Here is a 72,089-nt window from a genome sequence, read left to right on the forward strand (position 1 = left end):
TTTCCAAACCATTTATTCCTACATGAGACAACATGGCTGCCTCTAGTACACGATATAAAAAAGACATGATTAAGTTTTTTTAAATTGCGACATCGTTTCTGTTACTCTGGGGTCATTCCTTCAAAGTACCCCTTATCTGCCCATCTCACAAGAGATAGCTGGCAAACAATATTAATGACCAAGTAAACCACCCCCATCCAAGAAAATACAGGCATCTACCATGCTTACAGTGCTATGTTGTGTAGCTTCTGTGTTTAAAGTTACCCTTCCATATTCATGGGGATCATTTACTTAGAAAGCAGTGACATCACCAACCAAAAATGACATGATGTTCAATAATGTCAAATAGCCACCATCTAGTCCAATAGAACATAACATCTCCGTAATAATGGCTTCCAGATTGCCTGTATTTTTTATAATTGTGATATACTCTTTGTTGTGTTTTTATTTTTTGTGTATTGTTAGCTTTTAAAACGGTGATTGAAATCACGGTTTTAAATAGTTTTTAGATTTTATTATGTGTTGCAAGGTAGACGTAGCATATAAAGTGTCTATATCTTAAGGCCCAGGACATGCCGCTCTGGAAGCATTCTGTCCGTACAGCGTGGCATGTGGGCTCATAGATAATGTAGAGCTTGGTGAATTATCTATGCATGGATTTAGTTTAAACTGTGCCTCTTAGAAAGGTTAGAGACTAGCAGATGTTCCATGGAGAGAATTCTAGAATATATGCCACAGTCTTCTTGACAGTTGTAGGTATCTGATGAGATTTTTTTAATTGTAGATCTCATTTGTTAGTGGTATTTAGATACCCACCTGACCTGCATGACCAAATATCTGTTCCTGAGGTCTCATCCAAGCATTTTCTGTACCACTTTCATTGTATATAAAGGTTACATAAATAAAGGGGTGCAGTTTGCTGCTGGTAGGTGGCATCTGAAGAGCTTTCTTTAACCATCAAGATGACAAATGATCCAGTAGTCTGGATTTACTGATAATTCATTAGTATTGAAAAGTGTTCCAAGCTATGAAACTTTTTGATGTTTTTGAGCAGTTGCCTAGATTTGTTTTTGATGAACCCAATGGAATTTGGGATACCCACCTATGTGGTCTTCTAAGGACTTCAAGTTTCTACTGGCCTAAGACTTGGTTTTGGTCTATAGACTGGTTGGTAATAACAAAATTTTGTGCCAGGACTCTGAAGAAGCTTGTGCACCCCAATTTAAATATATTGATTAAAAAATTATAATTGGCTTTGAATACCTTTTAGTAAAGCAATGGGCTAAGAGCTCTGTTGGTGATCAAATAAAAGATTGGTTTTATATTTTTACAAGAAATTTGGAAACCTTTAGATGGGAAGCAGTTGTTCTGATTCTAATCTTTTTGAATCACTTGAAAGCCATTGTATGGCTACCCAAGAACTTTAATTTACTTGAATTTTTTTAAATAAAATTTTATTGGGAAGTGTGCCATGACGACTTGTTTGCAATAATACCCAGGGTATGAAGCCTTGGACTTCTGTTGGCGTGCATCCTTCCATTAAATACTTTCCAAGTTTCTTGTTGTGGGGTAAAACCATTTTAATGTCCCCAATTCTACCACCAACTTTTATAAATACAAGTGAGGGCCCTCCAAAAAGAGGACCACCGCTATTTCCAACCTTCATAACACTGCTAGTCTCTAACGCTGGAGATTGTATCATGAAAGCCATACTGACTTAGAATAGTATTATAGACTAAATATAATAATGGAGACGTAAATTGTATCCATATGGCCTCCAGAATGAGCGTGGACCACTTTCACATAAAAAATGTGATTTGAAATAGGTAGTTTACTGATCTCTTTACAAACAATGCAGCTTTTAACAAAGAAAAAAAATTCTATGTTTGTACTTGATGGTTCAAACATGGAAAAGCTAAAATGTAATCACAAGTGATAAAAATGTTAAATTGTAAGTGTTGCTTACCAAAATGTTTTTTGTGGCCGATACAAAAATTCCTGATGATGCAGCGTGTGCTGGGTTTGTATAGTCAAATGACAAACACTTTACTGAACTTTTAAGTATAGCTTAGGTGTTGAGATACAGGGTGAACATTGGGTAAGAAAATCAGGTTAACAATCCGAAGCTGTGATTTATGGAAACCCAGTCATTCAATTGGCTGTATCTTGATGAACTTTATGTAGGCCATATCATTTATTAACTGCTAGCTGGTTTTTAAAGGGACAAGATTGTAACACCTATATATCTAAAATCTAGTGCACTTTGAGATGTTTGTAGGTTTGGTCTGTAATCAATTATACCTTTCACCAGACTGATACTACTATTAAACTTCACTTGTCACCTTGATATCCACAGCAGACATTTATGGAGCCTAATGGGCATTTCAGACCCATGGTGAGCTGTGGCCTTTTGCCACTGGCTCAGCAGAGGTCTCAACTTCTCCATTTCAAGTTAAACGGATGACGATGGCAAACATTTTTTGCATACGGCTATGGCAGGGCATGGCATGGTTCCTTAAAGCCACTTGTCTTGGAAGAATTGCCCTGCAGCCACCTTCAAATCTAGCTATATGCGATTCAGTTTGCAGAATGTGGGAGCTGCCAACATTCCGCTGAAAGGGCCCTAAACTCGTTTCAGTCTATTCATTCGCTAGGAGCTGGCACATGATTATGCCCCATCGCTACTTCCTAGAAAGTAAGACTGAATCATGGTTTATTGTTCAAAATGTCTGCTTGTGCATTGGGACAGGTGTATTTGTTTTTTAAATTTGGATCCTTCATATTTTAATCAATTTGCTTACCTCAATTTTTTTAGCCACAATTTTAATTAAATAATCGTGGCTGATGGTGCTATTCTTTGTAATGAAGCAGTGCCTTGTACGTGGTGCCAGTAACAGCACAACAAAGCCTGTATGGAGCACCCAAAAATTTCTGATCGCTCGTGTCCCAATTTTGTTTTTTAAAGGGATAAACGGTGCTGGTGAAAGGATTAAATGAGATTGCTCAGGATTATCTTTCCTTAAGTTTTTTTGAGCACATTATCTAAAGAATTTAAAATTTTTAAGAAAACTCTTTGAGGACTGAAATTTAGATGATTTTTAGAAAAGTCTACTGCGAATATGGCACCTTATAAATGGGGGTGGGGTCATGCACAAATAATGTCGGCCTCCTAGCTGTTTTCCAGTAAGATTCATTTTTGTATTAGGTTTTGTATTTTCTGTAATTTCAGTAAAGAAAAGACCCGTTTAGATTTAAATTTGAATCATTTTATTAGCAGCTATCCAGGGCAGTCTCTGTAAATTTGGACACTTTCCAATGAAAGTGGCCTTACACTATGCGGTGCCCCGGCCGCAATAAAGAGCTCATTGCGTCCTCAAGGAGTTTACATGCTTTGCCGACTTTGGCAGCTTGTGTTTATATCACAGAGTGAGTGTGACTAGAATTGCTGAAGTTATAGGAGGGAGGATCTGTGTGATAAACTAAAAAGGAACGTTTGGAGCAAAAAGCAAAGCTCAAAATCTATTTTTAAGATTTGTTGTCATGTAGGAGAAGATATACCGTGGCACCTCAGGGTTCCGAGGCATCTTTAAAGTTTCCAGAATAAAGAGGTCATATATGCCTTTGGAGCAACTTTTTATTCCCGAGAAAAAAAGCAGAAACATTTTCTAAAGTATTGCACTGCAGAGTTGCACGAAAATGTAGCATTTATCATCTGGACAGTTGTTGGGATTTTGTTTAATAAAAAACCACCGAGCACTATATGAAGAAAATGAGAAAATTAAATCAAGTTGGCACTATTTAACAAAACGGCCCATCAGCACCAACATCCGCATGAGGCCACTTTCAAACCAGCACTGGTTAACAAGAAAAGTGACAGGTGATCTTTAGAAAAGTGTCTATAAAAAATAGCAGTGGGACTGGTATAGTATGCTGTAATAAGCTCTACAAGTTCACTTGTCCTTTTACAAATTGTCCTTTCGCTCCATCGTGTAGAAGATGTACCAGCTTTTTCTCTCCCTAATGAAGGCTGAAAGTTCACTTAGCTGTTTTCAGCGCACTTGTGGAGCTTAAAAGGGATTGTGCTGCAGGTCAGAGGAGATCTCGTCTACTTTTAAGTCCCTGAACATATTCAGGGGATTTGGATAATGGGATTCTGGTGAAGGCAAATGTTCTGTTTTTTTTCATGCAGGTTTTGTAGAGGTTATTTTAATGAATTGCTCTGTACATTTACAACAGGGAACATATGCTTTTGTTAATGCATTACATATTCCCAGCAGGGTTTCTGGTGTCACATCTCATTTTTATTCCCTGTACATATACACCTTGACTTAAAGTATATTTAATGGCAAAAAAAATGTTTTTGCTTCTCTATACTAAGCTAAACAAACAACATTGTCTTTGCAAGTTAAGGATAGCTGTTACGTAAGTTTAATTTTTATTTACAGAGCAAAAGTCCATCTCACCAGCTAAATACATGTCTGCATTGGACACCATTTTTTCCTGCCGGAGGTTTTGTAACCTATTGTGCTCCTCAGGGGAGGAGCTAATGGGAGGGAAGGGAGTGGTTGCTGTAAAAGAATTGAGAACACAAGGGAGGGAAGGGATGAGTCAGAGCTAATTGGGCACCTTCTTTTCCTGCCAGAGGTGGTGTAACCTTGTGTGTTCCTGGGGGGAAGCTGCTTTAATAGGTGGGGGGAGCTAATGGGAAGGAAGGGAGTGGTTGCTGTAATAGAATTGAGAAAATAGGGAAGGAAAGGGGTTAGTGGGAGCTAATTAGGCACTTTTGCTGCCATAGGTGGTGTAACCTTTTGTCTTCCTCGGGGGTGGCTGCTTTATTAGGTGAGAGGAGCTTATGGGAGTGGTTGCTGTAATAGAAGTGAGTGGAAGATAATGTCAGGGAGGGCAACCAAAGGGGCTGGGATTGGCTGCAACTGGAGGGAAGAGCCTTTGTGGGAGGTGCTGTAAAGAAAGGAGGAGCTGCTGTGGACGTTGATATAAAACAAGGGAGGAACCACAGTGAGTTGGCTGGCTTGTCAGGACTGGCACAGTTCTGTGCCAAATGGACATCTCGAAAATGCCACCATTGAAAACTAATGGTCTGTGTCTGTTAGGGTCCATGCACTTTTCTGTGTTGGAGGAACATATGGTATTGTGACAACCAGGGGATGACATAAGGAGGTGCAAAGTGTGCACCTTCACGAGGGCCCATTGTTGGCTATGTCCACCACTGACAACAATGCACATTAACCCATGCCATGTGCCTTAATGTGTTGTGGTACCATTCATCTTTAATCACACCCCAAACATGGTGACCAATGCAAAAGCATTGCAATGCCACAAGACATAATAATACATTTCTGGGTGTTGTGGTGCACTGTTTGAATTTTTTTGTACTCCCAGGCCATTCATTTGCCTTAATGCAATTCAGTGCAGCAGGATGGACAGACGTACACAGGCTCTTACTCTGTCTGTCTCTATATACATAAACATTTGCAAGCTTAAAATTGGCACCAAGATTTTTAGAATGATTTAGATCACTTTCACATTTGAAAATCTTTATAAAAAGGTTTCCCTTTAAAGCAGAACAAATAATCAGATAATTCTGATTAATGTCCGACTGGCTGGACTGATGATGGCTTTATGTAAGTGCCGGCATTCCCGCTGAGCGAGGATCAATTTACCTGCTGACAGAAGGGTTTGCCGCAGTGACTTTCTGTGCCAGTTCTGTAATTAAATGTAACCAATTTAAATTACAGCGTAGGGATATCAATATACCGCTGACAATTTGTCCACAAATCTGAGAACTGAGCTGAGAATAAAAATGCATCGCTCACAAAATTACCAACACAAAGCTGGATGGTAATGCAATGAAAGGTTAAAGGGAACCTGTAATAAAAGAACATGACTGTCATTGCTGACCTCTCTTTAAAACCGTGAGTTACCTGGCTGTGTTGGATTTAGAGTAATCATGCAGCAAGTTAGAAATGTTAATTTGCATTTTACCGTCAATCATGTTACATGATATGCAAGTCTATTCATATACAACAGATACAATCCAATACAAACAGTACAACAAAATCCAGTAAATGAAGAAGTTCACATGAGCAGGAATTGAATCCTAGGGGAGTTATGCACACATACAGTATATAACCATGAACATGTGACTTTATTTTGTGGCCATTTCAGAGATCTATAATGGTGCAGATTAAAGGGGAGCTAGATTTTTTTTTCCACATGCAAAAATTCAAAATAGTTGATGTTTAAAATAAAAGCAAAATGCAGGAACTACCTTTGCTGATCTCTATTCATCCCACTTACCTGGCTATTATGTTGCAACTTTTGCTTTCTGAGCCACATACTCATGTAGGCAAATTCTGACAATTGAAAGAAATCAGGAGTTTAAATTGGACTTTTAGATCAGTGGCTCGAATTACTGAGAGATCCAGGTCAGCCATGCCAGCCAGGAAACGAACATTGTTAGGAGTTTAGCAGTTAGCGTACAAACACATACAAACTATAAAGTCTAAAAGAAACGTCTAGAAATTCATGCTACAAGCCAACACATTTGGGTTTTTCGGTGCCCACTTCATCAGGGCTTTGATGGTGGTTGGAGCACAGGAGCACATACGGGCTTGATATATTAGGTTTCCACAGATGGTCTTTGCAAGGGTCCAATAATTAGCAGCAGAAGCCCGATTTATAGAATAGTCATAATGGAAGTTTTGTTTACCTTAAGCTGTTCTTTATGTAGAAGGAGTACTATTTTTTGCCTCCAACCAACATAAAATCCCATAATGAAGGATCACTTGGAATTCCCATGAGTTGGTTTGTATTCTAGACAGACATTCTGTTCTTTCATCCTCTATAATAGACTGCTTTTAGTTACAAAAAAAAAGATCAATACAACAGTGGATCCCGTGCCTCCTAACTGCAATATCACAAAAGTCCACACATTCTTTTACGACCAATTTGCTTTACTTCAAGTTGAGGTCCTTCAAATAGCAAAGCTCTCCAGGTCTTCAACAATTATCTGTAAGCCTGACCCAATTTTGGCTGTGCCTTAGCAGATACACAGATAGCTTCATATTTGATTCTAGAATACTTTGGTGTACAGAGGAGTTCACAGTCAACTTAATGACTGCCAGGTGCCCAGGTGTAATGGCCATTTTGTCTCCAAAGTTGGGAGTGTTAATGATGCAGCTGTTCTCTTAATGGTAATGTAGAACACATTTGTTGTCTGTGCCTGTCCTTCTTTGAGACAACTTTGACTGGGCAATTACAACACCTTCGATTTTTTATTTTTTGCAGCCATTCTGATGTAGGTTTGTTGGTGTGCTCAGGATCATTGACCTGTTGCATGACCTTGTTTTGGCCAAGGTTTAGCTGTCACACAGATGGCCTCATATTTGACCACAGAATACCGTGGTACTCCAATGGTACACAGAGTTCATGGTCAACTTAATGACTGCAAGATGCCCAGGTCCTGTGGCTGCAAACCATGCCAACATCTTCACCCTTCTACCACATGCCTGACAGCTGGTATGAGGTGTTTGTGCCGATTTGTATTTGGTTTTCATCAACTTTGCACTGTGTATTGTGGCCAAACATCTCCATTTTGGTCCCATCTGTCCAAAAGACATTGTTCCCGAAGTCCTGTTGTTTATTCAAATGCAACTTTGCAAACCTAAGGCATGCTGCCATGTTCTTTTTTAAGGAGAAGAGGCATTCACTTGTCAACCCTTCCAAACAATCCATACTTATTTCTTCTTTTTCTAATTGTACTCATGAATTTTAACCCTACCATGCTAACTGAGGCCTACTGAATCTGAGATAAAGCTCTTGGGTTTTCTTGGAACCATTCTGAGCATTGCACGTTCTGACCTTGTGGTGAATTTGCTTGGATTGTCATCTGTCTTGAATGTAATTCTCACTGTAGAATGATGGACTTGTCCATGTTGGAATTGTTTGGAAATGGCCCTATAACTCTTCCCAGATGGATGAGCAGCAACAATTGCTTCTCTAAAATCATTGATGATGTCTTTTCTCCTTGGCATTGTATTAACACACATCTAAATGCTACAGACCCGCACATTTCCAAAACTTCCGCCTTTAAAGGGTTGCTGATAATCAATTTGAAATGAACTGATCAGATCACTTGATTGCTATTTACCCTCGTATTGCTTCTGCATTTTGACTCTTGAGTACATATAATAAAAGCTGATCCTCTCGCTGAGTTTTTCTTGAGTACAAAGTGTACAAAGTACCCACGTCAGCTCTTCCCAGCAACTCACAGGACAGGCGAGTGTTAATCCTTCCTTCTTCGTATCGTAATTTGTAACTTTCATTGTTGCAACATACCTTACAATCCAATTTATTTAAACATCACTAATGCAATATTTGAAATATTTATAACCTTGCCTGCTCTGGAATGGGCACACATTTGTTAGTCTAACTAAAAAAGATCAGATTATTTTACAAAAAGACTTCAGACCCCCTTTAAGCTGGTACTATCAGGAACAGTGGAATGTGCTTTCATATCTATACAGGCAAAGCTGAGATAGTAGGCAGCACCTATTTGCAGTCCTAATAATAAACCATGGCCAAGGTCTGCACTCATTACCCTCTAATCTCCCCTCTGGCAGGAGGCAGCGGCCTCTCTCTTCAGCTCTGGACTCCGTGTCCTGGTGTGGATGAGCGGATGAGTGTTGGTAGATGTGAGAAACGACCTGTGTTCTTGTTCCCTGGATCTCTGACAAAGTTTCTGCTGGTGTCATCTGACTTCTGACTCCTCCCACCACTAATATTTATTTCTGTCCAGAATTTCCTCGAGAGCTGTCATCTGATTGTCTAAAAATAAAAGGTGGAATTCACACCTGACAAAGATGCTCCAGTGAGGACATCTCACCACTAGAACCTTGGAACAGTATGAGAATCCAGGAGGCCGTTTATGCTGCTGGTCTCTACATATAACCAATTAAAGTTAAATATTAGTTTATTACAAATCTATTCTTTAAGGAGGATTCCCAGTTAACCTGGAACATAGTCCACCTGTCCCCCTAGGACAGCACCACGTTAGCCTCTACTCCTCTACTTAGATCTGCTGTTGCCACTTTGCTGCACACATGACCAGTTGTGACAGCGGCCATTCAAAGTCTTTAAAGATCTGGCACAAGATCACCGGAGGTCAGGCACAGATTACCAACACTGGCAAATTGTTGTTTTTTATAAATAGGGGCAAGAACCAAATCAGGAATCTTTTTCAGCTGGAATGCTTAAGACCTTTTAAAACAGGGGTGTCCAAACTTTTTGCAAAGAGGGTCAGATTTGGTGAGGTGAAAATGTGAGGGGGCTGACCATTCAGCAAGTACTCAGGGTTAGTGTAGGCATGGTCTGCGTGGGTCCCGCACAGCATACGTCCACCAGGGTGACATAAGGGATTCCCTGTGCACGGAGTCTGGTGTTAGTGCGAGCTCTGTGCAGAGCGCGTACTTGGAATCAGAGTGGGCGTGGTCTATGCGGATCCCGCACAGCACACACCCTCTATAATGACGTAGGGAATTCCCTGTGCACACATGGGGACTCACACATGTCCTACTGATTATGCCCGTCGAGTAGCAGCCGATAATTGCAAGGCAGTTGATCAACTCTAATGAAACATAAAATAGCTTTTTGTACGCGTGTATTTTATACTGTGGTCAACAGTGCTGGCGGGACGCATATTATTGATTTTATGACGGATCCGAGCCAGTGGAAATCTAAAGACGGGACGCAATTGGCCCCCAGGCCGGACGTTGGACGTGCCTGCTTTAAGATGACCTATTTCATAGGAACTAAACTTTCCTTTGTGATTTGAATCACCAACAAACTTTTGGTTAGCTAATTAGGTCCACATTTCAATATATAATGTAATACTACACCATCCGAGTTTTTAATTTTGTGAGATACAAGAAAAGGAGAAACTTAAAAGTGTTCAGAAGAAACTGAAGTGGTGGAAAGCTGGTGAAGGGACAGATGTATGGTGACCAATGGCATAGTAAACATTTTATAAATTTAGAGGTCACATCATTCTGTTTCATGGAAAGTGATTTCACCATAAACAATATGGTGGGAAGAAACATAAGGGGAAGATGAAGGTTTATTTGGAGAAGTGTAGAAAGCAACTAAATTGGATTGTCGGTGTATTATATACATATACGTATGGTATAATATATATGTATATTGTAGAGGGAGGCGTGGTGGCTAGGAGTCCACCAACAAATACACCAGCTCATTGTCTATGATGCTATGGGGAGGGCAGAATCTGGGCACTGACCACCAATGCCCAATATTGGTGGTCAGGGGAAGTAATAAGTACCGCTACATGGGGAAAAAAAAGACTGCTATGTCAGTGGTCCGTGGTAATAATAAATAACTCATCAGTGCAGTGATATACAGTATGTGACCTATACTGTCTGTGATATCTACAGCTATGAAGTAGGTAGGGGCAAGGTGACCACGTAATATATAAAAACTGCACACAGTAATAACAAATGTGTTGTTGATGGGTAGCAGGTGTATTTTTTATTTTTAGCATTTACATTACAGTGTGGCACATCTAAGCCTTTGCTGGTTAGGAATACCTTTTAACAAGATCAATTCACACTAAACTTAAGTTTCCATTAAGGTTAAGGTCCTATGGTTTATTACTCGAGAACAAGGTCATTTTGCAAAGCCGTGCGCAATACAGTACTCTGTGACATTCTGCAACACATAAGGCAATAAGAACTGTGTTGCCTTGGTGCGTTGGGGTGGCATTCAAAATCCTAAGGCACATGACATGTATTATTGGATATTATGATGAATATTTCTGGCATGGAGGATGGTCTGCATGGGTCCTAATTGTGTTGGCTGTAATGTGGCCATAGAAATCACAAGACAACTGGACATGGAAGCCCCATCTTTTGGCAGTAGATGCCTTCCAGATACACATTTAGATGTCCCGAGCATGTCTGCATGTTTATGCTTTCAGTGCTGCTGGTGTCAGAATATCTACTGCAAAAAGAGACATGACTGTTCTTTGCAGTGAGCCCTAGTTGCATCAGGAAGGTTTTCCATGACAGCTATATTGTTTGAATGACGATGGGCTCCATTCAACCCACAAGAGGCCATTAAGCATCAGCAGAGGATTCAGAGGGCAGACATTTTCAATGCATCATGAACATTTTTTCCATATGCAAAGGGGAAATCAAGGAACCTAAAGCAACCTAGAGCTGAACAAAAAAACAAAACAAAAATATATAAAAATGGCTTAGGTAGACAACTTGGTTTTCTCAGATTAACCAATGGATATTCATTTTTGCTGCAACGCATACCTTCTGTCTTGAGCAGTTTCCCTTATTTCATTTCTGCTAATAGATGTCCTCAGTCTTTGGGGTTGGATGAGAAAGAATCATTTAACCTGCGTCCTCTGAGGCCATCCTAGACCCATAATCAGTTTCTCCAGCCCCTCATCCTCAGCAATGTAATTCTTCCCACTGACCACCATGCTAATATACTGTGAGCTGTGTATATAGTAATTATAGAAGGGGTTCCCTCAAGACCTGAAAGCTATTTAAATGTTTTTCCCTATAATAAAAAAGTTAAGAAAGGCTGCTTTAAAGAATGATTTGAATACAGGAATTTCATGATTCTAGGCCAAACCTTTTAAACATTTGCCATTAATTTGCACTTTATTATTAATAACCAATACAAGTATTTATTTTTCGATATTGACTTTGAAATAAGTAGTCTTCCTGGAGCTCTTCAAATGATATCATGCCGAAGATTGATAGCCCTTAGGTTGCAAATGTAATTAATGACATGTAACAAGCTGAGAAAATCCCCATCAGTCCAATATATTCTGTGCAATTACTTAATGCATCACTTATCCAAAATGAATCTACAATTAGATACATAGGAAACACCATGCACAGCCGTTGGGGAAATTCTCAGTGCAGATCTTCTATATATTTAATTTGGCAGTAGGAAGGGAGGATATTTTATTTCAGGCAGTCAATGCACATTTAGCAGGCTTGTAGCAGCAATTCTCCAACTGGGGCATTGGGGTGTGCTATGGGTGAGGGATGTCAGACGAAGGAACCCCCATCAAGACTTAGGAGGTTTCTTGGTATATTGTGGTTTGTAGTAGGTGCAGCCTAAAAGGAGATCTATTGTGTGAACAATTTTTTTAATGCCCATTCCTGGTAATGCACAGCACAGGGGTTGATTATTATTATTATTATTATTAGCTTTTTCCTATTGCAATCTATAGTGGTTGCTGAAACTACTTCCTGAGGGAGCCGATTCCACATTTTCACAGACCTTACAATGAAGAATCCCTTCCTTATCTTGAGACTAAACTTCTTTTCCTCCAGACGCAAAGATTGCCCTCTTGTTCTTTGTAATGATCTCAAAGTGAATAATGGGGAAGATAGTTCTCTATATGGACCATTTATATATTTATACAGGGTGATCATTTCCCCCCTTAAACATCAGTGTCTAGCAGTGGCTGTTAGATAGACTGTTCTGATCCAGCAAACCTGGAATAGATCTGGTCCAGGAGTGAAAACATTTACCAACTAATGGTAAATTAAAGAAATCCTTTCTAGATTAACGGGATCATCCAGGTTCTCTAACGATAGTCTATCATTTCCAGTCTTGAATAGCTTCAATAAATCAGGTCCAGCATGTATATATAGATCTCACAATGACCCCTCCTTTGCACATGCCCCTGCCACAATTGATTGTATAGGCTCGTCCCCTGTACTTATATTTACTTACTCTGTTTTCACTACACACGGCAAGCTTGTAACAATGTACAACAGAAGCTGCAGCAAGTCAAATGGAGCCCATCTCAATTTGTGGCTGTAGGGGGTTCTAGTCCTTTCTTTTTCAAATCTGTCCCTGGCTCACATTTTCATTCACTGGGTTTCAGTTCTTTTAATATGAGAGTTTTACCTAGGGCATGCTATATACGAATACACCAAGCCTAGAAATACTCATTGCCCCAGACTGACGTCCACCCATATTTTGATATTTGGATAAAACCTTCCATGAGCCAGCTCATTTCTTGTAGCAGACCTGAGGACTCTCAAGGGAATCACGGTAGCTCAGAGGTTAGCACTCTGGCCCTTGCAGCGCTGGGTCCCTGGTTAGAATCTGTAATATGCATGGAGTTTGTATGTTCTCCCTGTGTTTGCGTTGGATTCTCCACATACTCCGGTTTATTCCCACATTCCAATAACATGCAGTTAGGTTAATTGGCTTCCCCCCAAAATTGATATGTTGGCGCTATATAAATACTGTGTAATAATAATAAAGAAGAGAACTGAGACAAGGTGCACCTTGCTAGTCCCCCCTACCAGCCATGGTCTGCCTACATTGTATAGAGATGCACAGGTCTATGTAATATGTCTATGTAGGTCTAAATAATGTGTAATAACTATGTCTCTTCTAACATACTACCGTATAATGATCACTAATGCGGTGTGATTTTGTACATGATTGCTTATGAGTATTTTACAACCAGCTTTTACTTCTCTCGGTAGCTCCAGCTGAATTTTGTATACATAATTAAATGGCAGAGCAGTGGCTCTTCCCTTTACCCTCAACAAACAGATCCTTTGGGGAAATTAATATAACAAAGGAAATATAACTGAGTGGAGCTAAACCCTGGAATCCTGCATCATGCATGAAATATCTATTTGTTCCAAAATAAAAATATATATATATATATATATATATATATATATATATTTATATTAATGGAAGTATAAAACAGTTTGTAAATGCATAAACCTAAAATTAAAAATTCACTTGCAGTTTTCCTCTTATTATTGAGTTTAGTTCGACTTGACAAAAACAGTTTGCGGCTCAGAAAAGGTTAGGTGATTGTATTTGCTATCTTCCTCATCTCTCTCCCTCTCTTTGAAGTTGTATCTGTCTTCTAATCTCTGCTGTGTTTAAATATTCAGAAGAAACTCATTAGGGAGGAAAACATCCCTGGGAAAGCTCCGCGCGTGATGCCGATCTTTAATTTTATTTTTATGATTATTTTTATGCCATGGACTTTTCCCTCTAATTATGGATGAATACTCTTTGTGTTTTGCTCATAGAAATGAAGATCTCTCTGTGTTCTTGACAAGAGATGATCACCTTGACTTGCATGCTGAAGCAAAGCATTAATAGCTGTGTTCTCTTTAATTCAAAGCCAGAATTGCATGCCTACAGCTTATGTAGCGGGTATGGGGTCCAATGGAGAGTATAGAGTGACAACACTGCATACCTGAACAGGGATTGGAATAAACAAAAATACAGGGGTGTTACTTGATATAGAAATTTAGAATACTAAAATGTTAAAAAAAACCTTCATATTGGTTTTAAAACCTCAAAATCCTATAAAAAGCTTTTGGGTAAGGGCACCAACTATTCAAAGGATAATTTGCAGCCATACTCTTCCATACCTCCATGTATCTCCTTGGAGAGTAAGAGGTACTTCTGTACCGGGACCTGACCAAAACTATGTGACCTTTGGAGTTTTTAGAGATGGGGGAGGAGATCCCAGAAAGTTCTGATGTGGTCCTGCATCTCCTAATGCAAACTGTAGCTCAGAAATACAGAGTCATGCATTGTTCATTTTAATTTTCTTAGTGTTGCCCAGTAATACTTGTAATTTATTTATTTTTCCCCATTTTGTAATCCCCATTTAGAAGTAAACTCTTACATCACTTTCCTATGGAAATGTCTTAATGACCAGTAGACGTTAATCATCAAGGAATCAGGTAGAAATCTTTTTCTATGGTTCCACCAAGACTAAACATTTTTATAGGGCACTCTGAATATATGAGGAAGCTGGAGTTACAATAGATTAGTATTTCTTAAACTTTTTAAAATGGTAACATGAAGGAACCCTTGAAAAAACTTTCAGGTCTCAGGTCTCAATCCCTGCTATATTTGCTATATCTACAGCTCACAGTATATTTAGGTTGGTGGTCATTGTCGAGAGTGCCTCTTACATTGCTGGCCATTGGGACGAATGTCACCCTTACAGATCATTACAGCCAAAAAGACCATTGGTGTCACATAAAAGGAGCTGAGAGGAACAAATTGCACATTGCTCAAGGAACCTCTAGCAACTTCTGGAGGAACCCTGGTAGACAAACACTGCAATAGAACAAGACGAGTAATGCATACAAGTTACAACAATACTACATTTAATTATGTGGCAATGACACTTCTCTTCCAAGTTGTCTTACAAAGATCATTGAACAACTCACATTGTTTCCTGACTCCGAAGAAGCTCACATTCTAAGGATCCCATCCACACATAGCAGGGATAATGCTAGCTATACTTTTACAGTACAGTACTATTTAAAACACACAAATACATCAGAGAAACTCCATGCAGATAGTCCTCCCTGGTAGAACGTAATCCAGTACTAAGCAATACTTATTGCTAACCACTTAGCTTCTATAAATGATAGATATGTACTTTCATTTCCTACCCTGAAGACTCATTCTCATAAATAATCTGGGCTTTAAACGACATCACAATATCCATTGTGGTGGAATTGGGTGTGAACTTCACTGCTATTTTTAAGATTGTCCCCGGAGTACCAGTGAAAACTTTTCCCTCCCAGATCTTGTTCTTTGTGAGTTGCAGTTCTGTTTTTATGGGCCCGATGACAAGAACCTTACAAGCTCCCGGAACCTTCACTCTAAAGTTCTCCCAACTTTCTGCAGGAAGAAATCCATATCTTGGCTGTAGTAGAATACAACCATGCCCCCAAGCATTGTAAACTTTGGGGAAAGGAAGTAATCGATTGGTGGATACACATTGAATGACATAATCACAAGCATGGGAAAAGTCCTCATTTTCTTTCCTTTTTGTAAAAATGCTGAGTTTATAATGTCCAGACTCTGGCAGATGGACAGTCAGGCTTATCTTATGTTCCAGGTAAGTTATGAAACAATATCGGTCCAAGGAATGCAAATTGTTATTCAGTCTGGTATTTTCTAGAGAAGTGAATATGTCCATGTCCCATAGGGTATGGAAGGTGATGTTGCACTTCCCGGTGGTTGTCCTAATGATTGGACACACATGGCTGGGGTTGGTAAGACCATTTTGCTTGGTGTTGGTTCCAGGCCCACAGTGAACACCAAGGTTGGGTGGAAAAAGTTCATTATGGTTGACTGGATTCTTGCAGCTGATAAACATGTTACCAGCATTTTGGAAGCTGCCCCCTGCCTGGTCTTTCACAAATAAGGACAGCCTGTAATATCCCCAGAAAGGTAGGAGAAGATGACATCCCAGTTGGTCATCTTGTATTTGGGAAACCAGACATTTCTTACTGAAAGGTTCCGACAGTTCCAGGTGAAATAACTGGAACATGGCCAACAAGGGCCTGGAGGTCTCAAAAGTAAAAGTCAAAGCACCATTTTCTGCAACGATCACGTCTTCACAGGGGTTACAAATAGTCACTCCCAAGTCTTTTGATTTTGGATGTAGCCCCCAAAAATGAAAAGGGTTTTCAGGCAACCCAAGTGGATGTTTTGGTTCTGAACAATCAATTTGGTAAGAACAAACCCATTTGTAGGGTTCTTTGGCTTCACTGGGTTTTGCAAATACCATCAGCTCGAACTGCCCAGGCGAAGGTGGTAAAACGCGTAGGGTCATACTGGACTCATAGACGGTGAGTATCCCGAATGACTTGTCCACCTGACTTCTGCTATTGTTCAAAAGCTTGAAGATCTTGTAACTGAATTCCAGTGGGGACACACAGCCTAGAGACACCTTAACTTCACCGTTTTCTGTATGAAAAAGAAAATGTAATTATTGTCCCTTTCCAGTGAAAAACCACCTGAGCCCCTTTATACCACTGCACATGCACTGTGTATACTTTCTGTTTTAATGCTCGTGGATGTACACTTAAGTGTGCTTTTTTGTCCATGTGTTATATTAGGCAAAATGTAATATATTGAAGACTTTATTGGATGTGGTGGCCTGGTGATTGTGCCATACTATCATACTTCAAGACCTAAAACAAGTATCTGGGCAAGAAAAACAGAACAGGACTACTGAACACTCTCCCTGAACCATTGTCCATCAGATAGATGGGTTGCATAGGATAATTTCAGAACAAATATAACTGATAACAACACAGGACATTATCAGCTTACGTTATCTGGCAGAACCAATTGGTATTTTTTGCATTTTGCACCATTTACCAGACCAAAAGGAGTACATATTTGAAGCTGATATTAGAGTTTACATACATTTTGGCATCTATTTATAAAACAGAAGATTTGTCAATTAGCAAACATTCTCTGGCGGTTATTCTTTTACTTCAATTGAGCCCGAGATTCACCATCTAAGATTGTTTGCTGAATATCTGACTTGCTGCTTGAAAAATAGACCCCCATATGGAGATTCTAAAACCCCATATACATACTTTCAAGTTTTGTATGTATATTATGTTATTATATATCTAGTGTGTTCCTATACTACTTGATGCTTTTTAAAATTGCTAAATTATGTTCCGACTGGCTGTGGGGTTGTGATGTGATTAGCGCTTTCTTGTGGCAGTGAACTTCTTCCTCAAAGATCAACAACCGGAAGAATTTTCATGCATACGAGGGGGTGCTGAGAAGTTCCTGGCTTTGCCCCCTTCCAGATTAAATAGAAAAATGAGTGTGGGGTCATATGACAGCCTAATATCTTAGTATGTAACTGTGCAAATATCAGGTCTTTGCAATTCTTAAAACTGTTTTTTCTTTTAGTGAGAAGCTGTGATGGCAGAGGCACAAGCAAGTTTCACATTGTTGGAATTACGGGCGGTCATGAAGCTGTTTCTCCAGGGAAAGGAAGGGCACTTCTCCCCCAGTGTTTGTCACATCTCAGTGTGAATGTCCTTTGCTGACTTTCCCTGGAGAAACAAAAACTTCATGACGGTCCGTAACTGCAATGACGTGAAACTTGCTTGTGCCTCTGCCATCACAGCTTCTCTCTAAAAGAAAAAACAGTTTTAAGAATCGCAAAGTCCTGATGTTTGCACAGTTACATACTAAGATATTAGGCTGTCATATGCCCCCACACTCATTTTTCTATTTCATCTGGAAGGGGGCAAAGCCAGAAACTTCTCAGCATCCCCTCCTACCTCTGTAGGTATAATTTGTCCTTCAAATTACTTATCTGTGTAAAGCCCCATGAAATATAGGTATGATATACAATGGTGACTTATGGGTGTATCCTGCATATGATATAAAGAAGGATTATAGGAAAATTGTTCCTGGCAGAAGTAAATGCCCAGTCAGTGTGTTGTACTTATTGCCTCTGTACACTCTCGCCTACAGGGAGGGCATTGAGATTCTTTGCAAATACAGCTGCCAAGGGCTCAGTCTGGAACACAATGCTGACTTGGCTCCTAAAAATACATTTAGTTTGTATCTAAGCAAAATGTAAGATCTCAAAAACTGTTTGCATACAGCAGAGGTAGTTCATTTCACATTTAGCTGTAAATGGCTAAAATGAGACAAATCCAAAGCATATGACCAATGCCTTAGTTTGATTCACCTGGTGCCTGGTATAACATAAGAGCACATACCCACTTCATACCTATAAGTCCTCTTGTAGTTGGCATGCTCATATTCAATAAGACCCCGGTAATTTTCACTAACCCACCAACTCCTCTATCTTCCACCACCATCTACAGCAACCTTTTTCAAACAGGGGAACCCTTAAAATAACTTTCAGGTCTTTAGGGAACCCCTACTATAACTATTATATTTACAGCTAACAGTACATTAGTCTGGTGGTCAGTGAGAAGAATTCTTCTTACATTGCTGGCCATTTGGAAGAATGTTACCCTTACAGATCATTATTTTCACCTAAAGTGAGGTGCAAATTGCTCATTGCTTAATGAACCTCTAGCAACCTCTAGAGGAACTCTGGTTGGTTTCTGTCGAACAAAGCAATAGGTTGACTAAAGCTGGTCTTAGAGCAACTTATTCCCAGTTTCTTTTGTTTCTTGTTGGTAACAAGGAGAAGGTAATCTCGGTGTAAGCTATTAGCTGGTTGCTGATGGAGTGGAAAACCTTAATGCTACACCCATGTGATAATTCCAGGTGCCTTAGCATTATTTACTAACCACCAGCATTGACACATGGACAAAAAGGGAATAAGTCATGTGGTCCTAATCCCCAAAAGTACCAGCTAACGCTATTTGCCCCTGGCAATGAACAGAGGGGCTGTGAAAGGTCAATAAAGGGGCCACAATTAAAGCTAAATGCTGGAGATGAAAAACCATTACCTTTGCAGCAAATCCACAACCTTACTGTATGACCTAACAGTTCCTTTAGCTAAGGTGATCATAATTAGTGTAACATGCAAAATTTAAACCTCACCTACCTAGCAGGATGTTGGTGGGCCCTTAGTGTTCTCCTATGTAATGCAGGAATGCTAGTATCTTAGGATAAGGCAGCTAGACCAGTCAGGAGATGAAGGTAAGAGGCCTTGATGGACTAGTTGCATAAAGTAGATAAAGTCTGCTGTCATGAGGAATAGATGTGAGAGGGGAAAACATCTAAGAAGTTTTTTATCCCCTGAGTTCACTACTAGAAGGATACTTTGGACCTCCAGCTTACTAGCTGAAGATGCTAAAACAGACATTTTGACGTGGGTGCATTCTCTATGTAGACACAAAGGCTTGGAGGCCACAACCACTGCAACCCCTTCTTCTGAGCACGGATAATGCCCTCTGGATACACATACCTATCTGGTGCAGAGTCTACCTTAAGGCCCAACTCCAACTGAAGTCCAAAAAAGTCCATCCTTCCACTGGAACCCCTCCCAACTGGTCTAGTGATCTTTATTCAGTATTCTCCCCAAAATTTATTTTTAAAAGTGGGTGGGAAGAAGCTATAGGTTGGTCCTACAGGTGGTCCTCGTATCGTGACTATCGTAATTTTTTAGTAATCACCCAAAAACAGTGGTTACTGAAAAGTTCTTAAAAGCTAAAAGAGGCTGGAAACTGGTCTTGATTCCAATAACAACTCAAAATATTATTTAGTTTTGGATAGAGTAGATAAGTTTTAGAACCTTTGTGACCCAGTGAGAAGATTCAGCTCTTTACCTTAGGGCCATTGTCAACAGGACAGATAAGTGATAGGGAATATAGAATTTTACAGCTGTCACTAGAACAGACAAGGCCAATATTACAATGGAAACATTTGTACTTGTGCCAGCTAATTTTCCCTTTCTGTTCCCAGTGACAGCAGAAAAACCCTTAAGGGTATTCATTATTTTCTAAAAGTTTGGGCTGTAGATAGAATTTCAAGCTGAAGTTGAATCTGCTAATATTTTGCATCATTCCAATTACATATTGTAGATTTGATAATGCTATTTGGTCTTTGTGCTTGTTGATGCAGTGCTGGCCAGTTATTGAATAATGTTCGTCAAGGTGCTTTGTGAAAGCTTCAGATCACATTCTCCTGAAGAGCCCTCATCCCCGGATTGTGGAAATTTAAAAACATCTTAATGGGTGGAAATCAGTCTACCCTAGGCAACCTTTATGTGTGATCAAGAGCCATTATGATCGAAAGAGCTGAAATCCATTGAATGAAATAGGTGGGCAATGGGCAGTCAGGTTGAGGAAACAGGGCTAGACGAATCTAGGTGTCCTTCAGCTGGAAAATGAGGCAAGCTCCATCTGACATTGTTCAGTTTCTAATGCTCATTGGGCCTGATTTATTAAAGTTCTCCAAGGCTATAGAGGATACGCTTGCTATTTAATAGGATGCTCGCAAACGTTTTGAATCTCGGACCAGATCCATTTTAGGTTTCCTTCATCGTCCCGTTTCACTGATGAAAGTGTATCCTTTCCAGCCTTGGAGAGCTTTAATAAGTCAGCCCCATTATAGCATGCCCCCAATGTGCATTACAATCAGAGTAAGTTATTTCAGCCCAGGAGAGGAGGCTGTACAACTTTAAAAATGTAAAGGGTAAGGCTGGAGGTAAGCTTTATGTCTTCCAAATTGGAGTAACACTATATAACCCAATTTCAGATCAGAGCCTGCTCCCCTCTCCGCCTCTTGCAAATACTGTTTGGCTCATTTAGCCCCCTGGGTTGGATATGCTTGATTTATTAAGTTGTATCTCATGTAATGCACTCGGCCAATTTAAACAAAAAAATCCAATTATAAAACAGAAGGCTGAGAAGAAAACAATCTGCTCGGAGAGCTTGTGGGTGTTTCATCAAGCAGCTTCCATTATCCTGAGAGCGGGAGAGCGCTCTGTGCTCGCCCCACTTCAATAAGCCTCACACAGGCTGAGCAAGTCTTTATCAGCAGCACAAATATCAGATTTGTATTAGTTTTACACAGACATCTGCCAGGAAATAGAGATGGTCAGATACTTATTCCAGAAAGTCTGGCCACTTGTTATATTAACAAATGTGAAATATAGAAATGGAAGTTTTACTGGATAATTCCTCATTGCCTGTGTTCTAGCAGGATACTGCTGATTGTATTGTTCATGATCATTTGTGCAACCAGTTCCAGGTCAGGATAGATTTTCAGGTAGGTATACATTATTATTGTAGTTCTGTATTTTAATAATTCATCCTACCTGGTTTGGGATCAAATCAGGTGGGATGAGTTAATAAAATACAGAACTACAATAATAATGTATACCTACCTTTTCCTTGGGGGGAGAGAGAAGCAGCACAAGGAGGCTTTGGGTCTGATTTGGGCTCTCCAAGACTGAAGAATATAGACTATAATGGGAGAACCTGAATGATTCAGCAAACCTGGATTGGATTTCCTAAAATAATTTGCTATTAGCTATGCCATTGCTATTCTAGGTTTGCTATAACGCTCAGATTCTCCCATAATAGTGTATCTTCTTCAGTCTTGGAGAACTTTAATAAATGAGACCCAATATGTTGTGCTCATGTCATAACAAGAGGCATGCTAATAGGAGAACTAATTGTTTTCTATTTTTCCATTGAATGGCCGGTCCCAGCCTGGGGCCAAAGTAAATGTTATCTTACTGCAGCAGAAAATAAAATCAGATCACCTGCCCTGCAAAGCAAGAATGGGCAGTGGTGCATAAAATGTAAATGTAATCACTTAATGGAGAATAATATGTATCATTGAGTAAGTATTCAGCTCCCATATATGTATGTCATTTGTGTGTCCAGCTGAAGTTCAACTTCATGAAGTTTTGAAAAAAGAATCTAAAGGGTTCTTCAAATTAAAAGTCTAAGATGTGTTTGTAAGATTGTAAAGTATAAATGGCCACTTTTTTAATAGTAACCCATAGAAGAAAGTTGATCCAGGCAGTTATCTAATTGTCTGATTGGGGATAGAATTATAACTTTTTTTGTAGAAAACTGAATCTGGCTTTAGAATGATTATGTTTGCTCTCCTCTGGATCATCTATGGGTTAATGTATATCTAATCAAAAATAATAAAGGGTTGGTACATCTGTTAAGTGTTTTTCTTTAGTCTTCACTCACTTTTGTGTTCACTCACTAAATTTCTCCAGTTGGTCGTCACTGGCTCATTGAGTAATGGGAATTTCAAAACAGTGTACTTCTAAAGGGGGTAAAAAGAAGACAGAGCAAAAAAATGTGAACGCCCTTTTTTATGTCAAGTCACTTGGTTTTAGGTCCTATGTATTTTCTAGATGTCCTCTAGAAAGCTCTCAGTGATGGCATGGGCGGGGGAGGATATGGGAACTCTGGCACGAGTCAACCAGTTTGCAGGGGGAACATCGAATAGTTCAGTGTAAACTGTTTTATCCACCAAGAATAAGGTACATCTCCACCCCCAACATTCCCTTCAGTCTTGTGCAGCTGTTCCCCTTCTGGAATAAAATTGTTCCAATTTTACTCTACACTCCAAGATTTCCACCATATACTATAGAAGCATTTTTCCTGGCTGGAGGACATCCCACATCATCTTAGCCTCTCCTTCCCCAGTGTGACCATCCCTGGCCACCATTTTCAGAGATGGATGTTCAGCCTCCCATAAAGACATTACCTAGAGAGATCTACATGCAAATGCATTTTGTCTAGGAACTCTAGATATCCACTCATAAAGACATTTTGATATTTGCAAAACCTCCTATGCCAGCCCAATACTTGTATCAGAGATGAGAGGCTATTGATGTTCTGACGCTAAGTGCTATGTACAGAACCTTGTCAGCCAATCCTACCACACAAGGTAAGCTGTCCTTCCAAAAGATAGAAGGGATTTCCCATGGCATTATAAGGCAGACAATTACCAAATAAGTATGGATCAACTTTGAAGTTATACAAAGCCATGAGATGTCACCTATTCCTTTTTTTAAGGAGACAACCTAACAGGGCCCCAATAAAAAGCAAGGGAGGTCTAAAGAAAGAGAACATGAGTGGCATTGGTACCTGGGGCACATTGGGTTAAAGCAAAGTAGGGGATGATAGAACCTTTGTCAACATTTTGTTTCTGTCTTTGTACATTACTGCTGGGGAAATCTGCTTGGGTTCAGTTGGCTCAGGGTTATACAAATCCCTTCATCTATGTGAATATTTTTGTATAATTCTTCATGGCTAATAGGCAAACTATTGCCACAAAAAGGTAATGGAAGCTGGGCACCCTCACAGGTAAAATGGACCCATGGAAAACAAAAATATTATATACATATGCATATTAAAGACACAGAATACTAAAACACTTAAATACCATTTTTGGAGGATGCAATAATTTTACATGGTGTTACAGAACACTTTAATTTTCAGAGATGGCCTCAGTAACAGTGTAGTAGCAGAGAATGGGTTGAGAACACTCAATTTATTATTGGAATTTATAGCAACCTAAAGTAAATTTGCACTGGACGCATTTCCAGAGAAAAATACCACACTGTGAATTCCTCAAAAATTCCCTAATCCTTCCCTACTATTTAAAAAAAAAAGTTCTCTTAATGGTGTACTGATCACAGAGCTCTGCTCATTTGTGTCTTTTACATTGCGTAGTGTTTAGCTTTATTAGGACCAGTCAAGGACATACCGTGTTTCCCCGATGATAAGGCAGGGCCATCAAATAAGACAGCCCCCCCTTTTTAGAGAAAAATGTAAAATTAAAGCAAAGTAGGGGATGATAGAACCTTTGTCAACATTTTGTTTCTGTCTTTGTACATTACTGCTGGGGAAATCTGCTTGGGTTCAGTTGGCTAAGGGTCCCACAAATTCTTTCATCTATGTGAATATTTTTGTATAATTCTTGATGGTTAATAGGCAAACTATTGCCACAAAAAGGTAATGGAAGCTGGGCGCCCTCACAGGTAAAATGGACCCATGGAAAACAAAAATATTATAAACATATGCATATTAAAGACACAGAATACTAAAACACTTAAATACCTTTCTTGGAGGATGCAATAATTTTACATGGTGTGACAGAACAGTTTATTTTCAGAGACGGCCTCAGTAACGTAGTAGCAGAGAATAGGCTGAGAACACTCAATTGAATAATGGAATTTTTAGCAACCTAAAGTACATTTGCACTGGACGCATTTCCAGAGAAAAATGCCACACTGGGAAATTAAAGGGAATTTCCACAAAACTTCCCTAATCCTACCCTACTATTTAAAAAAAAAGTTCCTTTAATGGTGTACTGATCACAGAGCTCTGCTCTTTTGTATCTTTTACATTGCGTAGTGTTTAGCTTTATTAGGACCAGTCAAGGACATATGTATTTCCCCTATAGGGATTGTTATTAAAGCTCCTCCAATACAAATTGAAGGACCACTCACGGTTGCCGAAAAGTTGAAGTATGGTCTGATGGAGGACTCTCTCAGCTACAAAAGGTGTTCCCAATAAGGAACTCCTTCTTCAACACCTGGTCCAAAATTGGTTTCTGGGACTCTAACAGCAGTTAACATCTGTCCATACAACCTTACAGTGTACAACAGTAAGCCACCTAGCCACTGAATATTAGACAAAGATGTCTTCTAGAAAGCACCTTTCCTGCTGGCTTGTATGTTCTGTTATTTAGGTTTAAAGAGAACAGACTACTCAAAACCATTTCCTTTTCTTCTTTGGAAATACTGGTCCCTGTATGTTGCTGTTGGAAAGAGTAACCTGGGTGTTGGTGGTAAGTGTCTCAATGCCACGTCCAAAACCCTAGACAAAGAAAAAGCTAAAACAACAATTCCTTGTTAGGACCATAATTTTGGGACCATTTTTTTCATTATTGAGTCAACATAATGGTGAATTTTTTTCTATACACTGCCAGTCCAATAATCCATCAAAAGTTTGACCTAAAGCTGTATACAGATGCTAAAAAATTGTAGCCAACACATTTGTGATGGTCTAAGTTGAAAACCCAGCATCGGTACAGCCAGTCACCAACAGATTCTTCCAGATCATTGAATGACCGTTGCTGTTTTCAATGGAGGAGGACTCAGGACCTTCCAATTTTCCTGCCATTTTCCAAAAAAAAGGAACCATGCTAATGATCATTTCCAATAACACTGATCTAATCGGCCTAATATAATTTTGATTTAATTTAATTTGCTTCCTCTTGCAGCCAGAAGACAGCGGGTTGTACATAAATGTCATTTTATTCTATACACATGTGACACAAAAAGTTATGAGTATTCTTAGTAGCCTTTTAGCATTTTATTACTTTTTTCCTATTTGAATTCAGTGATGCTTTAACAATGTTCTCTAATTACATATAAAACCCACACAGTCTCTGTGAGCCCACCCTCTGCGCCAATGCCATTCGGTTAATTTCCCAGACTCGGTACGGGGCCAAATCTATCCATAACATACAATAACATCATGACTTTTCAATATATGCTATGTGCTGTGATTCTAGAAAACAAGGCCCCGACAGAGTGAACTATGTATCAGATGTCATGCAGGCATCATTAAAGAACACATTCTATAAATAAGATTATTCCTTGATTTTTAGTGTGGGCTGATTCCTACCAAATTGTATTCTCGGTTGAGTTATTTCTAGAATTTCTCCATTGTTTGTAGCAGTGATGAGTCGAGTGAATGTCCTGATCTAACCTTTGATCTGGATTGGAACGGGTGTTTGGCCAATGGTCATCCATGGTGAGTTATCTTGAGTAGTCTTGGATTTCATACCAGTTAATGAGTGGAGTTCTGTGGGCATTGTATCATTGATCCTTTATCATTGAATATCCAGGAAGAGAGGGGAAGGTGCCTTGGAGTATATATGGGGTAAGATTTACTCACAACTGATTAGAATTTTTATAGGAATAGAGGAGAAAAACAAAGCTGCGCATACCTCTACACACATAATATTTCAATGTAAGGATACGCATGTTCCCTTACATGCATCTTATACTTGCTTGATAACTGTATTGGTGCCAAGTAAGCCTTTTTAACGCTGGTAATATTAATTTTTACAGCATTAACATCCTAGCCACCTGCTAACTAAACTATATAAGCATCTGTACTGAACTGCACTAACTGAGCCACTATTTCATTCCATTCATGAAAGGTAACTCATCAACAGCTCCACTCTGGAACTACAACCTCTTTTTCCCCCTTTCCTCCACCCCAAGCTGATGGTTGTAAATCAGGCCGAGTCTACACTGGCCTTGTGTTACCTGCTTTATGAAAGTCAGTACTACCACACCTCTATCCTTGTGAGTCGAAACTCCCCTGAAGAAGCATAATATGATGTCTGTGAAACGCGTTGGGTGCTTTCTGACCTAGGAATACATAGGGCTCTGTATCCTATTATGGACTTGTTTCACCTTAATGTAAAAAAGACTTGCCTGTGTAATTGGACATGACCTACTATGCCTGTGTTTAGTTTACTGATGTTAGTCTATCAACAATAAAAAAAGACTGTACAATATATTTGCCGTTGTAAACGCTTCCGTTTTCTTTTCCTGTTGCCAATATACGGAAACCGTATATATAACTGGCAGTAATTCGCATGGACCTCTGCTTTATTCTTGAATATGTTTTCTTTTTATCCAATAACTTCATCAGTTTTGAGAGACAGGCATCGGCATTCGATAGGTAGGATGTCTTCAGATTCACAGAACAAGTCCCGGTGAATGTGATTAATCATTACATGCTATATCATTTTCCGGAGAGAACCTCCATTGCTGTCTTCATTTATAATACCACCTACAATGCCTTACTTGGTAAAAATCACTTATCAGCAAAAAAGCCTCTTCTAACCAACCACAAATCAAAAATGAACTGAAGAAGAGTTTGAGAATCAGGATCAGCGATGGACTCCCAATAATAAGCCCACTAGAGGCTATCGATTCGTCCACCATTTTTACTCCATAAAACCATAAAATCAGATGATAAAGATCACTCGCCAACCTGCACATGGCTTTGCACAGTGCTGCGTAACCAGAACACACGCCTGTTCTTGACTCCAGGACGTCTTCTACTCTGTAAAGCTTTGGAGAACGTCCAAGGTATCCTTCAATATCGTAACCTGTTAAGAGACAGTTGTCAGGGAACTGATTGATATGTAAATACTGAAAGCATTTAACCTTTTTGTCAGAGCCTTAATGGTCTCTGGAGACTCTCGTTATCACTACAGTAGCTATGTTCTCTAAGTAGAAGGGGCCCTCATGAAGCATAAGGTTATTTCATGAAATGCGTTAGTAAGATTTTTACCTTTCCTTATAAAGACCGGACTTTATGTGTACCCAGAAAATATGCAAAGATGCTCATGAATATAAGGAGACATTCTCCTTTTGGTACCCAAGTAACATTTCTTAAAGTGAGCCTTTCAACATTATAAATAGGTGCAAATAAAAAAATGCCCTTGACATCTGGACCAAATCTATAATATAAACCAGTTTTTCTCACCCAGGGTTCCTCTAGAGGTGGCTAGGGGTTCCTTGCGTAATGAGCAGTTTGTGACTCTCAGGTTAGTTTAAGTGACCCCAATGATCTTTTTGGCTATCTATAAAGATGTCATTCCTCCATTTGGCCAGCAATGTAAGAGGAATTCTTCCCATTGCCCACCACACTAATGTACCGTGGGCTGTGGATATACTGTAGTAATTATAGCAGTGGGTCCCTGATGACCAGAAATTTATTTGAACAGTTCCCTTATGTAAAAAAAACGTTGCGAAAAACGTCTCCAACTCTTACTTCATCCACGAACCCCCCCCACACCTCAACACCTTTAAAGCTGTCATCACATCTGAAAATTTGACATCTATAGGTCCTTGAAAATATTTTATTATTTTTTAATGAAAACCTCATATTATTAAGATCCACGCCACAAATGTGGGCAGGTTGTGTATTTGACCATTAGATTAAAGGGCCGATGGGGGCCTTGTGGTGCTAGAAGACAAGGGACATGGCTGACTTTGAAAATAGTTTCTTTACTAACTGTTCCACTTCTGGTCAACATTTGTGGAACACCTTAAGGGACTGATTTATTAAAGCTTTTTAAGTCTGGAGAAGATAGGCTATCATGGGAGAATCTAAGTGATCCCACAAACCTGGAATGGATTTCTTTCATTTGCTATTATTTGACAAATATTTTCAAACCAAGACCAGATCCAATCCATTTTTTTCTGGAATACCAATGTTTTCTTGATAGTCTATTCTCTCCAGTTTTGGGGGGCTTTAATAAATCAAGGCCTATTGATTATTAGGGATGGATGGATGTATCAGGGTTTGGATCATGTAGGATTCTGTAAATGTTCTTTGAAGTTTGCCAAATCAGATGTTGGATGAAACCAGGGCTTACATACAATTCTAGTAAGTAAAATGAAACACAGTGTAGAAAGTATGAACACATCTTTCACCATTCTGCCTCTCCTAATAGTGTAATACAGGTAATGTACACTTACTGATGTTGTGGCAAAGCCAGATCCATATTGCTCTTAATTTCTCAATGTTGTTTCTGCACTTCACTGTAATTTTATGAACAATATCCCGTACAGAAAGATTTTCCAACTTGGTCTGCAAAACAAGACAAAGTATTGGGAGATAATCCTTTTGATAATGTTCAGACTGCATTGAACCTGATTTATTAAAGCTCTCCAAGGCTGGAGAGGATACACTATCATTAGTGAAGCTGGGCGATCCAGCAAATCCAGGAAGTCATTGGCTATTTAATAGCAAATGTTTTCAATTCTAGACCGGATCCATTTCGGGCTTGCTGGATCACCCAGATTCACTGATGAAAGTGTATCCTCTCCAGCCTTGGAGAGCTTTAATAAATCAAGGCCTATGTCTGAATGATAGTCTGTGTTCTCCAGTCTTGGAGAGCTTTGATAAATTAGGCCTATTGTTTTCAATAGGTATAACTTTTGATAAAAGTTCAGATTTATTACATTGAATTTTCAATATTCAATTTGAGGTAATAAATTGAATTTTACAACACACTTATATTTATTTTTTTAATATTGTTTATCTTATTTTACATTTGATACATTTTACATGTGGACCATTCCATATATACTGGAATACAAGCTGACTTTTTCAGCACCCAAAATATGCTGAAAAAGTCACCCTTGGCTTACATGCCAGTCAGGTGCAGAAAAGCACCCGATCCGGCAGCCGGGTGCAGGGGGTTTCCATCCCCTGATGACAATGTCATCGAGCTGTGGCGGAAATACGCTGGCAGCAAAAGCCGGCGGGGGTATGCCGAAGTTACAGCGGCTACACACCGGCGTAACTCTAGCATCAATATCAAAAATACACAAAACATAAAAAAAAACACTTACCTTGTTCCGTTGTTATCTCCCGGCATCCTGCTGGTCCCTGCAGATCTTCCAGAAACATCTTCTTTCGTCTGTCTTCAGGCCAACAAATTCAGAGACGATGTCCGGGGATGTCAGTGCATGCATCGGTGCGGGCGGGAGGATCGGCGGGAAATTCCAATAATTTTGTAATGGATTCAATACAAAATAGCTGTATTGAGTCGAATACAAAGAAATTGTTTATATAATATATATATATTATTATATTATATATATAATATACATGCTACTGTATAGATTAAAATTACATGTTTTTTATTTTTTTTCAACAGATTTTTATGTTTTTTTTTTTAAAGTTTATTATTAAATTCATTAAATGTATTAAATATTGGACATATTTCAGTGAGTTATGCCTAAGAATTATAGGCCTACAAATAAATTTTCATTTAAAAAAAATGTAAAGCTTTTTGTGTGGAAAAACGGACAGAATTAGAACGCTAGGGGGGCTATAGTGGTTGAATGTAGTACAGCTTTGATGCGTTTTCAGCCACTTTTTCCAGACAGAATCATACCACCAGGGAGGTTAAAGAGAATTTATTGGTTAGGTACAGTAAGTAGTATACCTACCTAACCACTAAATTCGCACTATGGTATTTTTTTTTACCATATTATGGCTGTAATGGCTGTGTTATGCAATTTTATTAGTATTTATTTTGAATATTGAAGTAGCTTCAGCTTCAGCAATTCCCACCCTCGGCTCAAGTCAATCAATTTTTCCTTTTTTTTCTAGGTTTAAATAGGTACCTCCGCTTATACTCAGGATGACTTATACTCGAGTATATAAGGTAACTGTTCTTGGGAATAATGTTTGATTAAACCGGAGCTAAACTTTAAAGCTAGACACAAATATGGCAATATATTTGAGTGATCAAATATTCAAGTCTATTTTGTTTTACAATTGCAAAGTGTTAAGACATTATGGAAGCTTTGCTTGACCATAAAAAGAGGGGTTTAAAGTTGTCTGCAATGGACCCTGAAGAAAAAACTGTTGGCTTACAATAAAAATGTCATCATTTTCTTTTAGTTTTGAGAATAATCATTATCACCGAGATACAATACTGTAATTAAGTGTTGTCACCTTAGGACAGAAGGTAAGAAAATCACTGAAAAGAAGCCTGGAAGTGAAAAGTCCACCAATGTAGATTAAGGATTCGGATCTAAGTACATGCACCACCTTAGGTTTTATGTATTTTGAATATTATTTATAGACTGTTTAAGGCTTTAGAGTTAAATAAAGTTCTACATTCTGTAGACCCTTAAAATACATGGAAATGTACACTGGCATTATTAGACTGTATTGGCCAAAACGCATTTGGATAAAAAGTTTACTCACGGCAAGAACATGTTCATCAATATGTCTGGAAGCACTGGCAGAGAAAATCTCATCCCTCTTCTTCCTCTTCTGAGGTTTCATCACAGCAGATTTTGTTTCAGCATCACATCTTCCTTCTTCCTCTGAAGGCAGGATACAACGGGAGTGTTTTCCCACAGTATTGTTATTATCTTGATTCAGTCTTGGCTTAACTGGTGATACTTCTCCATCTTCTTGACCATTAACCTTGGTTGACCAGAAATGGAAAACCTCCTTCCGGCTTGTGGACGATGACCCGGTTTTGCCTTTGGTGTTTGAAACCATCTGAACCCCAGACAATTTCTCAGTCACCACATTGTGGGATGCTCTTGTAGAAATGTGAATGTTGGTTTGTTCACAGTGAAAAAGTGGATTCCCATTCTGAATGTCCAGAGTTTGAACCTTGGAGGAAAAATGAGTTTCAGCCTTGGTTTTAATGATTCTCTCTGTGTCTTGCTTGGGCATAGTGGACACCTTTTGGCATTTTTTGTAACTGTTGTTGTTATTGTCATGGTTAGGTAAAATGATCTTCACAGGGAGAGGTTTTGGTTGGTTGTTTTCGGTCCCAATGCAGTTGACCCGACCCATTTTTACAGTATTGATGTGAAACCTGGTAAAAAAGAAATAGATATGTATTCATTAAAGATAAAGTGTGTGCTAATCCAATTCCTTGTTTTGTCCTTGGAGAGATTGTGAAAGGGCAAGAACTGTTACTAGTACAGGACATCATGGAAATTGCTAAATTGTCACCAGCATTCAGAACTTCATACAGATCTAAAATCTAAAAGCCGGCCACCAGAGGCCCTAGGCAATGGCAGAGAAGAGTTACCAAGGGGCTCCTATGCAAAACCAAGGAATTATTCTTTGGCCATTGAATGGGGGCTAAATCAAAGTGATCAGTGTCCAAGTCTTTATGACAAGTGTCCCCAAACCCACATTTGATAAAAAATGAATTTCAATGTCCCAGAAGGCTAATGGTATATTTGCCCCCGGAGAACAGAAGCGGTAAAAGCACTATAGACCAATGGGGGTTTACTATGCTGCCCTGCACACAGGGAGCTAGCTCGTAGTAGGAGAACATAGGAGAACACTAATGAGTTACTACTGCTTTACTAGCAAATCACAGGCTGGCCAGTTCTTAACCAACCTATATTTTCACTATCCAACCATATGCCAGGCAGACCTTAAGCAAGCTCAATTTCCACTACCCAACTACATACGAGGCAGCCCTTGACCAAGCTAAATTTTAATTACCCAATCGCATGCTAGGCAGCCATTGACCAAGTTGAATTTCCACTACTCAATCACATTTTGGCAGTCTTTGACCAGGCTGAATTTTCCATACCCAGCCACATTCTAGGCAATCCTTGACCAAACTAAAGATCCACTACCCAACCATGTGCTAGGCAGTCCTTGACCAAGTTGAATTTCTTTAAACAAGACCAAGAAAATGACAAGTGAGCAAATCCTTGTACTGTTACCAGGGAAATCTGGATCACAAATTGGGTTAGCAAAATTAGATATTTTTTGTTTTGCAGGAAGGACAGTTCATACTTCAAATTTTGGCTGTGAATTTTTCACTTTACCTGAACATATTTTAATCCAGATGAATAAAACTTAATGGATGTAAACACCCCCTGTGGTATTGTCCCAACCCCTCTCCCGGTAACTTTTAATGGTCATCTAAATGTGAAGAAAATATCTATTAGAGAAATAGGTTCATACAGTGAATGCAGTTTTAATGAATTTTTTTCACATACAAGTAAATTATTTTTATACGGTGTCCTTTTGTAGCTGGAACACAGTGGAATATATCAGATCCTATTACATTGATTGTTGCTATAAAATGTTACTAAATATCTGTATGGAATGATGATTTGTGTCATGAGCTGGTTCACCTTACACAAAAAGGACAGCTGTGCTATAATTAGTCCCTCTACCCTACAGACGTCCAGCTTATGTTTGTGTATTATTAGGCTTGTGGTATTGTGTGCCTTGCATTTTCCAGGGAACAATTAAACAACCTGTCATCAAAGGCAGTAACTGTCCATTTTTCACCAGCTTTACATGTTTTATGCAAACTATACAGCATCAGTGTCTGTCTTCACTTTAAGTAATGATCACTCTCAGAGCCAGGATAAGTGCTCAAAGATTGAATTTGCTGGGCTCGGTGATTTACTAAAGAGGGAAACTAAGGATGAAAGCCTGGAGCTATGCCTGTGTAAGTCAACAATGGCAGTTCTGTCCTGACAAATTAGCTTTATTGTGGACCTTCCATTAAAAAGAAGGTCCATGTCTGCTGAACTTTCTGAATTTGTTTACTATATGGTGAAATACATACCTGTAAAAGAAAAGTTTGGGACTATACATACCTTACCTCCATCTTCTACATTGCTGGGTGTGACTTCACCCTTGTTCTGGATTGAACCTTTTGGGTGCAGAGCAGGCAAACTCTTGCAGGATGATAGTTCCTTGTTAGAAAAGTATTTTCTTGCAAGATTTCACCTGCTTTGCATTCCATATGACCTAGACACTTAGCAGAAGAAGGGAATAATGAACCTACATTGCTAACTTTATTCTTTACAGATACATTTTTCACCGACATGTATTAGATGATTAATTTGAGGGGGACCCAGACCAGGGTAAGTTATCTACTTTCATGAGAAATATGTTCAAAGTATATCAAAAGCCATAACAGAAGAATTAGAAACTATAATGGAACCATTATCAAGGACAAAGTTCTGGCATATCAAAACAGTGTATAGGGTTCAGTCAGAACCGCGTCCACTGGTGGTGTATCCCAATGTCTTGTTGCCTTTAATCAATTTTTAGGTGATATCCAAAGTTGTGGTGAAATATGGTTGGTATTACTGAAGGGGTTTGTAACATGGAATCTCATTTGGCATTGTTGGAAGTTTGCTCAAAGCAGTTAAACGCAAATGTTTGCATTAGGGGAAAAAAGAACAATCTTATAGAGTATGATACTAGGTTAACAGTGCTTGCTAGAACTACAGAATCAAAAAATTGGGAAAATCTATTTCAGATGATAGCAAAATGAAAAAAAGTGTAGCCAGGCAGTGGGGAATGTGAATAGAGTTCTAGGGCAGTGGTCGCCAACTTGTTTGGACTGGCGGACCACTAAATTTACTGGATCTGGACCTCACATGCACAGGGAGCCCGGTGTCACTCAAAGGTGAGGAAAAAGCAGGAGGAAGAAGGTTCTAATTTCCCTATAGATATAGAAATGTAGGGTAGATCCCTAGAGAAGTCACCAGCAGGAGGAAGGAGGTCATGATTGCCCTATATAGATACAAATATTGGTTGTATCATTGGAGAAATTATAATAAGGACAATTAAGTTCCTGACTCCCCTATATAGACAGAAATGTGTGGTATATCACTAAACCATGACCAGCAGGAGGGATGAGGTTCTGATTCCCTTTATAGTTTGAATTGTGGGGCATATCACTGGCCGGATCATTAGAAGGATAAATAGGTTTCTGGTTCGATTATATAGATAGAATTGTCGGGTATATCACTTAACAGATCGCTAGCAGGAAGAAGAAGGCTCCTTTTTCCCTCATATAGATAAAATTGTGGGATGTATCACTGAAGGGATCACCATTAGGCAGAAGAAGTAGCTGATTCCCTCACACAGATAAAACTGTGGGCTGTATCACCAAAAGGACCATCAGAAGGAGGCCCTGATTCACAGCATATAGGTAAGAATTGTCGGGAACACCAGCAGGAGGTCCTGATTTCTTCATATAGATAGAATTATGGCAAATACCTTGAGTGGTATCAACAGCAGGTGAAAGGAGTTCCTCAATTATCCCCATATAGAACTTTATTTGCACCTCATTTAGAATGCTGTGTTCAGTTTTCGGGACCTTGGTTCAAAAAACATATTGATAAGTACAGTGATAGACAACAAAAAAGGAGACGGATAAAACATCCAGAAAGACTTGAGGAACTTTAAAAGTATTGTTTTTGATGGAAGAAAAGATAAAGAGTACATGATTAAAATCTCTGTTTAAAGTAGGACGTCTCCAACTTTTATTGGTTGTACTAGATGGAGTTCTCATCCACTGCAGAATATTTGGATACCCCAGTTGTGACTGATGCTGTTTAATCTTTCTGGGTGTATTCCATCAAGGTGCAGATGTTATATTTTTTTATGTAAGGCAATTTTTATACATATTAGCCCATTTAACCCCTGTCTTTCCCCGTACCTGAAACCATTTCCTTTTTCTTTTCATTTCCATTCCCTTACCGTTGCTCTTTCTGTTTTCCTTTTCTTTTTCAATGACTCTTTACACTCTCCTTTTTTTTTTTTTGTAAAAACATTGAAAAACACGATGGACCCACAGAATTGGTTTGCTTGTTATACTACTCAGAATAGTTGTCTCCTTTTTGTTTTTCTATATATATATGGACATTTTTCTCTTCTTTGTCCTGTATATCTTGTTAGTCAGCATTGTCTGAATATGTCTGCTATTGTACATCATGTCTCTGTGACCTCTTACTGATTATTGGATATTCTCTTTCATCTTTGGTTTGTACTGTGTTTCCATTGAATAAACTTCAAAAAAAAAAAAAAAAAATTAAAAAAGTATATGTAAAGCCAAAACTTTTTCTTTTAATCTCAAATATTGTGCACTTTACGTATACTTGAATTGTGTGAATAAGGCTGTAGAGAGCAGTGTCTTCAATATGAAACAAGGATCAAAAACAACAAATATATAACTCAGAATAGCAAAATTTGTTCATCAGAGGTAGCAAGTAAATCAATAGTATAACAATGTAAACATGTTTGGGATAAAAAAAATCTTTCTTTGGATATATTAAAAAAAATTTAAAAAGGTGCAGACTGAATGGTCTTTTTCTGCAAACACTCTTCATTGTTTTACAGTAGTGCCCCCACTCATCACACTGGTGGACAATCTTACTAGTGAAAAGGAATATGCAGAGATCAGAAATAGGTGGACAAGCGTCTACAATATAAGTGGCAAAGCTTTGCTTGGGAGAACGGTCCAACGTTCTTCTCTGAGGAGGTTTTGGAGGGTGATGCAGGCACATTAAACTCCTCTAGGTGCATTCACTTCATATCTGCAGAATTTCTTTTCACTTATATCCTTCCATCAATAGATTCTTTCTAAAAGCTTGCCTTGACTGACCAATTTAAACTTCCAGACCAGGGTTCTCCCCAGGCCCTTTTAGCTGGGTGCACCACCCGGCACTTTTCAGCACCCACCCGGCTGTTTTTGGGTGGTTACTAAAGAGTTTGGTCACAATACAGGGCCTGCCACCCACCGACATCTTCTTCCCACCCGGCTTAAAAAAATTTCTGGGTTGAGCACTGCAGACACAAATCCACTTACTTGATCTAGAAGAGATCTATCTACCTCTTCCATGAATGAATTCTCCTTCAATGTGTGGATCCTTAAGTGCAGAAAATCTCCATGTTCACATGTGAGATACAGCACAGTTGGAGCTGTTCTTTCCTACTGATCATATTCTTGCCCTATCCTGACATTTTTGTCATTCAAAAACTGGATCCTAAGGGTTTGTGTTTTCTGATTGCCCAGGATGGAGACACGGATGGGTCCACAGCTCTGGCTGTATCAGGTTCTGTTACAGGTGTCCTGAACATACAGCTCCCCCTGTGCTTTGTACGAGGGGGTGCTGAGAAGTTCCTGGCTTTGCCCCCTTCCATATGAAATAGAAAAATGAGTGTGGGGGCATATGACAGCCTAATATCTTAGTATGAAACCGTGCAAATATCAGGCCTTTGCTATTCTTAAAACTGTTTTTTCTTTTAGTGAGAAGCTGTGATGGCAGAGGTACAAGCAAGTTTCATGTTGTTGGAGTTACGGGCCGTGATGAAGTTTTTGTTTCTCCAGGGAAAGTCAGGACACTTCTCCCCCAGTGTTTGTGACATCTCAGTGTGAATGTCCTCTGCTGACTTTTCCTGGAGAAACTTCAACAACGTGAAACTTGCTTGTGCCATCACAGCTTCTCACTAAAAGAAAAAACAGTTTTAAGAATCGCAAAGACCTGATATTTGCACAGTTACATACTAAGATATTAGGCTGTCATATGCCCCCACACTCATTTTTCTATTTTATCTGGAAGGGGGCAAAGCCAGGAACTACTCAGCACCCCCTCGTACAAATAAAGATTTCCTACACTTAGAAGAATTCATATTTTCTTTAGTAGAAGATGGAGGTAGACTTTGGGCTTTGAACTGGGTATAGCATAAATATTGACAGGAATTCCCCTGATACCTAAAAGTTATTTCAGGGGTTTCCTGTGTTACAAAAGTTGAGAAAGGTCAGTCTAACCCAATAAAACCTACAATATAATTTTATAATAATTCAAAAAAACAAAAAAAGGTATTTGTGTTTGTTTCTAATATTCACTTTCATGGACAAGATCATAGAGGAGGCTTTAAAAACTTCCAAACAAGCATACCCTAAATTGGTTATTGGCGTTCGAGGGTCACTACTTAGTAATGCATTGAGTGCAATAACACAGAACAGAACTGTTTGGGTGCAATTAGTGTCTTACAGATGACTTTAAAAGCTCTTTATGTGCTGATTCTGGATGGGCTCCTAATTGACTTCACTTGGATTGGTCTCTAGAGGAAATGTTTAGAACTACCACCGTGACTTCATTTCCATAATGCACGTTATTTTACCTACCAGCAAAGTGCGCCCATCTATATTACTTTATGCATTGGCTGAATGAGAACAAAGTTAAAGCAACAGAAAAAAAACAAGTTTGCACAACTTACCAAACTATAAGGTGTTCAATATAAATATATACAGTAGTAAATTAGATTACAGAGATATTGTGTAGGTTGGAGGATAACATGGGATAGTCACAATATCTGATACTGGGCCTGATTTATTAAAGCTGGATTAACCAGGTTCACCCTTGATAGTCTATCTTCTACAGTCTTAGAGAACATTAATTAATCAGGACCTATAGCGGACATTTTCAACCATAGATCCTTGGAGTCTTAGGGTTCCTTCAGATGTTTATGGGAGTTCCTCATGCTGTGGCTAATTGACCTCCCATCAGATCACTCTTCTAGTTCTGGGGCCAACACCGCTTGGTAAAAGTAACTGCATGACTCTAATGATGTTTTAAGTGTCTGTAAAAGTGGTATTCCTGCCACCACTGTAGGGGGCATTCTCTCCACTAATTTACCTGTACTATAGCTATAAACAACACTCTCAGTATATTGGAGGGGTATGGAACAATCAGTCCAGTCCCTGGGGGGTGTCAGAGTACTGAGGGATGAAGCTGGCTTATTTCCAGTAGGATTCTATTGTTAGAGACCCGATGAACAAACTCCTGTACAGCCACAGCCTGTCCAGGGGACTAATTAAGCTGCATACTGTCACTTTACCTCGCTACACAAGATGGATTTGCTCATAAAGGTTACATTAACCTGGCAGCTACAAGATGATATCTCAGCTACAGGGATGGAAATAATGACTCAGCAACAGATCGATTGCAAGAAATCCATATGCAGAGCCGCCAAAACAGTTCTAAAGGAGACATTTTCTAGGAAGAGTGCAGGAGATGCCATGGCTGACTTGTCACTCTAAAGTCAAAAGTTGCCTGGCTGTCCTTCCCTATCCTCTGGTTTCAGTAGTTTAAGGGATCATTCCCATTATATTGATATGATGCATAATACCTAATACTCACACATTGCCGTGAAATGCTTTTAATAAGCAATTATGTGAATGGTGTGTAGAGTGCAGCACACAGATGTATTGTATGCTGTATTTACCAAAGCATCCTGCATGGCAATGCATGCCTATATAGAGAAGTTATTCAAATTTCTCTAAGGATACTACAACATTACAATCTGCTTCTGTAGCTGCTTCCTATATTAGTCGCCGTTACGCTGGTAGTTTTGGGTGCCCTGGTCACTTTTCTGTGCTATGGCTCCTTCTGTTACATTCTCCATGATAGATAACTAAAAAGTAGACAGCAGTGACATTTGGAACTAATAATGACCTGGGAATGGTTTTGTTAGCCAATGTTAGGAATCTCAGACAACATGGGGTCAGTCAGAATCTATTTTTAATCCATTTACCAGTAATTGTCCTCAAAAAAGGACACAATGGAAAAACATTGCCTGTGTATAACTGCAATTCAATGCTGCAATTTCACCTTGTGATTGTTCACAAATTGTTTTCACCCCATTGTTGCTAATATAATTCGCCAGTATTGCGATGGTTCTATTGGGTGGAAAATCACTAGAAATGTTTTTTTTTGTGAATTTTGTGAATCCCATATTGGACAGTATGGGATCTGTTGGAACCCATTTTTCTGATGGGTTCACCTCTGCTTGTATTGTTGGTGGTTTGTGGTGGTGGCCAAATTACTGACTGGTATTAGCAACAGGTTTATGAAACAGGTCATCAATCCAGGATAATGTTATTTTATTAATTGCCAATCGTTCTTCACCTGTGGGAGATGACATTGTTCAGTTTGTGTGACAATTCCAACTGCCGAGTTGAAAAGTCTCCAATATGAGACTCAAAGGTAGACAAGACAGAAGTGGATGGAGGATTAGAAGGGCAAGGTGTTTGTTCATGATAAGTTGACAATGCTTCTTTATGTGCTAGGTATATTGTACACAGAAAAGGATACATCATTAGCAATGGACTTAAAATATGTCTATAAAGGGGACAGTCTATTAACTAATAGCTCTCAGAACTGTGTGAGAATCAGAGATATCTGCAGCTTTAATGGGCAGAGACCTGCAAACTTGAGAAAACCTGCCTTCCAAAAATTTGTTCTTTAAAATGGATGTTGCAATATATAACCTACCTCCACACTGTCCTCCTCATCACTGTCACACAGTACCAATGTCAAGAACATCCAAAAACAACATCATCAATATCGCATGACCTTCATCCAGAATACTGTATGCCAAAAAAATACCATCAAGTGCTTCTTGTCTACCTGCTGCTTTTTCAGACCTAATTTTTGTAATATACTAGCGCTGCTTCTGCCACCACCACTGCTACAACTATCAGCATCATCACTACCACCTTCAGCAACACCACCACTACTGCCACCAACAAAAGTATCTGCATGACCAAGACAGCAAACAACAATTGTGCCACTGTAAATTCCTTCCTCCTCGACACCTATTTCTTGGAATAAATAAAAGTTGTGCATAACCACACAGCTCCTCTAATTATTTAGCTTGTGTTTCTTTTGATTCATACAAATTACTTGTCTCCATATCCTGAGACACAGGAATTCTGACTAAACATAGAAGAGGGGATTGACAACCTGTGCCCTCAGAGAGAGAAAATGAGGAAGCAGTGATACCCTGGCTCTTTGGTAATGTATCATGCTTACTGTCATCATCTCTCTGCTGAGACTGAGAAATTCAATGTAGCAGACAGTCTACACGATGCAAAGCTTAGCTGGAAGGAATTTGCCTCCTATTATCTTGTGAAACGTGTATAAGGGGACCTCTTTCGGTCTGCTACCTCTGATTGAGGTGTGCTTAGTATGATGGTGCTGCTAGTGCCCTCCTTCCTGTGGCTACTCATAGTTTGGTGAATTCTGGATGCAAACCTAAGAGGTTTACTTTGAGTCAAGGATACACTAGTGATACTTGCCCCTATTAGCTACAAGTTTTGTCCCCAATAAAAGTAGTAAAAACTTGGCAATATCCCTATTACCTGAATCAAGCCGTATTTCTCTCACTCAAAAGCACAGCATAACGAAATGACATGCACAGTCCTGTCTGCCTTTGTTTTTTTTTTTACCTCAGCCAATGCGGTAACCTGTCATTGAATGATTTCACCTCTAAGTAACCAAATCCTTATCACCCTATAAACTGTTTCAGGTTTACTCTCTAAAACTAATCTCTAAAACTAATTAACCTATATGGAGGACAGGTACTCTTTAAGACTGATTCCCTTCAACACATAAACCTTGTAAAGCAGATGTGGAAATAATTCTCTTTCTGGGCTCTCTCTAAATCAGGAAATGTATCATTTTTTGGCAGGCAGAGCTGGGATGCTGGAGGGCTACAGATGTTGATTGCTTTATGAAAGTAATTAGCTAACGCCTGCCAAGAGGTAATTTTCATCTCCATGACTTTGCTACTTTAGCAGGCAGACCTTAAAGAAGAAAACTTAAATGAGAAAAGTAAATGTGCTGCTGCTTTATCCAAACTACCAGGACTTTCCGCGTCTCTATAAACAAGGACTAACAGACCGGACATGCCTGGAAAGAGTAGCCTGGTGACATCCATTGCATAACTGTGTGGGAGGTAATTGAAGGACTCTGGTACCCCCTGGGCAAGAAGGGGTTATGACTTTATTTAAAAGGTCAAGAAATAATGGAGTCACCTTCTGTATTGCTCTGATGTGGTGTCACTTCTAATGACACATCACCTAGAAGTTCTCCTTAGGTGTCTCTTTTGTGTTGGAGAAATCTTGGCAGGAAACCATGTCCAAACTTGGGCTAATGTAGAAAGGAGAGGATAGGGAAAGGGAATTTTGTTTAAAGGTGAAGTAGACCAAAACCCTAAATAAATGGCATTTATTTTCTAAAGTAGTATGTATTGCACACATTTGTCATATTTGTATTCATAATATACAGTTTATGTTTTATTAAAACATATTTCTTGCTGCTGAACTTTTCCAGCCACTTCTTGTCTACTTGCACTGTCTACAGTGTCCGATGCATGTTATTTCTTCGGACCAGCTTTATGATAGTGACTATGATAGACCATGCTTGTGAATGTGTGCCAGTGCAGGAACTTAGTCTCAACAAAGGTGACAGCCCCAAAGAGCTGGCACATAGTTGTCACCGTGCAACATAAAATGCCTGAACAAGGACCTTCATTGCAGGATTGTTTAATAGAGAGCTACAGATTTAAAAATACTTGAATGACATAACATGTTAAAGAATATATGAGATTTTAGATACTGAGTTTGTGTCTTAAAGGAAAACCTGTACTGTGAATACATAGGTTGACCTGCTATTGAAATGTTAATTGCCTGACTGGGTTTAAATTCAATACCTTCTAACATTACAGATTCTAGATTTTCATTGCTCGAGATAAATGTTTGTTTTAATTTAAAAATCTGCCATTTGTACAGCTGTCTTTTGATGGCTTCCCGATTCTCTCTCCATCTGATGGGTGGCCGGGAGTTTGTATACGTGCTGTTATAGAGATTTAGTTGCATTAATATACTATTTATATTTAATAGTTTGTTTGTGTATATGCGTGTGATGGTGTTGGTGTATGTATGTGTGCGTGGGGGGTTAAAAAATCTGTACACCCAATCGCTAAAATGCAAAAGTTATTTTCAGTCTTTTAAATGTGCAACTTTTATTTGAATTGCACATGGTGATCCTGCTATGAAGGTTTTTTATTCTAGTAATTCTTGTTATAGGGTGACAACATTAGTCCATATCTCCCAGCTGAGCTAATATGTTGTCACCCTATCTCATAGAGCTCTGATTGAGATTGCAAGTGGCTATGTCAACACGCTTTTTGCTGACATGGTCCATTGTTGTCAACATGGGAAAACTTGTCCTGAGAAATGCCTTGAAGCTATGCAATCAGGGAATTGCAGCAAAGAGGCTGCAGCTGATCAGCTTGAGCACTGAAATGCAACAAAGTATAAATAAAATAACAATTACTTAACATACACTGTGTATTAGCAAGCTGTGTACAAACAGGCACTTATTACCTTTCCATCAGATAACCGATCCATTAAAAACAATCAGATATAAAGTGAATTTAACTGCTGACCACTCAATAAATCTCATCCAGTTACTATTAGATTAGACATATTGGTAAAAATCAATGGAAAGGACAAACTATCTTTTATATATTCAATTCAATCGATTTCTATCCAAGTAAAAAAGAAAGGGCAGAATATTATACATATGGGTGTATAGTGTTTTAGAACGTCCAAACGATAGATTATGGATCAGAATAAGGATTTAATAGCTCAGTCATGCACATAATTTTTGTGAATCTGCTGTGTATTAACCCTTAAAGTCATTCATTTCTGGTTACTATGGGTGAATATTAAACTTCCAGTACTGGGTGATTTATTGTATTGTGTTTCTAATTGGTTACAGTGCTGAATTAACCATTCCACCACCCAACAACATTTGCAAAAGGAATGGAATGAATGGAAAGGACTGGAAGCAAGTAAATGCTGCATACATAAAATGTAACGTAACTAATAAAATGACAAAAAATAACATAAAATGAAAATGTAAATTTCCTAATTTAGTAATAAAAAAAAACACTTGTCCAGAATTCGCCATGTATCCCTGTACACACAGAGCAATTCTGTTCTATAGGGAGGGGATAGGGGACAACGAGCAAGCAGCACCCCGCTGTGTTCTCTTCCATAGCAATGCACAGCAGTTATTCCAAATCAGTTGTTCATCATTGCAGCATTGCAGTAACCAGTATCACCCAATCAGTTTGCACAACCATTTTTCTTTTTGTATTTTGGAATATTATAATGGAACAGTTTATGTTGCAGCTGTACTCACCACCCCTGAGGCCGGTGGAAGCGATCCCAGCGCTCAGCTCGGTGCCACTGATCCTTTATAGCTACCCTTGAATTGGGGCCTGGGCTATCCTCACACACACCTCCCATGCCCTGAAAGGTCTATAAATACTACAAAGGCTGCTTACACACTTTCCGTTCCCTGGCCAGGATAACATGCACTGCTATCGATAAAACAGTTTGAACGTAAATACTCTCTGCGCACACCGACCCCCCTGAAATGTTGTTATGTAAATCGCTTACTGGCAGGATTTTCAAAACTCTGCAGAGCTTGCGAGAAAGGTTTTTTGGAAAAAGTTTATTTGGGTGAAGAATCTTTGGGGCGTTTAGTTGTAAATGTTGCCTTCGTTATTCAAATGCATTTATATTTAAAAAATGAAAAACATTTGCACTGGAACTTGTTGCTGATTGCTTGTTCTTGTCTAATTGTGTGCTACTTCCACCTCCTTCTAGATTGTAAGCTCTTCGGGGCAGGGTCCTCTCCTCCTCCTGTGTCACTGTCTGTATTAGTCTGTCATTTGCAATCCCTATTTAATGTACAGCGCTGCGTAATATGTTGGAGCTATATAAATACTGTTTAATCATAATATTAATAATGTGTGCTTTGATGGGCATGCACTTTGTGGTTTGCAAAGATAGATGCTTTTTTTTGTTTATTTTTAAATAAAAAAATCAGTCCAAAGTTCCCTTCTATACGTTTTTTAAAGAGACTGCTGCATTTAGTTCAGTGCGCCATGCTGCTGCTGCTACACTCTGTTGCCAAGAAATTGCAAAAGAGAATGCATGACAACTTTTTTAATTTTTGATCCATTATACCCATGGGCACTCATGATTTCCTAGGATGTCATTTCCAAACACATATGCACAATGAAAATTCAACTTAAAAAAAAACACTTTGCAGCACATTGAGAAAATGCTGAAAAAATGCATGAACTTGTATTGTGTTATTACTATGCATTTTTTGCATTTTCTGCTCATTCATATAGTCTAAATAGCTATACATAAGCAAAGGCTAGAATTGATTATCAAATATAGAATTTTAGATGAATTACGTTTACCAGCTTTGTCTGCAGATCAACCTTCCTTATAAAACATGCAAACAAATAATAAAAATTAAAAATAATAATATTAAAATAATACAAATTTTAAAATGCTGCAAAGCAGGTCAAATTCATCCTCCAAACTTCCATGTGCTCAATAACACTCAATAGAGTTTGGATACCTGGTGTTATCCCATTATCTATAGATTCTCACTCTTGGAGTGTTTGCACAGTAAATGCAGTGCAGAGATGTCAGCCAGGGAGAATAAAGTAAAGGTTGATAAGGAAAATAATGGTTAAAAATTTGAATGGGGCATGGTTTACTATTACACACAGTAATAAAAGCCAACGTAAAGAGGTGCAGTGCACCTAGTGCAGCCTTCCTCCAACTTCCTAACACTAGGAACCCCTGGAAATAACTTTCAGGTCTCAGAGAACCCCTCTTATAACTACTATATCCACAGCTCATAGTACATTAGTATGGTGGTCTGTGGGAGGAATGTCACCCTCACAGATAGCAAAGAGAAGTTTAGTGTTAGTGTTACATAAAGAGTTAATGTGAACAAGGAGATGTAGTGTTGGGGTGACATGAAAGTTAGTGTTAGGTTTAAAGGGAGGGGTTAATTCTAGGGTAGTATGAAGGGTTAGTGTTAGGGGTTACATGAAGAGAGGGCATTAGGGTAACAGGAAGGGTTAGTTGCTGGGGTAATATGGAGGAAAAGTCAGTGGTAGCGCTACACGGCTAGTGTTACAAGAAGTGTTAGTTTTAGAGAAATAAGGGTTAGTGTTAGGATAATATGGATGTTAGAGTTATATGGAGGGCTAGTAATACAGATAGTCCCCAGGTTACATACAGGATAGGGACTGTAGGTTTGTTCTGAAGTTGAATGTGTATGTAAGTCGGAACAGGTACATTATTTTAATAAATGCAATGAGGACAGTTGTTTGTCTCAACATGTTAGTCAGTGTGGTGTCAGTTACTGTATAAAATCCTCACCGTGACTTAATCACAAACAAAGCAAAAAAAAACTTTATTGAGCCTAGACATTCATTAACTTTTGGAGCAAGCTGTGCTGGTACATGCAAAAAGAAACAACTGTAGAGCTTGTTTAGGTCAATAAAGAGTTAAAAGAGGTTGCAGAAGAGCTCACCTCCCTAAGACCACCAGCAACCTGTAGGGAAAACTTCCGATGGGTCTGCGAAATTTCGGCAAACCAATTTCACGGACCCATCGGAAGATCGAGGAAATCATTACTGCCCTCATTTAACTTCTAGTGCCCAGGGATCGAGCACAGGAGGATTCCAACGGCTGAATTGCAGCCGCGGTACTCCTCCTGTAATGATTTCCTCAATCTTCCAAAGGGTCCGCACAGGAGGATTCCCATGGCTGCATTGCAGCTGCGGTTTTTCGCCTGCCTTCCCGGGCACTAGAGGTTAAATGAGGGCTTGCCTTCATTTAACTTCTAGTGCTCGGGCATTGCGCACAGGAGGATTCTCACAGCTGCAATCATGACTCCAGCCATGGTACTTCTGTTGGTGTGTAAATTCAGCCATAGTAGCCCGGTAGTATAGGTTCTTGGATAGAGATTTTCTATCGAAGAACACAGGAGTCCTGCGGCTGTGCTCATCAGTGAATGCAGCTGTGGGAATCATCATAAAATGATTCCCACAGCTGCATTCATTCATGATGAGCACAGCTGCGGGACTCCTGTGTTCTTCGATTGTACTAAGCTAAAACATGTGATGGATCAGCTTTGAACCCTCAGCTAAAGGAATATAAAACAAAAAAACTAACTTGCAGAATCCTATTAGGATTAGGATACAAGTTTCAGTCTGGAGGAGTGGGCATTCTTGAATTACAGCCACACATGACTCTAAGACTACAAGAAAAAAAGGTGAGAAGCTAAAATGGTAGGGCCTTGTAGAATAGAGAGTAGTGGGGAAGGGCTTGATCACTTGTAGGGGGAGGGCTTGATAACAGTTGTAGTCCATTGCAGTCTATCGTAGTCCAGGCAGTAAATGTGGTGGGTTTTGGTATCTGCTGCAACTTTCTTGTGTGAAAGATAAAATGTGCAGAGCAATGGGACTATTGCCTTTCATGACAATAGAAGACTCTATATATGTGTGGAAGAACAAACCAAACATACTGACAAATATATGATTGGTTTACACATACCGGGGGGTTCATTTATATAGCAGCAGTATGGCTGCTTTATAAAAATAACACAACTAAAAGAAATTAGAGATAACACATACAAACCAAAAACAAATTGACGTTGTTCATTACAGAGTGTCTTGTGATTGGATATAAACAAAGTCAAGTGACCTTTCAAAGTCATATGACCAATTTTCATCCAATCATAGAGCTCTTTTTGCTCCTATCAGCTACCTGCAGATCACGGGTCGACTTAAATGAACAATATGGGCCACACTGTGCATAATACAGAGCAATGTAATGTAGAACAGATGGTGATATCCCTTTAAGTAGACCCCTTTCCCTTCACTCCCCTCCCCCTCCCCAGTATTTACAAGCCCGGCTTTTATGAACATCAACCAATCCTCTTTAACAGAATTATGTTTATGATTTTTTCTTTACTCATATACACAGGATCCAATTATCTTTTACTGTTGTGTCTTTCTTTTTATTGCCTTGACATTTTCAAAAGAGGAAAACAAGTTATTAAAAACATAGCTAACATGAACATTTAGGTGCAGGGAAGAATTATGCATGAATAAGCTGCATTCTTACCATAACACAGTTTTAATATGACTAAGGTCGATCTTTATAAATTCTAATTAAAGGTAAATAGTGCAGGCGTGCTGGTGTTTAAAACAATAAGGTGAGGATGCCTGGAAAGCATTAGAATTATGGTAATTTTGTTTTATTACTCTTAAAAATAAATGTAAATTAGTAATTATTATAAAAGTAAATTATTAATAAGAAGCCCGGGCTGTATGTAATGTGCAATTCTTTTAAAAAAGAAGCTTCTTGTGCTCCTTGGGGGTGGAGCTCTCCAATCCCATTTTGTGTATCCAATGCTCCTTGGAAAGAAGATTGTGTTTGAGTCTTGCTAGTTTCACCACACGAGTACACTCTGCCTGATTATAATCAGCCATTTAGGGATTGGATGCAGTTTTAATATGACATTCTCCTTTACATTTTAACATAGTACCCGGTTTCTTTGTCTGCCAGGGTTCTGATTGGCAGACAAAGCTTTATGCACATTTTTAGATATGAGTGTTCATCCTCCAGGAATCAACCCAGCCAAAGCTTTTTTAATTCAGTTTAAACTTTTAACTTTGGTAACTGAAAGAAAATAGTGTGGAAGGGTTACAGCTTCTGTCAGGCTTTTTTTGCTTAAGTAATATTCATCTGGTCGATATTAAAAAAAGTTCTGGGATACAACTCCCCTCCACCCTTAACTCAACACCCGTTACTAGCTCATTGGCTCAAATACTCTCCTAAATATGTGGTCATGTGACACATCAAGTCCTAAATTTGAGCTGCAGAGTGGGAGGAGCCTAATTCAGGTATTTGACATTCAGGATTTCACGGATGAATCCTAGATTGCAGGCATATTGCTGCTTTAGCCATTCATATCTCACTGCAATACAGGTCAGGTTTTTAGAATGGCTAGATAGGTATGTCTGGAGCAGTCAGGAGCAATATATGTCCCAGTCTGGAAATAAGGATTCCATCGCTACAAAACTAGGTTTAAATAAAAATATTAAAAATTTAAATTGACCAATCCTAATTCTATCCAGGAATTTTTTTTTTCTTGACAGGAAGTCATGGTAAATCTCTTCACTAGGGTAGGGATGAGCTAGAGAGTTTTCAAAACTTAATCTCGTGGCGAATTTGGCTGTTTTCGCTTACTGAAATTGTAAGCGAGAACGTCCAGTATAAATTCGCCGAACAACATTGAATTAAAAAAAAAAAGATTGCGGACTGTGCTAAATAATGAATGCAGCGCTGGCTGCATTCATTGATCAGCTCAGTGTGCGATCCCTGGCACTAGAGGGTAAATAGGGACAAGTCTCCCCATTCAAAACCTCTAGTGCTCTCTGATTGGCTAAGGAAAGCTTTCCTCAGCCAATCAGAAAGCAATAGAGGTTTTGAATGGGGAGACTTTTCTCCATTTAACCTTTAGTGCGGGGATCACACACAGGATTCCCAGGGCTGCATTCGTTCACCCACTGCGATCCTGTTCCACTGTGATCCCGGGCACTAGAGGTTAATTAACCTCTAGTGCCCGGGATCGCAAACAGGAGGATTCCCAGGGCTGCAAAAATAAATGCAGCCCTGGGAATTGACTGCGATCCTGAGGCACTAGAGGTTAATTACCTCTAGTGCCGGGGAACATAATGATTTACTCAATCTTCTGATGGTTTCGAGAAATCAGTTTGCCGAAATTTCACGGACCCATCAGAAGTTCGAGGAAATTTTCGCGAGAATGCCAGAGGCATTATAGAGGCATACACTAGGGGACACAAGCAGCAATAAACACCTAACAAAGGTTTTCTATATTGTTTATGTATAACAAAACACTGTCATTGAACAATATTTTATCTTCTACATTTACAAGGATTTTAGCTAACCAGTAGACAGTAGAAAATTCTTTTTTTAGATTTTCTTGAAGACTTATCATTAGCTCAATGAAATTTACAGGAACTCTCTCATTCCTGCTTAATGCATATAATTACCCACTAGTTACCCACCCATTAAGTAATATGCAGGAACTTTCCTCTTAATGGATTGGGGGTGGTCACTGTGGGACATGAGATTGACTTATGTATTATGATGAGATGATGGAGGTCATTATGTCGGTATAGAACAGATGTGTTGTGTCACGGGGCCACATTCTCTTGGGAACATGGCAAGGAGATAATCAATGGCTGCCTAAGAGGAAATGAGATTAGTATGGATACAGTATGCTCTTAACAGAAATCATCAGGAACCTTTGCTTCTACACAGGAAGCCTGTAAAATCATTAGATGACCTCAAATAACATGTAAGGGTTACAGAAGTAATTCCCCTGGTGACTTATAATTCTTCCAAAATTTTGTTCCATCACTTTATCCCTCTAGATCAATGTATCACCCTGATAAAGGGATCTTGCGAGAGGCCTCCAAAATGTTGGCTTTCTGATCTTTATGAGATTATAATTTCACAATAATGGCTCATTCACACCAATTGCTTTGGGACACATGAGAATTCTGAGTTTGTTGTACCTGACTCTTAACCTCAACCTGAACCCTAAACCCTTTGGTTTTGATGTAGAGCAAGAATTTGTCCTGTAGGGTGTGCTCTGGGTCTATTGATGATACCATCTGGCAGATTCTGTGTTGAAGATACACCTGATGGACTGCCCTTACATGTCATTAGCTATCCAGTCACTGTTTGTCTTTTCCTCGATGGAATCCACCTATTGTAATAAATATATAGAACAGGATCGCAGATAGGGCATGTTCCTTGTCTTTTTCTATTGTTTACAGGCCATTGAATGTGTTTGGGTTCTGGTTTCTAGCTTTGGCCCTTTGGGGCTCACCATGTGCTAACACGGAGAAGACCTCAACCATGCTGGTACCATCTGAGGATATCTTCCTTCCATTCAATATCTAGAGATTTTACTATGGATAATGTAGACACTACTTGGAGAAGACCTCAACCATGCTGGTACCATCCAAAGATATCCTTCTGCCATTCAATATTCAGAGAAATTACTATGGATATTGTAGACACCACTTGGAGAAGACCTCAACCATACTGATACCATCAAGAGATATCCTCCTGCCATTTAATATGCAGAGAGTTTACTATTGATAATGTAGACACCACTTGGAGAAGACCTCAACCATGCTGGTACCATCCAGGGATATCCTGCCATTCAATATCCAGAGATATTCTTATAAAAAATGTAGACACTACTTGGAGAAGACCTCAACCATGCTGGTACCATCCAAAAATATCCTTCTGCCATTCAATATTCAGAGAAATTACTATGGATATTGTAAACACCACTTGGAGAAGACCTCCACCATACAGGTACAAACCAGAGATATCCTCCTGCAATTTATTATCTAGAGATATTACTATGGATAATGCAGACACCACTTGAAAAGACCTCAACCATGCTGTTACTATCCAGAGATATTCTGCCATTCAATATCCAGAGATATTACTATTGATAATGTGGACACCAGTTGGAGAAGATCTCAACCATGGTGGTACAATTCAGAGATATCCTCCTGCCAATCAATATCCTGAGATAATAATAAGAATAATGTAGACACCACTTAGAGAGAACCTCAACCATGCTGGTATTATCAGAGATATCCTTCCACCATTCAATATACAGAGATTTTACTATGGAAAATGTAGTCACCACTTGAATATCTACAGGTACAAATCTTTCTTAACCTAATGCCGGGGAAAGCTGGCTTAACCTGAAACATTAGGACCTCTGCTGGGGAAACCTAAGGACCTCTGCTGGAGAAGTCTGAGCTTCTTGTAGCTTATGTTCTATCTTTTTGGGTATTCCCCCTAACTCTGTTTCTATCGTTTTACTATGAATCTTGTAGAACAGCATTGATGGACTGGATTTTTTCAAGTGAATGAGTGCCATGCCTGAGGTCAAGGTTTATGTCAATTGGAGGCCCAACTTACACTACACAAGACCTAATTGAATGAAGGCACTGCCATATGGAGACTGTTCCATGATCCAATGCTGTCATATTGTGGAGACTAAGCCTCAGGTTTACCATACATATGTATGTTATTAGCCTTCAGAAAGAAATAAAAGTGTATCTACCAGGTATGAGTTAGAGAAAAACCTCCCAATGGGAATAAAGATGGCAAAAAGAATCTATAAATTACTATTCGTTCTGCTGTGCACATATAAATAGAAAAAGTTAGCCAAGTCCGTTCCTTTCTGTATATAAATAAATCCTTTACAATATCTCAGACCTGGATTTTCTGCAATAAAGGTAGCTACATTAGTCCTATATGGCCTTCATGGAGAGATGGTGTAGCCACCCTCCTTGGCATGCATGTGTACTGATGGTGCAGTCTGAGGATGGCTGTACATGATCACAAACTGGACATTCAAATAACATTGCTTTGAGGTTTGTGGGTCAAACAGAAATGCCTGCAAATGTTCTGACTTTTCAGACTCCATAAACTAAGTTTCCTGTTCCAATATGATTCTAATTTAGGTGATATGGTGACATTTCTGGCATAAACAAGAGAAAATTAAAGCATCCACCTTAACACTAGGATTGCACCCTTTGCCAGCCAATGTAAACATTGGGTGTGAGCCTTTTGTTAAGGTACACAACGGGCAACTGATTAACACATTTTTAAGTGTCAAGTTTTAGGTTGTTTAGGTTGATTTTTCCAAAAAACTGAATATGAACAGCACTAGCAGTGAGATCTCCTGGCCGTAATTCCTAGTTCTGCAGGAGTTTGGGTGTCCTGTCCACCTGTATGTTCTGGTTTCTCTTCTCATTTTCTGCATATTATCAAATAAATAAAAACCCAGAGAGAGCCCTTTGTAAAAGTAATAGAAGTTAGAGGGAATTTATCCAAAGGAATGCATGAAAAATAAAAACCAACTGTATCTTCCAAACACTAAAATATCTATTTTGGGTAGACTGAGCCTTTAAAAATGATCTCCAGGCAGGTATATATGGTAAAAATTATTATCGGTCTGAATTTATTGGTTATTGTATTTTTTAATTGCATTGAATCAGAATGTGGTAGTCCCTATACAGTCTGTATAACAGACTTTATAGGAACGAAAGGAAGGTGGGGCTTCTTTAACTGTCCAATCACAGGTTGGGGGTGGGGAGAAGACCTGTAAGCAAAATCAAAGCTATAGCATAGGAAGGTCAGGTCTACCCCCACTAGTAATAAGTTATGTTCAATAAATCTCAGGACTGGATGGACATAAATACAAACCCTCGCAGGTAACACATCTCCCATATATATATATTAAACCTGTTCATTTATCTGTTTGCCTGGAGTTCACCTTTAGGAATGCAATGGGCCTGATTTATTAAAGCTCTCCAAGGCTGGAGAGGATATATTTTCATCAATGAACCTGGATGATCCATCAAACCCGGAACGGATCTGGTCTAGGATTGAAAACATTTGCTAAGAAATAGCCAATGACTTTTAGGAAATCCATTCTAGGTTTGCTGGATCACCCAGGTTCACTAATGAAAATGTATAGGGGAGCTTTAATAAATCAGGGCCAATCTCTTTAATAAATGAAGCTTTGGACTCTGTTGTGACAAGTTTTCAAACTTCCCAGCCTCGTGTTCAGAGCAATCGCTGTTCTCTGCATCTCTTTATGAATATTCTGCTCTCCCCAGTGCGCTGAGATGGATATACCTGGCAATTCTAAAGATTTTTATCTGGAGGAGTCAGGGAAGCGCTCTCAGACAGCCAGGGTTGATTGTGAAACAAACATCCGTAATCTCTGTCCAGGGAACATTGTGTATTGGCGTTGGCGGTCTCTGGGGTGATGTCCTACCTATTAGCACACAAATGTCGCTTCTCTTTGCTTGCATTAAGAAGTGAGTCACAGCTAGCGGAGATCGCCGCTCCCTGCAGCAGCTGATAAGCCGGGGGAGCAAACGCTGTTATGGTTATTCTTCTATAAATTATTCTTACAGAGAGGCCAGAGAGTACGAAGCAACTGTAGAGCTCAAAGGAAGGAGAAAAAATATAAATAAATAGGACACTTTGCTTTTGTGTCAGCGGAACTGCAGATATCATCATCTTTTATGGCCATTTTGTTGTTTGCTCTAAAAAGTTATTTCTACAATTAGGAATAGAACAGCCTGGACAAATGGAAAGGATAGAGTTGTGTGCACCCCAGGAGGCACTGCTGCTTGGTTTGGATAGGATTTTGCTTCTTAAAATGCACCTAGAATCAGATTCATGGTAGGTGCAATTAAAGTGTAAGGCTACTTTAGGTATGAAGTATATAAATTGGGGGTCAGATGCGCCTGGCCCCCGCTTTACGCATCCAGGAGCACTTTTTGGAGTCAACTGCAGCGTTTGACAAATGTATTGTGTAGTCCACTGCACTACAATTGATTATGAGCCATCTCCCATCCTCTTGCAACATAACTGCATTCCACCGCAGCTCATTGTTGTCAAATAGATGTGGCTGGCTGCTCAAGGGTGGCCAGAAGCTACATGTTGCATCCAGGAACCACACCACAATCAACTGCAACATGAACGCAACCTCGTGCAAGTGTGTGCAACATTTCCCAATTAACCCTATACAGTTGAATGGGAGAAGCTGGAAGCTTGGATCTGTAAACTGCTGTGGTTTACTGCAGGTCTGAAAACCGCGTCTCCAACTGCTCCAATTCAAATGTATAGGGGCAATTGGGAAATGCTCTGTGCACATCTATACACAAGGTTGTGTTCATGTTCCAGTGGTTTGTGGTGTAGTTCCTGGATGCAACATATAGCTAATGTCTTTGAATGAGAACACGTTCCAACCAAAGTGAGCTGCGGTGGAATGCAGTTGTTTTGCAGTTGTTTGCACATGTTTGTATAAGGTTGTGTTTATTACCTCCCACAGTTTTACCCATGACAATACTTTCTTCTGTTCCTCTCTGCAGAAGAACAGGTCCATCTTTGTTCAGGCTTCTCTTAGACTAAGCACCTACTCCTTTGGGAAGAAGATACTATCTCTGAGATGACACAGTCATGTAAATTTGGGTTATATGTTCAGTTTTTAGCTGTGTTTGCAAATGTTTAAAACAGATCGGCCAGGTAGTTTTTGGCTTTTTATCTGAAGTCTGATCATTGAGAAAGAGGAGCTGAAAGAATCTGAGGAGATTAAACATTTCCTCCGGCATACATCAGACAGATGATAGAATCTCAGTCTTGGCCATCTGAGGAAATTGGAGCTCAGTGAAAGTGTTTTGTTATAAAAGGTGAATCTTTTCTGAAAGCCTAAACAGTTGCTATATATAATGATAGGTCAGAAATGTATTAATTCAAACTGATTTTCAACATTGCAAAACAAGAAACTATAGACTTTAAAAAGAAACATTCCAAGATTCATGGTTGACTTAAGAAGATAATGATGAAGTGGCCTAGTTTAGTATAAAAAAGGTGAATGGATGATATGCCTTCCACCTAATCTAGAAATAAGTAAACTTCTGAAAAGTTTTAAAAAAATGCAAACCTTAAAAATTCAGAATTTCTCCATCAAAAGTCTTAAAGAGCTAAAAAGACCAAACTGAGCATTTGGTCTTCTACTGTCCATGTGCCGTGGATGTCCACCTTACTTCTTCTTTGTGCACTATGCCATATAAAAAGTTAAACATCTTTTCTTTATCACAAAACCAAACAGTAGGGGTAACATACTGAAACAAATATGATTTGGCTGAACTTCATTAACCTCTAAAACTAGGAATTTTTAAATTGGAAGTCCCATTGAAGTCAATGGAAATCCAAACCAAGCTTCAAATGTGGGTTACAGCAGAATTTCTGCAAGCCTCTTTGATGGGATTATGGGGTCAAAAAACAAAGTAACGTTCTATTAGTTCTATCAGGATTACAAAGACAGATGGGTGGAAACTGGTGGCAATGTCGGTCAAGTGAGCTCAAGCAACAGAACACTAAGAGGGATGTAACCTTTTGGCAATGGCTGTCAATGGAGCTGAAACAATAGGAGAAGCAGACAAAGTCGTTGGTCAACCTTTGGTCTGAATCTTCCAGAAGTCTTACGAGAATCCACATCTCTAAACTTTGGGTTAGGCCATCTAAATTCATGAAGCTTGATTAAAAACATCTGCATGTAAATTTTAGGATCAACTTTAATCACTAGAGAATCCAACTTTGATGTTTGTACTAGTGAACACAACTTTAAATGTTTGTACTTTAGAACCCAAATTTGATGTTTGTACTAGAGAACCCAACTTTGATGTTTGTACTGGAAACCCAACTTTGATGTTTGTACTGGAAACCCAACTTTGATGTTTGTACTGGAAAACCCAACTTTGATGTTTGTACTGGAAAACCCAACTTTGAAAACCCAACTTTGATGTTTGTACTGGAAAACCCAACTTTGATGTTTGTACTGGAAAACCCAACTTTGAAGTTTGGATGGTGTTGAATACCAGTTGGAAACACGTTTTACTAGCTTGGACAAGTTCTTCTGACCTCCCTCCTCAGAGGTCCTGTCTCAGTGTTCACTTAGTATTCACCAAACTATGATTTACATTTACTGCTCCTTTAATCTGGGAGGCCTTTGTATTAATAATGTGTTTTTTATTCATTTTTAAAAAGAACAACCCATTATTGGGAGTTATTCTACTGCCGCTAATGTATTACCACCTACAGAGATATTTCACATTGTTCCTAAGACAGAGTATATCTGAATATTTTAGCTCCTTCTAATAATTCTAGCCTAGGGGCACTTCAATAACTTAGATGTCTGTAAAGATCTTCTGCTGCGGAATAATTTCAGATATAGAAGTCATTTTTCCAGCATCATTAAAGACATGCAGGATAAGTCCACCGAAAAGTCAAATTAAAGAACTTTTTTAATGTTCCTGGAACTCTTGTACGAACAGCTTAAGGGGACACAATGAAAAGTAACTTCTCTATATCTTACTGTCCATTTTAATAACTCTGTTCTTAAAATTCATCTCTAGGCTTCCCTAGTACAGGTCCTCTTTTCCCTTTGTGGCCAATGCATTGTCAGTAAGTTTTGCTTTTTGCATGGGAATTTTACTATTGCCAAGTTCATGGGGCCAGTCATGTGACTCTGCATTATTCCCTGTTCTGTACTAAAATTGAAAAAAATACAAAATATGAAATCAATTGCAAATTTGCTGAAATTACAAATTATTATTATTGATAATAATAATAATAAAAAATAAAAAGTAGAAAAAAAGAGAATATAATGGCGCTATCTTCCCTGCTAAATGATTTATATTTATGCCCCTCCGATCCAGAGATTTACACTAATTTACTGTTTCATTTCTCTACTGCAGGTACTTACAGGTCTTATCCCTCCGCCAGTCAGTGAATGGATAGTGAAAGAAGAAGGAGTGAAGAGCTCATCTGTTCACTTTTCCTCCTATCACCATGCTCCTTGTTGAATCATGGGGTATGCAGAACACTTGAATAGCTTTTTGTTTTTATTTTAAAGCCTGGTCTGTACATGGGGCTGCAAGAGTCTAAGATGTGCCTGGTATATCTGCCTGGAGTTTGGCTTTAAGAAGTATTGTCTTTAATAGGTTTGTACCTTGTAAATTCAATGGGTTCTGTACTCCAGTGTCTCTCATTCAGGTTTCCTCCAGAGATTGCTAGGGGTTCCTTGATCAATGACCAATTGGTGCTTCTCAGGTCAGTTACCACTAACACCAATGATCGTTTTGGCTTTCCATAAGAGCGACATTCTTCTCAATGGCCAGCAATGCAAAAAGCAGTCTTCCCACTGACCACCACACTAATGAATTGTGAGCTCTGGCTATAGCAATTATAGCCTGGTCCCCTAAAGGCCTGAAAATTATTTCAAGGCTTCCCCTTGTTAAAAACTCAAAAAAGTCTGATATACACTGAGAAAAGGGGGAAACGCTCAACCAATTGATGATCTTATATAGAGAAAGCCCTTAAAGGCTCAACCAGTAGAGGGCAACATGTCCCCATGTATTCTAAGGAGGTGACTACTAACAATAGCCTACTGTCCCATCCAATGAAGGATTTCATGCAGGTGCGCACAAATAATATACATACAGTGAATGTCTTCCCAAAGATGTCCCGTAATACAGCGGTCGCCAACCCGTGGTCCACTGGTGGTCCAAGAGAAAATTTTAGTGGTCCACAGAAAAAATTGAACATTCTTTGCAATTTTTAAGTTTTAATAATATTAAAACAAAATTTATATTCTATTAAATAACTGTACTAGAGACCGAAAAACAAGGGAGGTGCAGCGCGACGTCAGTGTAGTATTAGGTTGTATGCGGCAAACCTTGCTGAGCCGTACGCTTCAGTATTGTTTCCACCATTACAATAGTCACCGCGCTCTGCCAATACCGATTCTCATCCGATTGTTTTATTTTATTTCATTTTTTTCTCAGATGCTCTTTAAGGTAAGTATGACATTAACTGTGTATTTTCTTCATCTGTTATATTTAATGGCATGAAATAGTTTGACTTTGATAACTATCATTTCTTGTTTGGTCTTAGATTCGAATGAAAAAAAAAACATAATGAGTGAGAAAACAAATGTTTTGCATTTCTTTAGTAATACCGATGATAATGCAACTAATGATAATAGTAACGATAATAATACTTCACTTAACCGTGAGCTGATCAATGCATCAGAGCCGCCACAGTCCTTGTCAGGCACCATTAGGAAGATCAATATTTTACAAATGTATTTATCTTTTTATAAAATTATGAATTTAGTGGTCCACAAGGTCTGCAAGGTTTGTGACTGCTGCTATAATATGTAGCCCAATGACTCCTAGATGGCCCTGCTTCTCTGAGTATACTTTAATGGATAAAACAGAACTCATCATCATCCCCCCTCAAATTCCACATCACCCCCTGACATATATCTAACTGTTAACAACACTGTTATTCAGTCCTCCCCTCAGGCACGTTGTCTTGGTGTCACCTTTGACTCGGCCCTCTCATTCACCCCCCATATTCAGAACATTTCCAGGTCCTGTCACTTTCACCTACGCAACATCTCCAAAATCCGCCCCCACCTGTCCCCTGAGACCACCAAACTCCTTGTACACGCTCTTATCATCTCCCGTCTGGACTACTGTAACTTCCTCTCTGGTATTCCACTAACCCGACTCTCTCCTCTACAATCTATTATGAATGCTGCAGCCAGACTCATCCATCCTTCCCTCCGCTCCTCTTCCGCTACATCTCTTTGTAGTTCTCTCCATTGGCTTCCATTTCACCTTAGAATCAGATTTAAGCTCCTGTGCTTTGCTTACAAATCCCTACACAGTTCTTGTCCCACTTACCTTTCTGACCTAGGAAAAAAAGTACTCCCCCAGCCTCGCTCTTCGCTCCTCCAATGACCTACTAATGACTTCCTCACTCATAACCTCATCACACGCACGGATACAAGACTTCTCTAGAGCTGCTCCAACTCTCTGGAATGGTCTTCCTCAGCCTATGCGGCTTGCTCCTACTTTCTGCTCATTTAAAAGAGCACTCAAAACCCATTTTTTCAAACTTGCCTACCCATCTTTTTCTGTCTTTTGAAACCCTCACTACTTCCCCACTACATATCTCCCCTCCTATTGTTGTGTAAATTCCCCCACCTACTAGATTGTAAGCTCTTTGGGGCAGGGTCCTCTCCTCCTGTGTTACTGTCTGTATCTGTCTGTCATTTGCAATCCCTATTTAATGTACAGCGCTCTGTATAGTTGGTGCTATAAAAATCCTGTTTAATAATATTACTAATAATATTAATATTAAAAATGAGCTTTGCTGGAGGTGTGGTGGAGCTGTTGGCTCCCTAATACATATCCTATGGTGCTGCCCTATTATTTTGCCTTTCTGGATGGAGGTGGATCAGCTCCTGACCCAGTTGGTATCTACTCCAATTTCTTTCGTCCCCTTGACTCTTCTTCTAGGCATCCCATTACAAGACCTCCCAATGGTGCAAGTTAAATTGATCACCCATGTTCTAATAGCGACATGATACCTCATCCTCTTGAAGTGGAATTATCTCTGCATCCATCCCTTCTCTTACATCGTCATATTCAAGATGTTAGCCTAATGGACCTTGTGACTGTTAGACTGAATGGTGGGCTTTGGAAACATCAGGAAGTACAGTCTATATGGGATCAATATTTGCTTCCACACCCTCTTTCCTAGATCTACTTAGCCTTGCATGCCCATTAGGTTAACATTTAAGTGATAAGTGATTAGATTTCTGAAATTGCATTGGTTTATCATGGTCACAGTTGTCAAACTCAATGCAATTCTATTTATTTTTTGTATCATTTTATTATTTTTTTCCTTTGTACAAATACTAAAAACTTTCAATAAAAACTTACATAAAAAAACCCAAAAGGAATGTATGCCACACTCCAACACGTAGCTGCATACACAGGAACATGTATGCCCAATTTTTTTTTGGTATTTTGAAATATATTATGAAAAATAAATTTATTGGGCAGGATTAAAAACCCTAACAATTTGCCATCAGTCTCTAATTGAGGAGTTTTCTCTACACTTCTTTTCCTGAAGATGCAAGGGGAATAAAAGGAAATCTTCCAAGTATTGGGAATTACCTTATTAGATCAGAACAAATGTCCGCACTTAAAAATTTCTTCCTACCTTGATCTGGGGACGACTATAAAACTTGTCATTTCTTTTAATTCATATCCAAATGACGATTTCATCGAGACAACTGAAAGGGGTGAATCAAGAACAATTGATTAAATAAAATAGCTGGACATTGGACTTTCCTGCTTGATTACAATAAACAATTTCACGGTAAACAATGGACCTCTGATTTGGCACACAAGGTTTAATAGATTTTCTTATGGATGAGATAACCATTGACTATTGGATCTATCCATGTGGACACAGGTCTGGTTTTGTCATTAATGGGGGACTGTCTCAATCATTATTTTTTCTAAATGTTATTGATCGTTCATGACATTGGGAAATATCTGCAGATGTAAGTTCAACTTGGTTCGGTCATGGATGTTTTGCTTGGGGGAAGCAAACAACACCTGAGGTTATCTAATAGTAGCTAGTCTCATTCAATTGGACTTTTTCTTGTAATGGTAAAGATGTTTCACTGCTCTCCAAGCTGCTTCATCAGTCCTTATATGTAGTATCATTGCACTATCATTGCCGGTCTATGACTAAGACTGAACCGTGACTATGGCTGGGCTATCACCAAGACCAAGCAATGACTAAGGCCAGACTATGAATAAGAATGTGCTAGCACAAAAGTCAAACTAGAATTATGACAGGATATGACTAAGTCTGTACTATGACAAAACCAAGCAGGTAAGATCAGGCAGGGATATGACTAAACCCGGACCATGACTATAGTTGGGCTATCACTAAGGTCAGGTTATGACTAGGATTGTGCTATAACTAAAGCCAGACTACGGCTAGGGTCAGACTATGAGTATGACCAGGTTATACCTAGGGCAGTGCTTTGACAATAGCTCAGACTAAGGTCACCAAATGACAAAGACTGGGTTACATCTAAGACCATACTATTACTAAGGCTGGGGTAAAACTAATGACTATGACTTTGACTAAGACTGTGCTATGATTAAGGTCAGGCTATGACTATGGCTAGGCTATACCTAATGCCATGCTAATAATAAGGTAAGGCTATGACTAAGGCCGGGTTACGACTAAGACAGTGCTATGACAAAGGCCATGCTACAGTTAAGGTTCGCAACATCTTAGAGTTAAGGTTCGCAACAAAGTTGCTCTGCCTCTATGACTAGGATGGATTATAATTTTGGTAGGGCTGTGGCTAAGGCTGTACTGGGACAAAGGCCAGGCTACAACTAAGGTCAGGCTATGGGGTTGGGCTGTAACTAAAGTTGGGCTATCACTAGGCCTGGGCTATGACAAAGGCTGAGCTATGGCTATGCCCAAACCATGACTATGGCTGAGTTATAACTAAGGCTGTGCTTTAACTAAGGCCAATCTGGGACAAAAGCCGGACTATGACTAAGACGGGGCTATGACTGAGGTTTGCTATGATGAATGCCGGGCCACAACTAAGATCAATCTATGACCATGGCTGGGCTGTAACTAAGATCGGACCATGACTATCACTGAGCTTTACCTAAGGTCAGGTTATGACTGACATTCAATGAACCAGATGGGTGGTTGAGTGGTGAGTGCTGGTATGTTTTGACTTTATCCCGGGATGAATTGGCACGCACCACACTACACTGTTCTGGATATCATAGTGCTGTGTTTTTTTGTGGCACAAATACAATTTTGCTTACAGTCAATCTGAGGTCAGTAAAATTAGCCAAAAGCAACTTTTTACCAGGTACATTTTGATCTCCAGTTGATGAATATCTTTCCGAAAGGAAAGGTCACATATCTTATAGTAAAATAACAGCAGTAATGCTAAGTTAGATGAGCTGATTGTACAATTCATTGACAAAGCATACAATACAGATGTAGTAGGACACAGCAAAGCAAGTTAATCAGTTATCAAGGGATTGACTGCTTTAGGAAAAACAGTGTATAGATACTAATAGAAATGAGAAAAAAACGAGACAGCTATAAAGGTAAAGTATGAGCATATACATTTAAGAACATTTTATAGGTTGCAGGCAAAATTAAAGGATGATAAGAGTCTGTAGGGATTGTTGCCGGATATACCTAGGTTTATCATTTGGAAAGTCAATAACTTGGTTTTAAAGTTTACTGGATTTGTTTGTTTTATAGGTATGACATGCAAACTTAATGCACGTCATAGGAAGATAAAGGGATTTACAATACATCATAAACATATATATGGGATCAGAGATTTTTTTACCTGGAACACCAATGGAGTCACCAGTGGCATGGAGTGCAAAGGGGTATATAGGATGTACTAGAAGACAGATGGCAGTCAGGATCATGGAACACATCAAGGAAGGTAAAAGAGCCCACTTTCCAAACATAAGAGTATTCTCAATGGAAATGTATTATAGAGCAGAGATATTGTCACAGCAGATTGGAAAGGTGGTAATTATTCATACAAAATGTCAAGACAAGAACCCAACTGAATTTATGTCCTGGACACAATCATCTCTAAAGGTTTAAATATGGATATTGAACCCTTTGCATTTGAATAGATATGTTTTTAAACTTTATAGTAGCTTTCAATTCAAATAAAATGTCCTTTAATGTTTTATATAATAGTTTCCATAATAGAGAATATTTTCATATGGAAGAACCTATTTGATCATGCAAAGAATAATTAACACAATGGCGTAAAACTATTGGTTTCATTCCTGCATTGCACAACAAATGATTCATGCCAGAACACGTCGGAGATGATGCTGTGCACCATCGAAAGTGATATGACTCCAAGGGATTGTCAGTTTTGGTGATTTACCCAGATAAATAAAACAATATTGGGTGTGGAGCTGTCGAATGGCAAGGATACCCATTGCTTTATGCACCACTGAAATAGTTAACTAGAACATTTGTATAAACAGATACTTATATATATTTTATATATAATATATCCTTCGACTGGGAGGGGGTATGTTATCAATACTGTTAGCATTTGCATACATTTAGATCCATTTGTGGCTTTTTGAGATTCCAATGAAGACATGTAAGTAATACAATTAACTTTTTGCAAGCAGCTTTAATTAGATGATGAAGTTTACAAGTGAGCACTAGGGAATCATTTGATATGCTTACCGAGATCCACTGAGATGATATTGCTCATGATTTGAACACTATTTTGGTTTGTGATCAGAATGTACCACTCTAACTTAAAGCTGAATTCAAGGAAAGACAAAAAGCATTGACATTGCAAGAGGATCCTTCAATATAATGCTGATAGCAGTTTAATGTAGGGGGAGGATGCAGCATGCCCACCAACAACCCAAAGTTGGGAACCAGCAAAAGGAGCACTGAGCCCCGGGGGAGCAAAGGATAAGTCAACTTATTCCTCTTCTGCTGGTCTATTTAGGCATACATTAGTATTAAATCCTTTCAATGCAGGGTTGGGTTTGCTGCAATGCTTTTTCTGGGGCTCAGTTTACATTTTGTCCAATTAGCGAGGTTGGCCCTGAAAACCACCAGTCAATGAAAATGCTTAACGCCATTGATAATAAAATTGAAACAAATGTAGTACTAATGAGTGATTATACACATGGGGTAGTAGCTGCCCACTATACACTTTTAAGGATTCCCAATGTAAACTTTGGATTTGGCTGCATCTGAAGCCAACTATAGACTTCATTGGCTGAGTGTAGCTCAAGAGGCATAATTAAGCAGCACTATGCAATGGCAACGCACAGTGTTTTTATCAATTAAATGGAGTCATCTCTACTTAGCTGTTATTCCAAATGATCAAATCCTACCCAAGATCCTCATCTTTGCAACATAGGGATTCATTTTGCAGCAAAAAAAAAAGCTTAAAGGGGTAATTAGACTGGAAGTGTTGCAAGGGATTTTGTTGCTTCCCCTTTTGATCCCCCACTACCTGCAGGACTTGGGCCCTTCTTGTTGGTTGCCCAGTTGCAGGGTGCTTCCACAATCCAGAACAGGAGTTTTCATGGGTGATATCAGTTTTAGGGGACTAGCCGGTGCAGGCACATTGGTGGTGCTTGATTAGCAGAAACATGCATCTGAAAACATGCATCTGCAGATTTAGGTGAATTTATTCCAGAATGGTGGGCTGGGTGGTATTATTTGCCCAAAGGTCCCAAATAGGAATGTCACTAAATACTAATACTCATGGAGAGATTGGAAGTTACATTGCATATAGGTCAGGAATTCTTCTTTAATGCTTCAAGTGGCTGCTATAAGTCCATAGTAACTGCTGCTGTACAGTGGTGTCAAACATTACAGCAATTTTAACGGCCATTCCAAAGGAAGATATAAAATATCATAACAGGCAGTAAAAGTGTCACGTATAAGAAGTGATCATTAATGGGTTTTAGAAACCTGACACATATTATACACCAGAAAACATTATAGTGGGTGCCAGACGTATAGGATTTCCATTGCTGCAATCCTGTCTGTGTACCGACACCTGATAATGACTTCGGCCACAATGAAAATTGGAACATCTGAAAATAATACTAAAGCCATAATAAATGTTTGTCATTTGTAGTTGTTTTAACACTGATGCCATATATATATATATATATATATATATATATATATATATATATATATATATATATATATATATATATATATATATATATATATTTATATATATATTAATATATGTATAATAATAAACAAATAATTAAATAAATTAATTAAAAATATCAATTATGGTATTATGGTCCAAGATTAAATATTTCTATATTTTCTATATATATTTCTAAGTTTGATTTATTTCCATAATACTAATTTGTATCATATTTACATAGACTGGAAAAACAGGGGTAAACAAGCCCCTATTCACTTTCTAAAGCTAAAACTAGCTAAAGCCATTGTTCAAAAAATAATCTTCACAGTTCCCAACAGTGCACTGAAATCTTGATGTTTAGTCTCCTGACATTATTTTCTATTGTACCTCTAATGTAAACACACAACAGACATTTCTAAGCTGTTAGAAATCAACTAAAATACATTTCAGTCATTTTGGAGTATGTTTGAGGATGAATACCTTCACAGTGCATGCAGCTGGAGAGGTCAATGTGGACTTTTTTTTAAAGCTGATTTACTCTTTGTTAAAAATATTAAAATGCCCATTATAGTGATGAACTGTGAAATTTGTCTAAGCACCTTAAATTTAGTCTATCCAGCCATATCCATTTAGTCTTTTTTACCCTTAAAAACTTTTGAATCTATAACATTTCCAGGTCTCTGGTAATCCCTGCTAAAACCAATGCATTAGGTATCTGTTGTAAAAATATCCTTTACGTTAGTGGTCAGTTGGAAGAATATTTCCCTTACAGTGGTGTTTTGAATGACACCTAAATACAGCTAACATGCATTCTGGTTTCATGCTGCCAGCTCTGCCAGGTGCAAACTGAAGGTCAATAATCCATAACTCAAGGAACCCCTGGAAACATCTAGAGGAACCTTAGGGTTCCACAGAACCCTAGTTGACAATTCTCATCAATCATGTCATTTAGTGATGCAATTCAGCATCAATAATGATGAGCAGCTATGAAGATCCATCTTAGAATCTGAATAAATACCATAGAATTATTCCTGCAGAAATGCAACACGCATGCCTTCTGGCAGTGCGCAGGTTGCACTTGCAGTATTTGGTGTCTGATGGTTCCATGCCATGACAGAATGCAAATATGGGAATCTTCTCTGTGTGCCATTGCAATCCTTATCAATGTAATTTTAAAGAATGGAGAGGGGAGGGTGAAAAAGTCAAATGCAACAGATTGGTGGCACCAGCTACAAGGGTGATGCCGTACCACTCCAAGAGCAAGATCAGCCATAGTGCACTATCACTATACAAGAATAGAACTCAACATTGACATTTTATTTGGTCATCAGACATGTCCATGATTTGATATGCAATTGTCAGAATTATCAGATGGACAAAATCGACCTAATGAAGAACTGGCAGTGCATTGCGGATTAACGTTGGCCAAATAGCCATTACGCATCCAACGGGATTAGTGTTGGACCAAATAAACAAATAAGAACAGTAAGGTTGACCTTCTTTTTGATTTTACCAGTATGGATTTGTTTTATATGATTTTCTTATGTTTTATCTATAGATTTTATATGCTATTTATATTTATATTACAAAGCGTTAATTAGTGTGATAGTCAATTCCCATTCAGCACTGAATAACATGTCAGCCATTTAATCTCACTAATTGGTTACATGTCTCAGGGCAGATCACATCGTGGGAATAACCCAGCAGCGTTTCTAACACATCAATAAAAAGAAAACAGCACAGACATGACTTAAAGGGCAGTTTATGTATGTTGTTAGATGTGGACAGAGCAGGGAAGGATCAAAGGCTTTTTTAGGTTTTTATTTGTGTCCCCTTAGGGGGAATATGGACACTTCTATTCTTCTTCTCCCCATAGCAACTACAAAATCTTAACACAAAATTCTTGTAGGGAGGTGAAGGGAGGGACGGAGAAGCTGGGCCAGCACAGATGATAAATAAACGCAGGGGCAGGGGGAGCTCTGCTGGGGACTTTACCTAAAGTAGTAAGTTTATTAGATCCATTGCACATAAATAAAAAATCAATAATGCTAAGGAAAACTTTAGGTAATAATTTAGAATATTTAATTTGTTTATTTTTTTTTTGGTATTTTAAGGACTTTAAAGGTGGTAAGATGCTACAAATGTATATGTATGTATAGCATCAACATTGACATGGTCTTTAACCACCTGAGCGTTACACTGAGGTCTAGATTTCTGTACCAAAAGTGATCCACTGTTTTTCATGAAATTTTTTTTTTAAATTGTAGCCTTACCTCCATGGTCCCGCTGGATGTGCACAGCGGGACCATGGAGGTAAGGATGTGACAAAATTACGGGGTTAACCATCCTAGCCATTTTTTTTTGCCCGTACGAAGGTCGGGCATACCGGCTAGGTGGTTAAAGGGCTCTTGTATGAAAACAAAAGCCCCCACCCCTTTCAGCTAACCGAGTGCCAACATGGTATTTACTGTAAGGATAGATCAGACCTAACCATTTTCCCAGTGTGCTCAGCTTCTCCAGGACCCCAATTGATAGAATGGCAAGCGTGCAAGGAGCTGGAATGCTGTGCATTTGGTGACCCAGTTCATACTTGCCCAGGACTAATTTTGTCCAAACCCATGCCTGTATTCACTTTGGAAAGGGGCAGTGTATATCCAACTGAATGGAAGAACAAGAATGGGCCCAGCACACACCCAAATTACTCCTAGCATATAAAGGCCCCTACAGGCCCACAGGGGCCTTGTGCTGCTGTATATTCTGGGCAACCAGGGCAATTGGCCAAAGCTGTGCCAGTTGGCTTTGGTGAATCATGGGGGTGTATAATGGGTTTGGACATGCCAGTACTGTGAATAGGACAGTCTCTTAGTGCTTATTACAATCCTTATCAATGCCTTTTAAAGCAGAAGTAAACCCAAAACATTAAAATAACGGGTCCCGCGTCGTCCCAGTATGTGTCTTTGCCCGGCGCCGCCATCTTCTGCACTCTTCTTCTGCGTTCTTCTTCCTACGTCACACGATCTAGCACTGTGCAGGCGCAAGATCGGCAATTTCTTTCCCTATTGCTGAAAGGGCATGCTCATATTAAGCAGCCTAGAGCCTCCGGGGATGCATGACATAGGTTTTCCGGAAGGCTTTGCGCTCCCATTCACCCTGGATCGCCTAGGCGATGGAGAATTAAGGTGGCAGTGCTGCATTCTTTTATTTTTTTTTTTTTTTAAAGGGTGTTAAATAAACCAAATTTTTACTTTAAATAAAAGGATTTTCTACCTTTTTATGTTAAGTGAAAACTCTGAGTTTAGGTACGCTTTAAAGGAATTAGCATGAAGGGCCAAAACTGCATTTTATGGTTCCATTCTTCCCTAATCTAACTCTCCAGTGTCTTGCATTATATTTGTTTATGCTATTGGCAATATAGAATATTATTGTATACTTCCAAATATATATATGCAGAACTTCCACATTTGTATCAGTTACCAGGGATTTCTGGCGCACATGAAGGAAGCACGCTTTTCACAAGCCTTGCCCCCTTTCTATGGGTTTTTTTATTACAAAAGATTGGCTGTGCTAAGGTAGGATACACAATGTCTGTAACAGTTAGCTCTAAAGTGTATAGACCCACACAGAAATACTGAGACTCCTCTTAAAACCCCTACACACACACCGTCTTTACTGAATTCAGCCATGGCCAGCAAATGTCCAATATTGGCCAGAAGAAGAAAACAAAATTGGGAAAAATGACCATCTACTTGCACAACCCTGAGTCTCCCATGGATTCCGTGTGACCGCTCATGCACGCCTTCTCCCGTCATAGGAAGTTTATCCTAACTTATCCCATCACAAATATCTGCTCCTCCATGGCACATCACCAGAGCATTAACTGTGACTTCCTGATGTTTAATCACAATGGATAGTCCTGATGATTCAATGGATCTTCTTAATCTCCTACCAGAGCTGAGCAGGTGCAATGTATTGACTCAGATATTGTCTCAGATAAGCAGATAATAAATTCGTCTGGTCACATGGGAACCAGAGGTGAAAACATTTTCTGTGTAGACTGTCTGGATATAATTTAAATATGGAGTAGAAAAAGATTAACCTGAAGCTGAGAAATAATGAACTGTAACAGAAATTTAGCAAATCTTAAAGAAAAAACTTTTCAAGGTCCAGCAGAGTTCATAATCTTTGATATATTTTGCATGGCGTCTCCCAAGAGCCAGCCCACTGGTAGTCTGTAGTCTTCCTTTTCATTAATATTATTTTTTATATATTCAATCAGATTGTCTTAGTGAAGTTCTTCATATTAATGTGAATTATTTCTAACCATTTACCCAGCAAGTGCTGCCTTGTTTGAAGTGAACACAATTTATCTCCATTGTTAATTAAGTTAATTGATGTTCATGCTGTGGTTCCAGTTTGGTCGTGAAGTACAGCAATGATTGCTTACTGCTCCCCTTCCCAGAGCAGACCGGTTAGCACACCAATCATGCCCTGTCTACTTTTGTCTTTATTCCAGCTGGGGTTTTAGTTAGCGTATCAAAATTAAAACTCAAAAACAACATAATGGGCAGTGGGTTGAATAAATATTTACGTGGAATATACACTATTTTTAAAACAGGGTGTCAGACAGTCCCTTAAAGAATCCCTTTTGGGAATCGTCCAGGTCTATGTATTTCAATGGCTTTAATTGTTTCCCACAAGGAAATGTCAGATTCCCTGTTTTATAAATAGATCCCTTCTAGCATATCTAAACCAAAGAACAAAAAATAAAATCCTGTTTATTGCAGCTAACCAGTCATCAAATGTGGTTACTTCATTGGTTTTCATTTTCCAGGCTTTTGTGATTTTCTCTCACATGGTGATCCTAACAATAACATGTGTTCTGTCCTAAAATGACCACCACTGCTCATTGTTCTATGTTTACAAAGGAATGGCGAAATTACAGCAAGTGTAGGAGTACTACAAAACAACTTTCCCCTTCTTATCTCCAAAACAAAGGTGGATATCAGACAGGGTTAACATATATGTTTTTTTTTTGCATTCATTGAATAGGTATTAAAAGAAACAAAACTTTAAATAGTATATTTAACAAAACAAAGGGATGAAAATAACAAAAATTACTTTTTGTTTCTATTGTATATATTTATATTTATTTAATGCTCAGACTCAAGTATAAACCTATCCTACCCATGGTGTGTGTAGAATGTGCTCTGTTTGGGGTGTCTTAGTTTTATTGAAGGACCAATAGATTTTATAAAAGGTTAATTTACAAAGTAAGAATTATAATTAAAGAATATTTACAGGAAAAGGAAAAAAGATAAAGGGTAAGTAGGAAAGGGAAGGGAGAAAGAAGGGATCTAGCACTTAACTTAGCACATGGACATTCTCACTTACTCAAAACCACAAAACCCAGGGTTTTCTCTCCTTGAACCACAACATGCAAGTCTAGAGCATATCACACTTCCAACAGTGTTTAATTTTTATACTATTTATTTAAAGGGCCAAAGAACCTAATTTACATAGGCCTATTCTAAATATATATTTTTTACTTTTGAGTTGATTATGATGGGCCATTTGGTCCTAAAGAATCTTTTGCGAATGGTTGTTGGCCCCCAGTAGAAGGCGCTGTGCTCTTACATAAAGTGTGTAACAGACTTATGTTTCATGTCTCCAATGGCAAGAGTTTGCTATGCACTTTATTAAGCCACAGTGCCAACTACATGGTATGACTTTAGTAAAAAAACATTATTTTCAAATGGCATTTTGAAGGAGTTGAAAAGTCTTGGTTTATACTTGAGTAAATAAATATGTATTTTACATACCGTATTTTTCGCCCTATAAGACACTCTTATCGGAATATAAGACGCACCCAATTTTAAAGGAGGAAAATATAGAAAAAAAGATTCTGAAAGATTATTCCCCTTCTGATCACTCATGTGCCATTCATACCGGTATTCCCCTTCTGATCACTCATGTGCCATTCAAATTCCCTTTCTGATCACTCTATGCCATTCAAATTCCCTTTCTGATCACTCTGTCATTCAAACTCCCCTTCTGATCACTCTGTGCTTTTTTTCCACTGTACGGCAGTTAGGACAGGGAACAGCAGGTGGCACTGTGCCGGCTTCTTTCGCTCTGCTTTACAGACAGGAGAAGACACGTGCTGCTGCCAGAGAGAAGAGGAGACAGACGCTGCTGCAGCCAGAGACACACGCAGGATCGGGTATCGGGTGAGTATATTATTTTAGTTATTTTATCACACCTTTGTCGTATAGGACGCACTAACTTTCCCCCCCCCCCCACTTTTGGGGAAGAAAAAGTGCGTCTTATGCTGCAAAAAATACGGTAATTTAGTTTAGTAGTGGTGAGCAGAACATAAACAATTTTGGGCCAATCTTGTTAAAATTATGTAAAAGCAGACTTCCCAATTTTTTTCACAAATAAATGCAGAAAAATCTAAGGGGGGAGGGGGTCTTGCTTTATACTTAAGAATATAAATATGTATTTTTAAATTATTTGGTAGCACAGAACAATATGTGATTTATTAGGGGGGCACAGAACATAAACATTTTTTGGGCCATCTCTTTCAAATTTTGTAAGAGCAGATCTTCAATTTTATTCCCAAATAAATGTAAAAAAATATTTTCCTACGGGGTGTCCTGTACACAAATGGTGTACTGACTTCCCCTCATATTACACAATGAAGTGACATTTAACTTTTAATAAGTTGTAGGAAATTATAGCTGACTGAGAACTAAAATAGAAAGGACATTTTTAACACAAATGTAATTACAATATGACTTGTGTGTAATTATTCATAGTATAATCATATATAGAGTTTTCCTTTCTTTGAATCAAGCCCATGGAGTTTTTATGAATCATTTTATCTCCCACATTGTATACATTGCTCTATTGTTTATCATGAGTACTGGGAGACACAAAGAGCTCTTTTCATTGCTTGAAAACTGAAATTACCAGGAAAAGGCGGCACTGTATCATCTCTTCCATCTTCTTTGAAAAGGAAAATGTCCTGGTAGTGTTTCAGAATGTTAGAAAACTGTGTGTAAATAAAAAAATGCAAATCCTATTTCCATATCAATATATAATAATTAAATTAAATGGTATTACTTATTATTTATATAGTGTCATCCCCTACATGGTGCTGTACACACCATAAATAAAATAAGCATAAACGCTAAAAAGTGAGATACAAATAGCCCGTTGAACTGCAAACCTTGTATATTGAGCATAGAGGTTAAATAAAGATTTATATATAAACAGCTGTACACACAAAGAGAAAGATACAATTGGTGGACTTGAAAATCCAGATCATTCAACAGACAACCCTAGGCAGGAGCATAAGGCCCAGGAGATGCCCAGTTATACCACCAGGAAACCAGAGAAATAGTAGCTCTTCTGTGCTTATTGCAACAATGGCCAATTTAATAGA

General features: G+C 38.8%; 3 protein-coding genes across 5 annotated transcripts in view; 1 reads left to right on the forward strand and 2 right to left on the reverse strand.

Moving 5' to 3' along the window:
* The window catches only part of DNAAF9 (dynein axonemal assembly factor 9), a gene marked incomplete at its 5' end in the record, with an annotated part of 64,528 nt that extends 63,694 nt beyond the window's left edge, over positions 1–834 (forward strand). Inside the window, 1 exon segment of the mRNA XM_072406657.1 lies at positions 1–834. This exon segment is cut by the window's left edge and continues 77 nt beyond it.
* A 14,375-nt stretch (positions 835–15,209) lies between these two features.
* LOC140327303 (kyphoscoliosis peptidase-like) lies at positions 15,210–22,624 on the reverse strand. The gene is made up of 2 exons (XM_072406658.1): positions 22,533–22,624; positions 15,210–16,827 (listed from the first exon to the last, which is right to left on the reverse strand). Exon 2 carries the CDS (start codon positions 16,691–16,693, stop codon positions 15,518–15,520), a length of 1,176 nt encoding a protein of 391 aa, XP_072262759.1. The 5' UTR covers positions 16,694–16,827; positions 22,533–22,624; the 3' UTR covers positions 15,210–15,517.
* A 1,509-nt stretch (positions 22,625–24,133) lies between these two features.
* On the reverse strand, positions 24,134–43,730 carry LOC140327304 (uncharacterized). Of its 3 annotated transcripts, none has more exons than XM_072406661.1 (5): positions 43,712–43,730; positions 32,726–32,822; positions 31,122–31,749; positions 28,874–28,985; positions 24,134–27,495 (listed from the first exon to the last, which is right to left on the reverse strand). In XM_072406661.1, exons 2-5 carry the CDS (start codon positions 32,731–32,733, stop codon positions 27,158–27,160), a joined length of 1,086 nt encoding a protein of 361 aa, XP_072262762.1. In that variant the 5' UTR covers positions 32,734–32,822; positions 43,712–43,730; the 3' UTR covers positions 24,134–27,157. The 3 variants fall into 3 exon arrangements, with proteins under 3 accessions (XP_072262762.1, XP_072262761.1, XP_072262760.1); XM_072406660.1 differs by lacking the exon at positions 43,712–43,730 and adding an exon at positions 33,512–33,568; XM_072406659.1 differs by lacking the exon at positions 43,712–43,730 and having other exon boundaries at positions 32,726–33,562.
* Between the last annotated feature and the right edge of the window lie 28,359 nt (positions 43,731–72,089).

The sequence above is a fragment of the Pyxicephalus adspersus genome, chromosome 3 (genome assembly GCF_032062135.1).
Source record: "Pyxicephalus adspersus chromosome 3, UCB_Pads_2.0, whole genome shotgun sequence".
In the NCBI taxonomy this organism is placed as follows: domain Eukaryota; kingdom Metazoa; phylum Chordata; class Amphibia; order Anura; family Pyxicephalidae; genus Pyxicephalus; species Pyxicephalus adspersus.

Coding starts and splice junctions, on each gene's coding strand:
- LOC140327303 (XM_072406658.1), bottom strand. CDS start 16,693: ATGACCCTACGCGTTTTACCACCTTCGCCTGGGCAGTTCGAGCTGATG.
- LOC140327304 (XM_072406661.1), bottom strand. Junction 28,986..31,121: donor TTGATGAACATGTTCTTGCC/GTGAGTAAACTT, acceptor CTTGTTTTGCAG/ACCAAGTTGGAAAATCTTTC. Junction 27,496..28,873: donor CTGGCTTTGCCACAACATCA/GTAAGTGTACAT, acceptor GTCTCTTAACAG/GTTACGATATTGAAGGATAC.